This window comes from Heterodontus francisci, chromosome 25 (genome assembly GCF_036365525.1).
Source record: "Heterodontus francisci isolate sHetFra1 chromosome 25, sHetFra1.hap1, whole genome shotgun sequence".
In the NCBI taxonomy this organism is placed as follows: domain Eukaryota; kingdom Metazoa; phylum Chordata; class Chondrichthyes; order Heterodontiformes; family Heterodontidae; genus Heterodontus; species Heterodontus francisci.
Window position 1 is genome coordinate 10,662,802 of NC_090395.1, and position 72,089 is coordinate 10,734,890.

Sequence of the window (72,089 nt, forward strand, 5' to 3'; positions counted from 1 at the left end):
TCTATCACTCTCTGACACTCTCTATCACTCTCAGACACTCTCTGTCACTCTCTACCACTCTCTACCACTCTCTGACACTCTCGATCACTCTCTGACACTCTCTGACACTCTCTATCACTCTCTGACACTCACTGACACTCTCAGACACTCTCAGACACTCACTTTCACTCTCTGTCACTCTCAGACACTCTCAGACACTCTCTATCACTCTCTGACACTGTCTATCACTCTCTGACGCTCTCTATCGCTCTCTGACCCTCTCTGACACACTCAATCACTCTCTATCACTCTCTGACACAGTCTGACACTCTCTATCACTCTATGACACTCTCTGACACTCTCTATCACTCTCTATCACTCTCTATCACTCTCTGACACACTCAGACACTCTCTGACACTCTCAGACACTCTCTATCACTCTCTATAACTCTCTGACACTCTCTATCACTCAGTGACACTCTCTGAAAATCTCTATCACTCTCTATCATTCTCTGACACTCTCTGACACTCTCTGACACACTCTGACACTCTCAGACACTCTCTGACAATCTCAGACACTCTCTATCACTCTTTATCACTCCCTGACACTCTCTGACAATCTCTGACGCTCTCTGACACTCTCTGACACTCTCTGACGCTCTCTGACACTCACAGACGCTCTCTCACACTCTCTGACACTCTCAGACTTTCTGTGACACTCTCTATTATTCTCTGACACTCTCTTTCACTCTCTGAAAGTCTCTGACACTCTCTGACACTCAATGACACTCTCTGACACTCCCTAGCGCTCTCTATCGCTCTCTGACACTCTCTGACACTCTCAGACTCTCTCTATCACTCTGTATCACTCTCTAACACTCTCTGACACTCTTAATCACTCTGTGACACTCTCTATCACTCTCTGACACTCTCTATCACTCTCTGACACACTCTATCACTCTCTGACACTCTCGATCACTCTCTCACACTCTCTGACACTCTCAGACTTTCTGTGACACACTCTGAAACTCTCTATCACTCTATGACACTCACTGACACACTCTGACACTCTCTGTCACTCACTATCACTCTCTGACACTCTCTATCACTCTCTGAATCTCTCGGACACTCTCAGAGGCTCTCTAACACTCTCTGACACTCACTGACACTCTCAGACACTCTCTTTCACTCTCTGACACTCACTGACACTCTCAGACACTCTCTTTCACTCTCTGTCACTCTCAGACAATCTCAGACACTCTCTATCACTCTCTGAAACATTCTATCGCTCTCTGACACTCTCTGATACACTCAATCACACTCAATCACTCTCTGACACACTCTGACTCTCTCTATCACTCTATGACACTCTCTGACACTCTCTATCACTCTCTGTCACTCTCTGACACACTCTGACACTCTCTGACACTCTCAGAACCTCTCTGTCACTCTCTATCACTCTCTGACATTCTCTATCACTCTCTGACACTCTCTATCACTCTCAGACACTCTCTGTCACTCTCTACCACTCTCTGACACTCTCTATCACTCTCTGACACTCTCTGACACTCTCAGAGGCTCTCTATCACTCTCTATCACTCACTGACACTCTCAGAGGCTCTCTATCACTCTCTAACACTCACTGACACTCTCAGACACTCTCTATCACTCTCTGACACTCACTGACACTCTCAGACACACTCTTTCACTCTCTGTCACTCTCAGACACTGTCTATCACTCTCTGACACTGTCTATCTCTCTCTGACACTCTATCACTCTATGACACTCTCTGACACTCTCTATCACTCTCTGACATTCTCTATCACTCTCTGACACTCTCTGAGGCTCTCTATCACTCAATATCACGCTCTGACACACTCTATCACTCTCTGACACTATCTATCACTCTCTATCACGCTCTGACACTCTCTGAAACTCTATATCACTCTCTATCACTTTCTGACACACTCTGACACTCTCTATCACTCAATGACACTCTGTGACACTCTCTATCACTCTCCATCACTCTCTGACACTCTCTGACACACTCAGATACTCTGTGACGCACTCTGACACTCTCTATCACTCTATGACACTCTCTGACGCTCTCTATCACTCTCTATCACTCTCTGACACTCTCTATCACTCTCATACACTCTCTATCACTCTCTATCACTCTCTGACACTCTCTGATACTCTCTATCACTCTCCATCACTCTCTGACACTTTCTGACACTCTCTATCACTCTCTGACACTCTCTGACACACTCAAATACTCTGTGACGCACTCTGACACTCTCTATCACTCTATGACACTCTCTGACGCTCTCTATCACTCTCTATCACTCTCTGACACTCTCTATCACTCTCATACACTCTCTATCACTCTCTATCACTCTCTGACACTCTCTGATACTCTCTATCACTCTCCATCACACTCTGACACTCTCTGACACACTCAGATACTCTGTGACGCACTCTGACACTCTCTATCACTCTATGACACTCTCTGACGCTCTCTATCACTCTCTATCACTCTCTGACACTCTCTATCACTCTCTATCACTCTCTATCACTCTCTGACACTCTCTGATACTCTCTATCACTCTCTATCACTCTCTGACACTTTCTGACACTCTCTATCACTCTCTGACACTTTCTGACACTCTCTTTCACTCTCTGAAAGTCTCTGACAATTTCTGACACTTAATGACACTCTCTGACACTCCCTATCGCTCTCTATCACTCTCTGACACTCTCTGATACTCTCAGACGCTCTCTATCTCTCTCTCTCACTCTCTGACACTCTCTATCACTCTCTATCACTGTCTGACACTCTCTGTCACTGTCTGACACTCTCTATCACTCTCAGACACTCTCTATCACTCTCTGACACTCTCTATCACTCTCTGACACTATCTGACACTCTCTGACACTGTCAGACACTCTCTATCACTCTTTGACACTCACTGACACTCTCAGACACTCTCTGTCACTCTCAGACACTCTCTGACGCTCTCTATCACTGTCTATCACTCTCTACCACTCTCTGACACTCTCGATCACTCTCTGACACTCTCGATCACTCTCTGACACTCTCTGACACTCTCTATCACTCTCTGACACTCACTGACACTCTCAGACACTCTCTTTCACTCTCTGTCACTGTCTATCACTCTCTGACACTCTCTATCGCTCTCTGACCCTCTCTGACACACTCAATCACTCTCTATCACTCTCTGACACAGTCTGACACTCTCTATCACTCTATGACACTCTCTGACACTCTCTATCACTCTCTATCACTCTCTATCACTCTCTGACACACTCAGACACTCTCTGACACTCTCAGACACTCTCTATCACTCTCTATAACTCTCTGACACTCTCTATTACTCAGTGACACTCTCTGAAAATCTCTATCACTCTCTATCATTCTCTGACACTCTCTGACACTCTCTGACACTCTCTGACACTCTCTGACACACTCTGACACTCTCAGACACTCTCTGACAATCTCAGACACTCTCTATCACTCTTTATCACTCCCTGACACTCTGACAATCTCTGACGCTCTCTGTCACTCACAGACACTCTCTGACGCTCTCTGACACTCACAGACACTCTCTCACACTCTCTGACACTCTCAGACTTTCTGTGACACTCTCTATTACTCTCTGACACTCTCTTTCACTCTCTGAAAGTCTCTGACACTCTCTGACACTCAATGACACTCTCTGACACTCCCTATCGCTCTCTATCGCTCTCTGACACTCTCTGACACTCTCAGACTCTCTCTGCCACTCACTATCACTCTCTATCATTCTCTGACACTCTCTATCACTCTCTGACACACTCTATCACTCTCTGACACTCTCGATCACTCTCTCACACTCTCTAACACTCTCAGACTTTCTGTGACACACTCTGACACTCTCTATCACTCTATGACACTCACTGACACACTCTGACACTCTCTGTCACTCTCTATCACTCTCTGACACTCTCTGACACTCTCTGAATATCTATATCACTCTGTGACACTCTCTGACACGCTCTATCACTCTCTATCACTCTCTGACACTCACTGACACTCTCAGACACTCTCTGCCACTCACTATCACTCTCTGACACTCTCTATCACTCTCTGAATCTCTCGGACACTCTCAGAGGCTCTCTAACACTCTCTGACACTCACTGACACTCTCAGACACTCTCTTTCACTCTCTGTCACTCTCAGACAATCTCAGACACTCTCTATCACTCTCTGAAACTGTCTATCGCTCTCTGACACTCTCTGACACTCTCTGACACACTCAATCACACTCTATCACTCTCTGACACACTCTGACTCTCTCTATCACTCTATGACACTCTCTGACACTCTCTATCACTCTCTGTCACTCTCTGTCACTCTCTGACACACTCTGACACTCTCTGACACTCTCAGAACCTCTCTGTCACTCTCTATCACTCTCTGACATTCTCTATCACTCTCTGACACTCTCTATCACTCTCAGACACTCTCTGTCAATCTCTACCACTCTCTGACACTCTCTATCACTCTCTGACACTCTCTGACACTCTCAGAGGCTCTCTATCACTCTCTATCACTCACTGACACTCTCAGACACTCTCTATCACTCTCTGACACTCACTGACACTCTCAGACACTCTCTTTCACTCTCTGTACTCTCAGACACTCTCTATCACTCTCTGAAACATTCTATCGCTCTCTGACACTCTCTGACACACTCAATCACACTCAATCACTCTCTGACACACTCTGACTCTCTCTTTCACTCTATGACACTCTCTGACACTCTCTATCACTCTCTGTCACTCTCTGACACAATCTGACACTCTCTGACACTCTCAGAACCTCTCTGACACTCTCTATCACTCTCAGACACTCTCTGTCACTCTCTATCACTCTCAGACACTCTCTGTCACTCTCTGACACTCCCAGAGGCTCTCTATCACTCTCTATCACTCACTGACACTCTCAGACACTCTCTATCACTCTCTGACAATCTCTGACACTCTCAGAGGCTCTCTATCACTCTCTAACACTCTCTAACACTCACTGACACTCTCAGACACTCTCTATCACTCTCTGACACTCACTGACACTCTCAGACACACTCTTTCACTCTCTGTCACTCTCAGACACTGTCTATCACTCTCTGACACTGTCTATCTCTCTCTGACACTCTATCGCTCTCTGATACTCTCTGACACACCAATCACACTGTTTCACTCTCTGACACACTCTGACACTCTCTATCACTCTATGACACTCTCTGACACTCTCTATCACTCTCTATCACTCTCTATCACTCTCTGACACACTCTGACACTCTCAGACACTCTCTATCACTCTCTATAACTCTCTATAACTCTCTGACACTCTCTATCACTCAGTGACACTCTCTGAAAATCTCTATCACTCTCTGACACTCTCTGACACTCTCTGACACTCTCTGACACACTCTGACACTCTCAGACACTCTCTGACAATCTCAGACACTCTCTGTCACTCTTTATCACTCCCTGACACTCTCTGACACTCTCTATCACTTTCTGACTTTCTCTATCACTTTCTATCACTCTCTGACACTCTCTATCACACTCTATCACTCTCTGACACTCTCTGAGGCTCTCTATCACTCAATATCACGCTCTGACACTCTCTATCAATCTCTGACACTATCTATCACTCTCTATCACGCTCTGACACTCTCTGAAACTCTATATCACTCTCTATCACTTTCTGACACACTCTGACACTCTCTATCACTCTATGACACTCTATGACACTCTCTGCCGCTCTCTATCACTCTCTATCACTCTCTGACACTCTCTATCACTCTCATACACTCTCTATCACTCTCTATCACTCTCTGACACTCTCTGATACTCTCTATCACTCTCTATCACTCTCTGACACTTTCTGACACTCTCTATCACTCTCTGACACTCTCTGACACACTCAGATACTCTGTGACGCACTCTGACACTCTCTATCACTCTATGACACTCTCTGACGCTCTCTATCACTCTCTATCACTCTCTGACACTCTCTATCACTCTCATACACTCTCTATCACTCTCTATCACTCTCTGACACTCTCTGATACTCTCTATCACTCTCCATCACACTCTGACACTCTCTGACACACTCAGATACTCTGTGACGCACTCTGAAACTCTCTATCACTCTATGACACTCTCTGACGCTATCTATCACTCTCTATCACTCTCTGACCCTCTCTGACACTCTCTGACACTCTCTATCACTCTCTATCACTCTCTATCACTCTCTATCACTCTCTGACACTCTCTGATACTCTCTATCACTCTCTATCACTCTCTGACACTTTCTGACACTCTCTATCACTCTCTGACACTTTCTGACACTCTCTTTCACTCTCTGAAAGTCTCTGACACTTTCTGACACTCAATGACAATCTCTGACACTCCCTATCGCTCTCTATCACTCTCTGACACTCTCTGATACTCTCAGACGCTCTCTATCTCTCTCTCTCACTCTCTGACACTCTCTATCACTCTCTATCACTGTCTGACATTCTCTGTCACTCTCAGACACTCTCTATCACTCTCTGACACTATCTGACACTCTCTGACACTCTCAGACACTCTCTATCACTCTTTGACACTCACTGACACTCACTGACACTCTCAGACACTCTCTGTCACTCTCAGACACTCTCTGACGCTCTCTATCACTGTCTATCACTCTCTGACACTCTCTGACACTCTCTATCACTCTCTGTCACTCTCTGACACAATCTGACACTCTCTGACACTCTCAGAACCTCTCTGACACTCTCTATCACTCTCAGACACTCTCTGTCACTCTCTATCACTCTCAGACACTCTCTGTCACTCTCTGACACTCCCAGAGGCTCTCTATCACTCTCTATCACTCACTGACACTCTCAGACACTCTCTATCACTCTCTGACAATCTCTGACACTCTCAGAGGCTCTCTATCACTCTCTAACACTCTCTAACACTCACTGACACTCTCAGACACTCTCTATCACTCTCTGACACTCACTGACACTCTCAGACACACTCTTTCACTCTCTGTCACTCTCAGACACTGTCTATCACTCTCTGACACTGTCTATCTCTCTCTGACACTCTATCGCTCTCTGATACTCTCTGACACACCAATCACGCTCTTTCACTCTCTGACACACTCTGACACTCTCTATCACTCTATGACACTCTCTGACACTCTCTATCACTCTCTATCACTCTCTATCACTCTCTGACACACTCTGACACTCTCAGACACTCTCTATCACTCTCTATAACTCTCTGACACTCTCTATCACTCAGTGACACTCTCTGAAAATCTCTATCACTCTCTGACACTCTCTGACACTCTCTGACACTCTCTGACACACTCTGACACTCTCAGACACTCTCTGACAATCTCAGACACTCTCTGTCACTCTTTATCACTCCCTGACACTCTCTGACACTCTCTATCACTCTCTGACATTCTCTATCACTTTCTATCACTCTCTGACACTCTCTATCACACTCTATCACTCTCTGACACTCTCTGAGGCTCTCTATCACTCAATATCACGCTCTGACACTCTCTATCAATCTCTGACACTATCTATCACTCTCTATCACGCTCTGACACTCTCTGAAACTCTATATCACTCTCTATCACTTTCTGACACACTCTGACACTCTCTATCACTCTATGACACTCTATGACACTCTCTGCCGCTCTCTATCACTCTCTATCACTCTCTGACACTCTCTATCACTCTCATACACTCTCTATCACTCTCTATCACTCTCTGACACTCTCTGACACTCTCTGATACTCTCTATCACTCTCTATCACTCTCTGACACTTTCTGACACTCTCTATCACTCTCTGACACTCTCTGACACACTCAGATACTCTGTGACGCACTCTGAAACTCTCTATCACTCTATGACACTCTCTGACGCTATCTATCACTCTCTATCACTCTCTGACCCTCTCTGACACTCTCTGACACTCTCTATCACTCTCTATCACTCTCTATCACTCTCTATCACTCTCTGACACTCTCTGATACTCTCTATCACTCTCTATCACTCTCTGACACTTTCTGACACTCTCTATCACTCTCTGACACTTTCTGACACTCTCTTTCACTCTCTGAAAGTCTCTGACACTTTCTGACACTCAATGACAATCTCTGACACTCCCTATCGCTCTCTATCACTCTCTGACACTCTCTGATACTCTCAGACGCTCTCTATCTCTCTCTCTCACTCTCTGACACTCTCTATCACTCTCTATCACTGTCTGACATTCTCTGTCACTCTCAGACACTCTCTATCACTCTCTGACACTATCTGACACTCTCTGACACTCTCAGACACTCTCTATCACTCTTTGACACTCACTGACACTCACTGACACTCTCAGACACTCTCTGTCACTCTCAGACACTCTCTGACGCTCTCTATCACTGTCTATCACTCTCTGACACTCTCTGACACTCTCTATCACTCTCAGACACTCTCTGTCACTCTCTACCACTCTCTGACACTCTCGATCACTCTCTGACACTCTCTGACACTCTCAGACTCTCTCTATCTCTCTCTATCACTCTCTGACAATCTCTATCACTCTCTATCACTGTCTGACACTCTCTATCACTCTCTGACACTCTCTATCACTCTCTATCACTCTCTATCACTCTCTGACACACTCTGACACACTCTGACACTCTCTGACACTCTCTATCACACTCTATCACTCTCTGACACTCTCTGAGGCTCTCTATCACTCAATATCACGCTCTGACACTCTCTATCACTCTCTGACACTATCTATCACTCTCTATCACGCTCTGACACTCTCTGAAACTCTATATCACTCTCTATCACTTTCTGACACACTCTGACAGTCTCTATCACTCTATGACACTCTATGACACTCTCTGACGCTCTCTATCACTCTCTATCACTCTCTATCACTCTCTGACACTCTCTATCACTCTCATACACTCTCTATCACTCTCTATCACTCTCTGACACTCTCTGATACTCTCTATCACTCTCTATCACTCTCTGACACTTTCTGACACTCTCTATCACTCTCTGACACTCTCTGACACACTCAGATACTCTGTGACGCACTCTGACACTCTCTATCACTCTATGACACTCTCTGACGCTCTCTATCACTCTCTATCACTCTCTGACACTCTCTATCACTCTCATACACTCTCTATCACTCTCTATCACTCTCTGACACTCTCTGATACTCTCTATCACTCTCCATCACACTCTGACACTCTCTGACACACTCAGATACTCTGTGACGCACTCTGACACTCTCTATCACTCTATGACACTCTCTTACGCTCTCTATCACTCTCTATCACTCTCTGACCCTCTCTGACACTCTCTGACACTCTCTATCACTCTCTATCACTCTCTGACACTCTCTATCACTCTCTATCACTCTCTATCACTCTCTATCACTCTCTGACACTCTCTGATACTCTCTATCACTCTCTATCACTCTCTGACACTTTCTGACACTCTCTATCACTCTCTGACACTTTCTGACACTCTCTTTCACTCTCTGAAACTCTCTGACAATTTCTGACACTCAATGACACTCTCTGACACTCCCTATCGCTCTCTATCACTCTCTGACACTCTCTGATACTCTCAGACGCTCTCTATCTCTCTCTCTCACTCTCTGACACTCTCTATCACTCTCTATCACTGTCTGACACTCTCTATCACTGTCTGACACTCTCTATCACTCTCAGACACTCTCTATCACTCTCTGACACTCTCTATCACTCTCTGACACTATCTGACACTCTCTGACACTGTCAGACACTCTCTATCACTCTTTGACACTCACTGACACTCTCAGACACTCTCTGTCACTCTCAGACACTCTCTGACGCTCTCTATCACTGTCTATCACTCTCTACCACTCTCTGACACTCTCGATCACTCTCTGACACTCTCTGACACTCTCTATCACTCTCTGACACTCACTGACACTCACTGACACTCTCAGACACTCTCTTTCACTCTCTGTCACTGTCTATCACTCTCTGACACTCTCTATCGCTCTCTGACCATCTCTGACACACTCAATCACTCTCTATCACTCTCTGACACATTCTGACACTCTCTATCACTCTATGACACTCTCTGACACTCTCTATCACTCTCTATCACTCTCTATCACTCTCTGACACACTCAGACACTCTCTGACACTCTCAGACACTCTCTATCACTCTCTATAACTCTCTGACACTCTCTATCACTCAGTGACACTCTCTGAAAATCTCTATCACTCTCTGACACTCTCTGACACTCTCTGACACTCTCTGACACACTCTGACACTCTCAGACACTCTCTGACAATCTCAGACACTCTCTGTCACTCTTTATCACTCCCTGACACTCTCTGACACTCTCTATCACTCTCTGACATTCTCTATCACTTTCTATCACTCTCTGACACTCTCTATCACACTCTATCACTCTCTGACACTCTCTGAGGCTCTCTATCACTCAATATCACGCTCTGACACTCTCTATCAATCTCTGACACTATCTATCACTCTCTATCACGCTCTGACACTCTCTGATACTCTCTATCACTCTCCATCACACTCTGACACTCTCTGACACACTCAGATACTCTGTGACGCACTCTGAAACTCTCTATCACTCTATGACACTCTCTGACGCTATCTATCACTCTCTATCACTCTCTGACCCTCTCTGACACTCTCTGACACTCTCTATCACTCTCTATCACTCTCTATCACTCTCTATCACTCTCTGACACTCTCTGATACTCTCTATCACTCTCTATCACTCTCTGACACTTTCTGACACTCTCTATCACTCTCTGACACTTTCTGACACTCTCTTTCACTCTCTGAAAGTCTCTGACACTTTCTGACACTCAATGACAATCTCTGACACTCCCTATCGCTCTCTATCACTCTCTGACACTCTCTGATACTCTCAGACGCTCTCTATCTCTCTCTCTCACTCTCTGACACTCTCTATCACTCTCTATCACTGTCTGACATTCTCTGTCACTCTCAGACACTCTCTATCACTCTCTGACACTATCTGACACTCTCTGACACTCTCAGACACTCTCTATCACTCTTTGACACTCACTGACACTCACTGACACTCTCAGACACTCTCTGTCACTCTCAGACACTCTCTGACGCTCTCTATCACTGTCTATCACTCTCTGACACTCTCTGACACTCTCTATCACTCTCAGACACTCTCTGTCACTCTCTACCACTCTCTGACACTCTCGATCACTCTCTGACACTCTCTGACACTCTCAGACTCTCTCTATCTCTCTCTATCACTCTCTGACAATCTCTATCACTCTCTATCACTGTCTGACACTCTCTATCACTCTCTGACACTCTCTATCACTCTCTATCACTCTCTATCACTCTCTGACACACTCTGACACTCTCTGACACTCTCTATCACACTCTATCACTCTCTGACACTCTCTGAGGCTCTCTATCACTCAATATCACGCTCTGACACTCTCTATCACTCTCTGACACTATCTATCACTCTCTATCACGCTCTGACACTCTCTGAAACTCTATATCACTCTCTATCACTTTCTGACACACTCTGACAGTCTCTATCACTCTATGACACTCTATGACACTCTCTGACGCTCTCTATCACTCTCTATCACTCTCTATCACTCTCTGACACTCTCTATCACTCTCATACACTCTATATCACTCTCTATCACTCTCTGACACTCTCTGATACTCTCTATCACTCTCTATCACTCTCTGACACTTTCTGACACTCAGTGACACTCTCTGAAAATCTCTATCACTCTCTGACACTCTCTGACACTCTCTGACACTCTCTGACACTCTCTGACACACTCTGACACTCTCAGACACTCTCTGACAATCTCAGACACTCTCTGTCACTCTTTATCACTCCCTGACACTCTCTGACACTCTCTATCACTCTCTGACATTCTCTATCACTTTCTATCACTCTCTGACACTCTCTATCACACTCTATCACTCTCTGACACTCTCTGAGGCTCTCTATCACTCAATATCACGCTCTGACACTCTCTATCAATCTCTGACACTATCTATCACTCTCTATCACGCTCTGACACTCTCTGATACTCTCTATCACTCTCCATCACACTCTGACACTCTCTGACACACTCAGATACTCTGTGACGCACTCTGAAACTCTCTATCACTCTATGACACTCTCTGACGCTATCTATCACTCTCTATCACTCTCTGACCCTCTCTGACACTCTCTGACACTCTCTATCACTCTCTATCACTCTCTATCACTCTCTATCACTCTCTGACACTCTCTGATACTCTCTATCACTCTCTATCACTCTCTGACACTTTCTGACACTCTCTATCACTCTCTGACACTTTCTGACACTCTCTTTCACTCTCTGAAAGTCTCTGACACTTTCTGACACTCAATGACAATCTCTGACACTCCCTATCGCTCTCTATCACTCTCTGACACTCTCTGATACTCTCAGACGCTCTCTATCTCTCTCTCTCACTCTCTGACACTCTCTATCACTCTCTATCACTGTCTGACATTCTCTGTCACTCTCAGACACTCTCTATCACTCTCTGACACTATCTGACACTCTCTGACACTCTCAGACACTCTCTATCACTCTTTGACACTCACTGACACTCACTGACACTCTCAGACACTCTCTGTCACTCTCAGACACTCTCTGACGCTCTCTATCACTGTCTATCACTCTCTGACACTCTCTGACACTCTCTATCACTCTCAGACACTCTCTGTCACTCTCTACCACTCTCTGACACTCTCGATCACTCTCTGACACTCTCTGACACTCTCAGACTCTCTCTATCTCTCTCTATCACTCTCTGACAATCTCTATCACTCTCTATCACTGTCTGACACTCTCTATCACTCTCTGACACTCTCTATCACTCTCTATCACTCTCTATCACTCTCTGACACACTCTGACACTCTCTGACACTCTCTATCACACTCTATCACTCTCTGACACTCTCTGAGGCTCTCTATCACTCAATATCACGCTCTGACACTCTCTATCACTCTCTGACACTATCTATCACTCTCTATCACGCTCTGACACTCTCTGAAACTCTATATCACTCTCTATCACTTTCTGACACACTCTGACAGTCTCTATCACTCTATGACACTCTATGACACTCTCTGACGCTCTCTATCACTCTCTATCACTCTCTATCACTCTCTGACACTCTCTATCACTCTCATACACTCTCTATCACTCTCTATCACTCTCTGACACTCTCTGATACTCTCTATCACTCTCTATCACTCTCTGACACTTTCTGACACTCTCTATCACTCTCTGACACTCTCTGACACACTCAGATACTCTGTGACGCACTCTGACACTCTCTATCACTCTATGACACTCTCTGACGCTCTCTATCACTCTCTATCACTCTCTGACACTCTCTATCACTCTCATACACTCTCTATCACTCTCTATCACTCTCTGACACTCTCTGATACTCTCTATCACTCTCCATCACACTCTGACACTCTCTGACACACTCAGATACTCTGTGACGCACTCTGACACTCTCTATCACTCTATGACACTCTCTTACGCTCTCTATCACTCTCTATCACTCTCTGACCCTCTCTGACACTCTCTGACACTCTCTATCACTCTCTATCACTCTCTGACACTCTCTATCACTCTCTATCAATCTCTATCACTCTCTGACACTCTCTGATACTCTCTATCACTCTCTATCACTCTCTGACACTTTCTGACACTCTCTATCACTCTCTGACACTTTCTGACACTCTCTTTCTCTCTCTGAAAGTCTCTGACAATTTCTGACACTCAATGACACTCTCTGACACTCCCTATCGCTCTCTATCACTCTCTGACACTCTCTGATACTCTCAGACGCTCTCTATCTCTCTCTCTCACTCTCTGACACTCTCTATCACTCTCTATCACTGTCTGACACTCTCAATCACTGTCTGACACTCTCTATCACTCTCAGACACTCTCTATCACTCTCTGACACTCTCTATCACTCTCTGACACTATCTGACACTCTCTGACACTGTCAGACACTCTCTATCACTCTTTGACACTCACTGACACTCTCAGACACTCTCTGTCACTCTCAGACACTCTCTGACGCTCTCTATCACTGTCTATCACTCTCTACCACTCTCTGACACTCTCGATCACTCTCTGACACTCTCTGACACTCTCTATCACTCTCTGACACTCACTGACACTCACTGACACTCTCAGACACTCTCTTTCACTCTCTGTCACTGTCTATCACTCTCTGACACTCTCTATCGCTCTCTGACCCTCTCTGACACACTCAATCACTCTCTATCACTCTCTGACACATTCTGACACTCTCTATCACTCTATGACACTCTCTGACACTCTCTATCACTCTCTATCACTCTCTATCACTCTCTGACACACTCAGACACTCTCTGACACTCTCAGACACTCTCTATCACTCTCTATAACTCTCTGACACTCTCTATCACTCAGTGACACTCTCTGAAAATCTCTATCACTCTCTATCATTCTCTGACACTCTCTGACACTCTCTGACACTCTCTGACACACTCTGACACTCTCAGACACTCTCTGACAATCTCAGACACTCTCTATCACTCTTTATCACTCCCTGACACTCTCTGACAATCTCTGACGCTCTCTGACACTCTCTGACACTCTCTGACGCTCTCTGACACTCACAGACACTCTCTCACACTCTCTGACACTCTCAGACTTTCTGTGACACTCTCTATTACTCTCTGACACTCTCTTTCACTCTCTGAAAGTCTCTGACACTCTCTGACACTCAATGACACTCTCTGACACTCCCTATCGCTCTCTATCGCTCTCTGACACTCTCTGACACTCTCAGACTCTCTCTGCCACTCACTATCACTCTCTATCACTCTCTGACACTCTCTATCACTCTCTGACACACTCTATCACTCTCTGACACTCTCGATCACTCTCTCACACTCTCTGACACTCTCAGACTTTCTGTGACACACTCTGACACTCTCTATCACTCTATGACACTCACTGACACACTCTGCCACTCTCTGTCACTCTCTATCACTCTCTGACACTCTCTGACACTCTCTGAATATCTATATCACTTTGTGACACTCTCTGACACGCTCTATCACTCTCTATCACTCTCTATCACTCTCTGACACTCACTGACACTCTCAGACACTCTCTGCCACTCACTATCACTCTCTGACACTCTCTATCACTCTCTGAATCTCTCGGACACTCTCAGAGGCTCTCTAACACTCTCTGACACTCACTGACACTCTCAGACACTCTCTTTCACTCTCTGTCACTCTCAGACAATCTCAGACACTCTCTATCACTCTCTGAAACTGTCTATCGCTCTCTGACACTCTCTGACACACTCAATCACACTCTATCACTCTCTGACACACTCTGACTCTCTCTATCACTCTATGACACTCTCTGACACTCTCTATCACTCTCTGTCACTCTCTGTCCCTCTCTGACACACTCTGACACTCTCTGACACTCTCTGACACTCTCAGAACCTCTCTGTCACTCTCTATCACTCTCTGACATTCTCTATCACTCTCTGACACTCTCTATCACTCTCAGACACTCTCTGTCACTCTCTACCACTCTCTGACACTCTCTATCACTCTCTGACACTCTCTGACACTCTCAGAGGCTCTCTATCACTCTCTATCACTGTCTGACACTCTCTATCACTCTCTGACACTCTCTATCACTCTCTATCACTCTCTATCACTCTCTGACACACTCTGACACTCTCTGACACTCTCTATCACACTCTATCACTCTCTGACACTCTCTGAGGCTCTCTATCACTCAATATCACGCTCTGACACTCTCTATCACTCTCTGACACTATCTATCACTCTCTATCACGCTCTGACACTCTCTGAAACTCTATATCACTCTCTATCACTTTCTGACACACTCTGACAGTCTCTATCACTCTATGACACTCTATGACACTCTCTGACGCTCTCTATCACTCTCTATCACTCTCTATCACTCTCTGACACTCTCTATCACTCTCATACACTCTCATACACTCTCTATCACTCTCTATCACTCTCTGACACTCTCTGACACTCTCAGACACTCTCTGACAATCTCAGACACTCTCTATCACTCTTTATCACTCCCTGACACTCTCTGACAATCTCTGACGCTCTCTGACACTCTCTGACACTCTCTAACGCTCTCTGACACTCACAGACACTCTCTCACACTCTCTGACACTCTCAGACTTTCTGTGACACTCTCTATTACTCTCTGACACTCTCTTTCACTCTCTGAAAGTCTCTGACACTCTCTGACACTCAATGACACTCTCTGACACTCCCTATCGCTCTCTATCGCTCTCTGACACTCTCTGACACTCTCAGACTCTCTCTGCCACTCACTATCACTCTCCATCACTCTCTGACACTCTCTATCACTCTCTGACACACTCTATCACTCTCTGACACTCTCGATCACTCTCTCACACTCTCTCACACTCTCAGACTTTCTGTGACACACTCTGACACTCTCTATCACTCTATGACACTCACTGACACACTCTGACACTCTCTGTCACTCTCTATCACTCTCTGACACTCTCTGACACTCTCTGAATATCTATATCACTCTGTGACACTCTCTGACACGCTCTATCACTCTCTATCACTCTCTATCACTCTCTGACACTCACTGACACTCTCAGACACTCTCTGCCACTCACTATCACTCTCTGACACTCTCTATCACTCTCTGAATCTCTCGGACACTCTCAGAGGCTCTCTAACACTCTCTGACACTCACTGACACTCTCAGACACTCTCTTTCACTCTCTGTCACTCTCAGACAATCTCAGACACTCTCTATCACTCTCTGAAACTGTCTATCGCTCTCTGACACTCTCTGACACACTCAATCACACTCTATCACTCTCTGACACACTCTGACTCTCTCTATCACTCTATGACACTCTCTGACACTCTCTATCACTCTCTGTCACTCTCTGTCACTCTCTGACACACTCTGACACTCTCTGACACTCTCAGAACCTCTCTGTCACTCTCTATCACTCTCTGACATTCTCTATCACTCTCTGACACTCTCTATCACTCTCAGACACTCTCTGTCACTCTCTACCACTCTCTGACACTCTCTATCACTCTCTGACACTCTCAGAGGCTCTCTATCACTCTCTATCACTCACTGACACTCTCAGACACTCTCTATCACTCTCTGACACTCACTGACACTCTCAGACACTCTCTTTCACTCTCTGTCACTCTCAGACACTCTCTATCACTCTCTGAAACATTCTATCGCTCTCTGACACTCTCTGACACACTCAATCACACTCAATCACTCTCTGACACACTCTGACACTCTCTATCACTCTATGACACTCTCTGACACTCTCTGACACTCTCTATCACTCTCTGTCACTCTCTGACACACTCTGACACTCTCTGACACTCTCAGAACCTCTCTGTCACTCTCTATCACTCTCTGACATTCTCTATCACTCTCTGACACTCTCTATCACTCTCAGACACTCTCTGTCACTCTCTATCACTCTCAGACACTCTCTGACACTCTCAGAGGCTCTCTATCACTCTCTATCACTCACTGACACTCTCAGACACTCTCAGACACTCTCTATCACTCTCTGACACTCTCTGACACTCTCAGAGGCTCTCTATCACTCTCTAACACTCTCTAACACTCACTGACACTCTCAGACACTCTCTATCACTCTCTGACACTCACTGACACTCTCAGACACACTCTTTCACTCTCTGTCACTCTCAGACACTGTCTATCACTCTCTGACACTGTCTATCTCTCTCTGACACTCTATCGCTCTCTGATACTCTCTGACACACCAATCACGCTCTTTCACTCTCTGACACACTCTGACACTCTCTATCACTCTATGACACACTCTGACACTCTCTATCACTCTCTATCACTCTCTATCACTCTCTATCACTCTCTGACACACTCTGACACTCTCAGACACTCTCTATCACTCTCTATAACTCTCTGACACTCTCTATCACTCAGTGACACTCTCTGAAAATCTCTATCACTCTCTATCATTCTCTGACACTCTCTGACACTCTCTGACACACTCTGACACTCTCAGACACTCTCTGACAATCTCAGACACTCTCTGTCACTCTTTATCACTCCCTGACACTCTCTGACACTCTCTATCACTCTCTGACATTCTCTATCACTCTCTATCACTCTCTGACACTCTCTGACACTCTCTATCACACTCTATCACTCTTGACACTCTCTGAGGCTCTCTATCACTCAATATCACGCTCTGACACTCTCTATCAATCTCTGACACTATCTATCACTCTCTATCACGCTCTGACACTCTCTGAAACTCTATATCACTCTCTATCACTTTCTGACACACTCTGACACTCTCTATCACTCTATGACACTCTATGACACTCTCTGCCGCTCTCTATCACTCTCTATCACTCTCTGACACTCTCGATCACTCTCATACACTCTCTATCACTCTCTATCACTCTCTGACACTCTCTGATACTCTCTATCACTCTCTATCACTCTCTGACACTTTCTGACACTCTCTATCACTCTCTGACACTCTCTGACACACTCAGATACTCTGTGACGCACTCTGACACTCCCTATCACTCTATGACACTCTCTGACGCTCTCTATCACTCTCTATCACTCTCTGACACTCTCGATCACTCTCATACACTCTCTATCACTCTCTATCACTCTCTGACACTCTCTGATACTCTCTATCACTCTCCATCACACTCTGACACTCTCTGACACACTCAGATACTCTGTGACGCACTCTGAAACTCTCTATCACTCTATGACACTCTCTGACGCTATCTATCACTCTCTATCACTCTCTGACCCTCTCTGACACTCTCTGACACTCTCTATCACTCTCTATCACTCTCTATCACTCTCTATCACTCTCTGACACTCTCTGACACTCTCTGACACTCTCTATCACTCTCTATAACTCTCTGACACTCTCTATCACTCAGTGACACTCTCTGAAAATCTCTATCACTCTCTATCATTCTCTGACACTCTCTGACACTCTCTGACACTCTCTGACACACTCTGACACTCTCAGACACTCTCTGACAATCTCAGACACTCTCTGTCACTCTTTATCACTCCCTGACACTCTCTGACACTCTCTATCACTCTCTGACACTCTCTATCACTCTCTATCACTCTCTGACACTCTCTGACACTCTCTATCACACTCTATCACTCTTGACACTCTCTGAGGCTCTCTATCACTCAATATCACGCTCTGACACTCTCTATCAATCTCTGACACTATCTATCACTCTCTATCACGCTCTGACACTCTCTGAAACTCTATATCACTCTCTATCACTTTCTGACACACTCTGACACTCTCTATCACTCTATGACACTCTATGACACTCTCTGCCGCTCTCTATCACTCTCTATCACTCTCTGACACTCTCGATCACTCTCATACACTCTCTATCACTCTCTATCACTCTCTGACACTCTCTGATACTCTCTATCACTCTCTATCACTCTCTGACACTTTCTGACACTCTCTATCACTCTCTGACACTCTCTGACACACTCAGATACTCTGTGACGCACTCTGACACTCCCTATCACTCTATGACACTCTCTGACGCTCTCTATCACTCTCTATCACTCTCTATCACTCTCTGACACTCTCGATCACTCTCATACACTCTCTATCACTCTCTATCACTCTCTGACACTCTCTGATACTCTCTATCACTCTCCATCACACTCTGACACTCTCTGACACACTCAGATACTCTGTGACGCACTCTGAAACTCTCTATCACTCTATGACACTCTCTGACGCTATCTATCACTCTCTATCACTCTCTGACCCTCTCTGACACTCTCTGACACTCTCTATCACTCTCTATCATTCTCTATCACTCTCTGACACTCTCTGATACTCTCTATCACTCTCTATCACTCTCTGACACTTTCTGACACTCTCTATCACTCTCTGACACTTTCTGACACTCTCTTTCACTCTCTGAAAGTCTCTGACACTTTCTGACACTCAATGACAATCTCTGACACTCCCTATCGCTCTCTATTACTCTCTGACACTCTCTGATACTCTCAGACGCTCTCTATCTCTCTCTCTCACTCTCTGACACTCTCTATCACTCTCTATCACTGTCTGACACTCTCTGTCAATCTCAGACACTCTCTATCACTCTCTGACACTCTCTATCACTCTCTGACACTATCTGACACTCTCTGACACTCTCAGACACTCTCTATCACTCTTTGACACTCACTGACACTCACTGACACTCTCAGACACTCTCTGTCACTCTCAGACACTCTCTGACGCTCTCTATCACTGTCTATCACTCTCTGACACTCTCTGACACTCTCTATCACTCTCGGACACTCTCTGTCACTCTCTACAACTCTCTGACACTCTCGATCACTCTCTGACACTCTCTGACACTCTCAGACTCTCTCTATCTCTCTCTATCACTCTCTGACAATCTCTATCACTCTCTATCACTGTCTGACACTCTCTATCACTCTCTGACACTCTCTATCACTCTCTATCACTCTCTATCACTCTCTGACACACTCTGACACTCTCTGACACTCTCTATCACACTCTATCACTCTCTGACACTCTCTGAGGCTCTCTATCACTCAATATCACGCTCTGACACTCTCTATCACTCTCTGACACTATCTATCACACTCTATCACGCTCTGACACTCTCTGAAACTCTATATCACTCTCTATCACTTTCTGACACAGTCTGACAAGCTCTATCACTCTATGACACTCTATGACACTCTCTGACGCTCTCTATCACTCTCTATCACTCTCTATCACTCTCTGACACTCTCTATCACTCTCATACACTCTCTATCACTCTCTATCACTCTCTGACACTCTCTGATACTCTCTATCACTCTCTATCACTCTCTGACACTTTCTGACACTCTCTATCACTCTCTGACACTCTCTGACACACTCAGATACTCTGTGACGCACTCTGACACTCTCTATCACTCTATGACACTCTCTGACGCTCTCTATCACTCTCTATCACTCTCTGACACTCTCTATCACTCTCATACACTCTCTATCACTCTCATACACTCTCTGACACTCTCTGATACTCTCTATCACTCTCCATCACACTCTGACACTCTCTGACACACTCAGATACTCTGTGACGCACTCTGACACTCTCTATCACTCTATGACACTCTCTGACACTCTCTATCACTCTCTATCACTCTCTGACACTCTCTATCACTCTCTATCACTCTCTATCACTCTCTGACACTCTCTGATACTCTCTATCACTCTCTATCACTCTCTGACACTTTCTGACACTCTCTATCACTCTCTGACACTTTCTGACACTCTCTTTCACTCTCTGAAAGTCTCTGACAATTTCTGACACTCAATGACACTCTCTGACACTCCCTATCGCTCTCTATCACTCTCTGACACTCTCTGATACTCTCTATCACTCTCCATCACACTCTGACACTCTCTGACACACTCAGATACTCTGTGACGCACTCTGACACTCTCTATCACTCTATGACACTCTCTGACGCTCTCTATCACTCTCTATCACTCTCTGACCCTCTCTGACACTCTCTGACACTCTCTATCACTCTCTATCACTCTCTATCACTCTCTATCACTCTCTATCACTCTCTGACACTCTCTGATACTCTCTATCACTCTCTATCACTCTCTGACACTTTCTGACACTCTCTATCACTCTCTGACACTTTCTGACACTCTCTTTCACTCTCTGAAAGTCTCTGACACTTTCTGACACTCAATGACACTCTCTGACACTCCCTATCGCTCTCTATCACTCTCTGACACTCTCTGATACTCTCAGACGCTCTCTATCTCTCTCTCTCACTCTCTGACACTCTCTATCACTCTCTATCACTGTCTGACACTCTCTGTCACTCTCAGACACTCTCTATCACTCTCTGACACTCTCTATCACTCTCTGACACTATCTGACACTCTCTGACACTCTCAGACACTCTCTATCACTCTTTGACACTCACTGACACTCTCTATCACTCTCAGACACTCTCTGTCACTCTCTACCACTCTCGATCACTCTCTGACACTCTCTGACACTCTCAGACTCTCTCTATCTCTCTCTATCACTCTCTGACAATCTCTATCACTCTCTATCACTGTCTGACACTCTCTATCACTCTCTGACACTCTCTATCACTCTCTGAAACTCTCTGACACACTCCATCACTCAATGACACTCTCTGACATCTCTATCACTCTCTATCACTCTCTGACACACTCTGACACTCTCTGACACTCTCTGACGCTCCCTGACACTCACAGACTCTCTCTCACACTCTCTGACACTCTCAGACTTTCTGTGACACTCTCTATCACTCTCTGACACTCTCTTTCACTCTCTGAAAGTCTCTGACACTCTCTGACACTCAATGACACTCTCTGACACTCCCTATCGCTCTCTATCGCTCTCTGACACTCTCTGACACTCTCAGACTCTCTCTCTATCACTCTGTATCACTCTCTAACACTCTCTGACACTCTTAATCACTCTGTGACACTCTCTATCACTCCCTATCACTCTCTGACACTCTCTATCACTCTCTGACACTATCTATCACTCTATGACACTCTCGATCACTGTCTCACACTCTCTGACACTCTCAGACTTTCTGTGACACACTCTGACACTCTCTATCAGTCTGTGACACTTTATGACACTCTCTGACACTCTCTGTCACTCTCTATCACTCTCTGACACTCTCTGACACTCTCTGACTATCTCTATCACTCTATGACACTCTCTGACACTCTCAGACACTCTCTGCCACTCACTATCACTCTCTGACACTCTCTATCACTCTCTGACACTCTCAGAGGCTCTCTATCACTCTCTATCACTCACTGACACACTCAGACACTCTCTATCACTCTCTGACACTCACTGACACTCTCAGAAACTCTCTTTCACTCTCTGTCACTCTCAGACAATCTCAGACACTCTCTGAAACTGTCTATCGCTCTCTGACACTCTCTGACACACTCAATCACACTCTATCACTCTCTGACACACTCTGACTCTCTCTATCACTCTATGACACTCTCTGACACTCTCTATCACTCTCTGTCACTCTCTGACACTCTCAGAGTCTCTCTATCACTCTCTATCACTCACTGACACTCTCAGACACTCTCTATCACTCTCTGACACTCACTGACACTCTCAGACACTCTCTTTGACTCTCTGTCACTCTCAGACACTCTCAGACACTCTCTATCACTCTCTGACACTGTCTATCACGCTCTGACACTCTCTATCGCTCTCTGACACTCTCTGACACACTCAATCACTCTCTATCACTCTCTGACACAGTCTGACACTCTCTATCACTCTATGACACTCTCTGACACTCTCTATCACTCTCTATCGCTCTATCACTCTCTGACACACTCAGACACTCTCTGACACTCTCAGACACTCTCTATCACTCTCTATAACTCTCTGACACTCTCTATCACTCAGTGACACTTTCTGAAAATCTCTATCACTCTCTATCATTCTCTGACACTCTCTGACACTCTCTGACACACTCTGACACTCTCAGACACTCTCTATCACTCTTTATCACTCCCTGACACTCTCTGACAATCTCTGACGCTCTCTGACACTCTCTGACACTCTCTGACGCTCTCTGACGCTCTCAGACTTTCTGTGACACTCTCTATTACTCTCTGAAAGTCTCTGACACTCTCTGACACTCAATGACACTCTCTGACACTCCCTATCGCTCTCTATCGCTCTCTGACACTCTCTGACACTCTCAGACTCTCTCTATCACTCTGTATCACTCTCTAACACTCTCTGACACTCTTAATCACTCTGTGACACTCTCTATCACTCTCTATCACTCTCTGACACTCTCTATCACTCTCTGACACACTTTATCACTCTCTGACACTCTCGATCACTCTCTCACACTCCCTGACACTCTCAGACTTTCTGTGACACACTCTGACACTCTCTATCACTCTATGACACTCACTGACACACTCTGACACTCTCTGTCACTCTCTATCACTCTCTGACACTCTCTGACACTCTCTGAATATCTATATCACTCTGTGACACACTCTGACACTCTCTATCACTCTATGACACTCACTGACACACTCTGCCACTCTCTGTCACTCTCTATCACTCTCTATCACTCTCTGACACTCACTGACACTCTCAGACACTCTCTTTCACTCTCTGTCACTCTCAGACAATCTCAGACACTCTCTATCACTCTCTGAAACTGTCTATCGCTCTCTGACACTCTCTGACACACTCAATCACACTCAATCACTCTCTGACACACTCTGACTCTCTCTATCACTCTATGACACTCTCTGACACTCTCTATCACTCTCTATCACTCTCTGACACACTCAGACACTCTCTGACACTCTCAGACACTCTCTGACACTCTCAGACACTCTCTATCACTCTCTATAACTCTCTGACACTCTCTATCACTCAGTGACACTCTCTGAAAATCTCTATCACTCTCTATCATTCTCTGACACTCTCTGACACTCTCTGACACTCTCTGACACTCTCTGACACTCTCTGACACTCTCTGACACACTCTGACACTCTCAGACACTCTCTGACAATCTCAGACACTCTCTATCACTCTTTATCACTCCCTGACACTCTCTGACAATCTCTGACGCTCTCTGACACTCTCTGACACTCTCTGACGCTCTCTGACACTCACAGACACTCACAGACACTCTCTCACACTCTCTGACACTCTCAGACTTTCTGTGACACTCTCTATTACTCTCTGACACTCTCTTTCACTCTCTGAAAGTCTCTGACACTCTCTGACACTCAATGACACTCTCTGACGCTCTCTATCGCTCTCTGACACTCTCTGACACTCTCTGACACTCTCAGACTCTCTCTATCACTCTGTATCACTCTCTAACACTCTCTGACACTCTTAATCACTCTGTGACACACTCTATCACTCTCTATCGCTCTCTGACACTCTCTATCACTCTCTGACACACTCTATCACTCTCTGACACTCTCGATCACTCTCTCACACTCTCTGACACTCTCAGACTTTCTGTGACACACTCTGACACTCTCTATCACTCTATGACACTCTCTATCACTCTCTGACACACTCTATCAATCTCTGACACTCTCGATCACTCTCTCACACTCTCTGACACTCTCAGACTTTCTGTGACACACTCTGACACTCTCTATCACTCTATGACACTCACTGACACACTCTGACACTCTCTGTCACTCTCTATCACTCTCTGACACTCACTGACACTCTCAGACACTCTCTGCCACTCACTATCACTCTCTGACACTCTCTATCACTCTCTGAATCTCTCGGACACTCTCAGAGGCTCTCTAACACTCTCTGACACTCACTGACACTCTCAGACACTCTCTTTCACTCTCTGTCACTCTCAGACAATCTCAGACACTCTCTATCACTCTCTGAAACTGTCTATCGCTCTCTGACACTCTCTGACACACTCAATCACACTCAATCACTCTCTGACACACTCTGACTCTCTCTATCACTCTATGACACTCTCTGACACTCTCTATCACTCTCTATCACTCTCTGTCACTCTCTGACACACTCTGACACTCTCTGACACTCTCAGAACCTCTCTGTCACTCTCTATCACTCTCTGACATTCTCTATCACTCTCTGACACTCTCTATCACTCTCAGACACTCTCTGTCACTCTCTATCACTCTCTGACACTCTCTATCACTCTCTGACACTCTCAGAGGCTCTCTATCACTCTCTATCACTCACTGACACTCTCAGACACTCTCTATCACTCTCTGACACTCACTGACACTCTCAGACACTCTCGTTCACTCTCTGTCACTCTCAGACAATCTCAGACACTCTCTATCACTCTCTGAAACATTCTATCGCTCTCTGATACTCTCTGACACACTCAATCACACTCAATAACTCTCTGACACACTCTGACAATTTCTATCACACTCTGACACTCTCTGACACTCTCAGATAATCTCAGACAGTCTCAGACACTTCCTATCACTCTCTGCCACTGTCTGACAATCTCTGACGCTGTCAGACACTCTCTTTCACTCTCTATCTCTCTATGACACTCCCTATCACTCCCTAACACTCTCAGATTCTCTATAACACTCTCTTTCACTCTCCATCACTCCCTGACACTGTCAGACACTTTCCGGCACTCTCAGACACTCTCTGACTCTCTCAGACACTCTCATACACTCTCTATCACTCTCTGACACTTTCTATCACTCTATGAAACTCTCTGACACTTTCCATCACTCTCTATCACTCTCTGGCACACTCTGACTCACTCAGACCCTCTCTGACACTATCTGACACTCTCTGACACACTCTGACAGACTCAGACACTCTCAGACACTCTCTATCACTCTCTATCACTCTCTGACGCACTCTGACTGTCTCTGACACTCTCTGACACTCTATATCACTCTCTGAAACTCTCTATCACTTTCTGACACTCTCAGACACTCTCTACCACTCTCTGACACTCTCTATCACCCACTGACACTCTCTGACACACTCTGACACGCTCAGACACTCTCAGACACTCTCAGACACTCTCTATCACTCTCTATCACTCTCTGACACACTCTGACAATCTCTGACACTCTCAGACACTCTCAGACACTCTCTATCGCTCTCTATCACTCTCTGACACTCTCTAACATTCTCAGAAACTATCCATCACTCTCTATCACTCGCTGACACTCCCAGACACTCTCAGACACTCTCTATCACTCTCTATCACTCGCTGACACTCTCAGACACTCTCTAACACTCTCCGACACTCACTGAAACTCTCAGACACTCTCTGTATCTCTCAGACACTCTCAGACACTCTCAGACACTCTCAGACACTCTCAGACACTCTCTCTCACTCTCTGATACTCTCTGAAACTCTCTGACACACTCGCACTCTCTCTGACACTCTCTATCACTCTCTGACACTCTCTGACACTCTCTGAAACTCTCTGACACACTCACACTCTCTCTGACAATCTCTATCACTCTCTGACCCTCTCTGTCACTTTGTGACACACTCTGACACACTCTATCGCTCTCTGACATTCTCTGACACACTCTGACACTCTCTGACAGTATCAGAAACTCTCTATCACTCTCTGACACTGACTGACAATCTCTGACGCTGTCAGACACTCTCTTTCACTCTCTATCCCTCTGTGACACTCCCTATCACTCCCGAACACTCTCAGATTCTCTATGACACTCTCTTTCACTCTCCATCACTCTCTGACACTGTCAGACACTTTCCGGCACTCTCAGACACTCTCTGACCCTCTCAGACACTCTCAGACACTCTCTATCACTCCATATCACTCTCTGACACTTTCTATCACTCTATGAAACTCTCTGACACTCGCCATCACTCTCTATCACTCTCTGGCACACTCTGACTCACTCTGACCCTCTCTGACACTATCTGACACTCTCTGACACACTCTGACAGACTCAGACACTCTCTATCAATCTCTATCACTCTCTGACACTATCTGACACTCTCTGACACTCTCTATCACTCTCAGACACTCTCTGTCACTCTCTACCACTCTCTGACACTCTCTATCACTCTCTGACACTCTCTGACACTCTCAGAGGCTCTCTATCACTCTCTATCACTCACTGACACTCTCAGACACTCTCTATCACTCTCTGACACTCACTGACACTCTCAGACACTCTCTTTCACTCTCTGTCACTCTCAGACAATCTCAGACACTCTCTATCACTCTCTGAAACATTCTATCGCTCTCTGACACTCTCTGACACACTCAATCACACTCAATCACTCTCTGACACACTCTGACACTTTCTATCACACTCTGACACTCTCTGACACTCTCAGATAATCTCAGACAGTCTCAGACACTTCCTATCACTCTCTGCCACTGTCTGACAATCTCTGACGCTGTCAGACACTCTCTTTCACTCTCTATCCCTCTATGACACTCCCTATCACTCCCTAACACTCTCAGATTCTCTATAACACTCTCTTTCACTCTCCATCACTCCCTGACACTGTCAGACACTTTCCGGCACTCTCAGACACTCTCTGACTCTCTCAGACACTCTCAGACACTCTCTATCACTCTCTATCAAACTCTGACACTCTCCAGACACTCTCTATCACTCACTGACACTCGATATCACACTCTGACAGTCTCTGACACTCTCTGACACTCTGTTTCACTCTCTGATACTCTCTGACACACTCTGACATTCTCTGACACTCTCTGACACACTCTGACACTCTCTATCAATTTCTGACACTCTCAGACACTCTCTATCGCTCTCTATCACTCTCTGACCCACTCTGACATTTTCTGACACTCTCAGAGACTCTCTATCACTCTCTATCCCTCTCTGTTACTCTCTGACACACTCTGACACACTCTGACACTCTCTGACACTCTCTGACACACTCTGACAATCTCTGACACTCTCTATCACTCTCTGACATTCACTGACACTCTCAGACACGCGCTGTCACTCCCAGACTATCTCAGACTCTCTCGATCAGTCTCTGACATTCTCTCTCACTCTCTGACACTCTCTGACTCTCTCTGACTCTCTCAGACACTCTCTGACACTTTATATCACTCTCTGAACATCTCAGACAGTCTCAGACACTTTCTATCACTCTCTGACACTGTCTGACAATCTCTGACACTCTCAGACACTCTCTCTCACTCTCCATCATTCTCTGACACTGTCAGACACTCTCTGACACTCTCAGACACTCTCTGACTCTCTCAGACACTCTCAGACACTCTCTATCACTCTCTATCACTCTCTGACACTATCAATCACTCCATGAATCTCTCTGACACTCACCATCACTCTCTATCACTCTGTGGCACACTCTGACTCACTCTGACGCTCTCTGACGCTCTCTGACACTATCTGACACTCTCTGACACTCTCTGACACACTCTGAAAGACTCAGAAACTCTCTATCACTCTCTATCACTCTCTGACACTATCTGACACACTCTGACACACTCTGACACTCTCAGACACTCTCTATCACTTTCTGACACTCTCTATCACTTTCTGACACTCTCAGACACTCTCTACCACTCTCTGACACTCTCTATCACCCACTGACACTCTCTGACACGCTCAGACACTCTCAGACACTCTCCATCACTCTCTATCACTCTCTATCACTCTCTATCACTCTCTGACACACTCTGACAATCTCTGACACACTCAGAGACTCTCAGACACTCTCTAAGCACTCTCTGACACTCACTGACACTCTCAGACACGCGCTGTCACTCTCTGACACTCTCGGACTCTCTCTATCACTCTCTATCACTCTCTGACACTCTCTGACATTCTCAGAAACTATCCATCACTCTCTATCACTCGCTGACACTCCGAGACACTCTCAGACACTCTCTATCACTCTCTATCACTCGCTGACACTCTCAGACACTCTCTATCACTCTCCGACACTCACTGAAACTCTCAGACTCTCTCTGTATCTCTCAGACACTCTCAGACACTCTCTCACTCACTCTCTGACACTCTCTGAAACTCTCTGACACACTCACACTCTCTCTGACACTCTCTATCACTCTCTGACACTCTCTGACAATCTCTGACACTTTCTATCACTCTCTGACACTCTCTGACAATCTCTGACACTTTCTTACACTCTCTGACACTCTCGGACACTCTCTGGCACACTCTATCACTCTCTGACATACTGTGTCACGAACAGACAATCTCAGACTCTCTCGATCACTCTCTGACATTCTCTATCACTCTCTGACAATCTCTGACACTCAAAGACACTCTCTATCACACTCTATCACTCTATATCACTCTCTGACACTCTCGGACACTCTCTCCCACTCTCTGACACTCTCTGACTCTCTCTGACTCTGTCAGACACTCTCTGACACTTTATATCACTCTCTGAACCTCTCAGTCACTCTCTGACACTTTCTATCACACTCTGACACTCTCCGACACTCTCAGATAATCTCAGACAGTCTCAGACACTTCCTATCACTCTCTGACACTGTCTGACAATCTCTGACACTCTCTATCACTCTCTGACACTCTCTGACACTCTCTGACACACTCTGACACTGTCAGATACTCTCGATCACTCTCCATCACTCTCTGACACACTCTGACACAATCTGATAATCTCTGACACTCTCAGACACTCTCTGTCATTCTCTGACACTGACTGACACCCTCAGACACTCTCAGACTCTCTCTATCACTCTCAGACACTCTCGATCACTCTCTGACATTCTCTGAAGCTCTCAGACACTCTCTTTCACTCTCTGACACTCTCAGACACTCTCTATCACTCTCTATCACTCTCTATCAAACTCTGACACGCTCAGACACTCTCCATCACTCACAGACACTCTCCATCACTCACTGACACTCTCTATCACACTCTGACAGTCTCTGACACTCTCTAACACTCTCTATCACTCTCTGATACTCTCTGACACACTCTGACATTCTCTGACACTGTCTGACACACTTTGACACTCTCTATCAATCTCTGACTCTCTCAGACACACTCTATCACTCACTGACACTCTCTGTCACTCTCTGACACTCTCTGACACACTCTGACACTCTCAGACACTCTCTATCACTCTCTGACACACTCTGACATTTTCTGACACTCTCAAAAACTCTCTATCACTCTCTATCCCTCTCTGTTACTCTCTGACTCACTCTGACAATCTCTGACACTCTCTATCACTCTCTGACATACTCTGTCACTGACAGACACTCTAAGACACTCTCGATCACTCTCTGGCATTCTCTATCACTCTCTGACACTCTCTGACACTCAAAGACACTCTCTATCACACTCTATCACTCTCTATCACTCTCTGACACTCTCGGACACTCTCTCTCACTCTCTGACACTCTCTGACTCTCTCTGACTCTCTCAGACACTCTCTGACACTTTATATCACTCTCTGAACATCTCAGACACTCTCTGACACTTTATATCACACTCTGACACTCTCTGACACTCTCAGATAATCTCAGACAGTCTCAGACACTTTCTATCACTCTCTGACACTGTCTGACAATCTCTGACACTCTCAGACACTCTCTCTCACTCTCCATCATTCTCTGACACTGTCAGACACTCTCTGACACTCTCAGACACTCACTGACTCTCTCAGACACTCTCAGACACTCTCTATCACTCTATATCACTCTCTGACACTATCAATCACTCCATGAAACTCTCTGACACTCACCATCACTCTCTATCACTCTCTGGCACACTCTGACTCACTCTGACGCTCTCTGACACTATCTGACACTCTCTGACACACTCTGACAGACTCAGACACTCTCTATCACTCTCTATCACTCTCTGACACACTCTGCCAATCTCTGACACTCTCAGACACTCTCGATCACCCTCTATCACTCGCTGACACTCTCAGACACTCTCAGACACTCTCTGTCACTCTCTGACACTCACTGACACTCTCAGACACTCTCTATCACTCTCTGACACTCTCAGACACTCTCTATCACTCTCTATCAGTCTCTGACACTCTCTGACATTCTCAGAAACTCTCTATCACTCGCTGACACTCACTGAAACTCTCAGAAACTCTCTGTCTCTCTCAGACACTCTCAGACACTCTCTCTCACTCTCTGACACTCTCTGAAACTCTCTGACACACTCACATACTCTCTGACACTCTCTATCACTCTCTGACACTCTCTGACACTCTCTATCACACTCTGACACTCTCTGACACTCTCAGATAATCTCAGACAGTCTCAGACACTTTCTATCACTCTCTGACACTGTCTGACAATCTCTGACACTCTCAGACACTCTCTCTCACTCTCCATCATTCTCTGACACTGTCAGACACTCTCTGACACTCTCAGACACTCTCTGACTCTCTCAGACACTCTCAGACACTCTCTATCACTCTATATCACTCTCTGACACTATCAATCACTCCATGAAACTCTCTGACACTCACCATCACTCTCTATCACTCTCTGGCACACTCTGACTCACTCTGACGCTCTCTGACACTATCTGACACTCTCTGACACACTCTGACAGACTCAGACACTCTCTATCACTCTCTATCACTCTCTGACACACTCTGCCAATCTCTGACACTCTCAGACACTCTCGATCACCCTCTATCACTCGCTGACACTCTCAGACACTCTCAGACACTCTCTGTCACTCTCTGACACTCACTGACACTCTCAGACACTCTCTATCACTCTCTGACACTCTCAGACACTCTCTATCACTCTCTATCACTCTCTGACACTCTCTGACATTCTCAGAAACTCTCTATCACTCGCTGACACTCACTGAAACTCTCAGAAACTCTCTGTCTCTCTCAGACACTCTCAGACACTCTCTCTCACTCTCTGACACTCTCTGAAACTCTCTGACACACTCACATACTCTCTGACACTCTCTATCACTCTCTGACACTCTCTGACACTCTCTGACACTCTCTATCACTCTCTGACACTCTCTGACACTCTCTGACAATCTCTGACACTCTCTGACACACTCTATCGCTCTCTGACATTCTCTGACACACTCTGACAATCTCTGACACTGTCAGACACTCTCCATCACTCTCCATCACTCTCCATCACTCTCTGACACACTCTGACACAATCTGACATTCTCTGACACTCTCAGACACTCTCTATCACTCTCTGACACTGACTGACACCCTCAGACACTCTCTGTCATTCGCAGACACTCTCAGACACTCTCTATCACTCTCTGACACTTTCTATCACTCTCTGGCACTCTCTGACACACTCTGAAACTCTCTGACACTCTCCATCACTCTCTATCACACTTTGACAAAAGTTGACACTCTCTATCACTCTCAGACACTCTCAGACACTCGCTATCACTCTCTGACACTCTCTGACACACTCTGACACTCTCGATCACTCTCTATCACTCTCTGACAGTCTCTGACACTCTCAGACACTCTCTATCACTCTCAGACACTCTCTATCACTCTCCATCACTCTCTGACACACTCTGACACAATCTGACAATCTCTGACACTCTCAGACACTCTCTGTCATTCTCTGACACTGACTGACACCCTCAGACACTCTCAGACACTCTCAGACAATCTCTATCACTCTCAGACACTCTCTATCACTCTCTGACATTCTCTGAAACTCTCAGACACTCTCTAGCACTCTCTGACACTCTCAGACACTCTCTATCACTCTCTATCAAACTCTGACACTCTCCAGACACTCTCTATCACTCACTGACACTCGATATCACACTCTGACAGTCTCTGACACTCTCTGACACTCTCTTTCACTCTCTGATACTCTCTGACACACTCTGACATTCTCTGACACTCTCTGACACACTCTGACACTCTCTATCAATTTCTGACACTCTCAGACACTCTCTATCGCTCTCTATCACTCTCTGAACCACTCTGACATTTTCTGACACTCTCAGAGACTCTCTATCACTCTCTATCCCTCTCTGTTACTCTCTGACACATTCTGACACACTCTGACACACTCTGACACTCTCTGACACTCTCTGACACACTCTGACAATCTCTGACACTCTCTATCACTCTCTGACATTCACTGACACTCTCAGACACGCGCTGTCACTCACAGACAATCTCAGACTCTCTCGATCAGTCTCTGACATTCTCTCTCACTCTCTGACACTCTCTGACACTCTCGGACACTCTCTCCCACTCTCTGACTCTCTCTGACTCTGTCAGACACTCTCTGACACTTTATATCACTCTCTGAACCTCTCAGACACTCTCTGACACTTTCTATCACACTCTGACACTCTCCGACACTCTCAGATAATCTCAGACAGTCTCAGACACTTCCTATCACTCTCTGACACTTTATATCACTCTCTGAACATCTCAGAGACTCTCTGACACTTTCTATCACACTCTGACACTCTCTGACACTCTCAGATAATCTCAGACAGTCTCAGACACTTCCTATCACTCTCTGACACTGTCTGACAATCTCTGACACTCTCAGACACTCTCTCTCACTCTCCATCATTCTCTGACACTGTCAGACACTCTCTGACACTCTCAGACACTCTCTGACTCTCTCAGACACTCTCAGACACTCTCGATCACTCTATATCACTCTCTGACACTATCAATCACTCCATGAAACTCTCTGACACTCACCATCACTCTATATCACTCTCTGGCACACTCTGACTCACTCTGACGCTCTCTGACACTATCTGACACTCTCTGACACACTCTGACAGACTCAGACACTCTCTATCACTCTCTATCACTCTCTGACACTATCTGACACACTCTCTATCACTTTCTGACACTCTCTATCACCCACTGACACTCTCTGACACGCTCAGACACTCTCAGACACTCTCTATCACTCTCTATCACTCTCTGACACACTCTGACAATCTCTGACACACTCAGAGACTCTCAGACACTCTCTAAACACTCTCTGACACTCTCAGACACGCGCTGTCACTCTCTGACACTCTCAGACTCTCTCTATCACTCTCTATCACTCTCTGACACTCTCTGACATTCTCAGAAACTATCCATCACTCTCTATCACTCGCTGACACTCCGAGACACTCTCAGACACTCTCTATCACTCTCTATCACTCGCTGACACTCTCAGACACTCTCAGACACTCTCTATCACTCTCCGACACTCACTGAAACTCTCAGACACTCTCTGTATCTCTCAGACACTCTCAGACACTCTCTCTCTCTCACTCTCTGACACTCTCTGAAACTCTCTGACACACTCACACTCTCTCTGACACTCTCTCTGACACTCTCTATCACTCTCTGACACTCTCTGACAATCTCTGACACTTTCTATCACTCTCTGACACTCTCTGACAATCTCTGACACTTTCTTACACTCTCTGACACTCTCGGACACTCTCTCCCACTCTCTGACTCTCTCTGACTCTGTCAGACACTCTCTGACACTTTATATCACTCTCTGAACCTCTCAGTCACTCTCTGACACTTTCTATCACACTCTGACACTCTCTGACACTCTCAGATAATCTCAGACAGTCTCAGACACTTCCTATCACTCTCTATCACTCTCTGACACTCTCTGACACTCTCTGACTCACTCTGACACACTCTATCGCTCTCTGAAATTCTCTGACATTCTCTGACACACTCTGACACTCTCTGACACTGTCAGATACTCTCGATCACTCTCCATCACTCTCTGACACACTCTGACACAATCTGATAATCTCTGACACTCTCAGACACTCTCTGTCATTCTCTGACACTGACTGACACCCTCAGACACTCTCAGACTCTCTCTATCACTCTCAGACACTCTCGATCACACTCTGACATTCTCTGAAGCTCTCAGACACTCTCTTTCACTCTCTGACACTCTCAGACACTCTCTATCACTCTCTATCAAACTCTGACACGCTCAGACACTCTCCATCACTCACTGACACTCTCTATCACACTCTGACAGTCTCTGACACTCTCTGACACTCTCTAACACTCTCTATCACTCTCTGATACTCTCTGACACACTCTGACATTCTCTGACACTGTCTGACACACTTTGACACTCTCTATCAATCTCTGACTCTCTCAGACACACTCTATCACTCACTGACACTCTCTGTCACTCTCTGACACTCTCTGACACTTTATATCACACTCTGACACTCTCTGACACTCTCAGATAATCTCAGACAGTCTCAGACACTTTCTATCACTCTCTGACACTTTCTGACAATCTCTGACACTCTCAGACACTCTCTCTCACTCTCCATCATTCTCTGACACTCTCTGACACTCTCTGACACTCTCAGACACTCTCTGACTCTCTCAGACACTCTCAGACACTCTCTATCACTCTATATCACTCTCTGACACTATCAATCACTCCATGAAACTCTCTGACACTCACCATCACTCTCTATCACTCTCTGGCACACTCTGACTCACTCTGACGCTCTCTGACACTCTCAGACACTCTCTGACACACTCTGACAGACTCAGACACTCTCTATCACTCTCTATCACTCTCTGACACTATCTGACACACTCTGACACACTCTGACACTCTCAGACACTCTCTATCACTTTCTGACACTCTCTATCACTTTCTGACTCTCTCAGACACTCTCTACCACTCTCTGACACTCTCTATCACCCACTGACACTCTCTGACACGCTCAGACACACTCAGAGACACTCAGACACTCTCTAAACACTCTCTGACACTCACTGACACTCTCAGACACGCGCTGTCACTCTCTGACACACTCAGACTCTCTCTATCACTCTCTATCACTCTCTGACACTCTCTGACATTCTCAGAAACTATCCATCACTCTCTATCACTCGCTGACACTCCGAGACACTCTCAGACACTCTCTATCACTCTCTATCACTCGCTGACACTCTCAGACACTCTCAGACACTCTCTATCACTCTCCGACACTCACTGAAACTCTCAGACACTCTCTGTATCTCTCAGACACTCTCAGACACTCTCTCTCTCACTCTCTGACACTCTCTGAAACTCTCTGACACACTCACACTCTCTCTGACACTCTCTATCACTCTCTGACACTCTCTGACAATCTCTGACACTTTCTATCACTCTCTGACACTCTCTGACAATCTCTGACACTTTCTATCACTCTCTGACACTCTCTATCACTCTCTGACACTCTCAGACACTCTCAGACACTCTCTATCACTCTCCGACACTCACTGAAACTCTCAGACACTCTCTGTATCTCTCAGACACTCTCAGACACTCTCTCTCTCACTCTCTGACACTCTCTGAAACTCTCTGATACACTCACACTCTCTCTGACACTCTCTATCACTCTCTGACACTCTCTGACAATCTCTGACACTTTCTATCACTCTCTGACACTCTCTGACAATCTCTGACACTTTCTATCACTCTCTGACACTCTCTATCACTCTCTGACACTCTCAGACACTCTCTATCAATCTCTGACACTCTCTGACACTCTCTGACACACTCTGACACTCTCGATCACTCTCTGACAAACTCTGACACACTCTGACACTTTCTGACACTCTCAGACACTCTCTATCACTCTCTATACCTCTCTGTTACTCTCTGACACACTCCATCACTCTCTGACGCTCTCTGACACTCTCTGACAAACTCTGACAATCTCTGACACTTTCTATCACTCTCTGACACTCTCTGACAATCTCTGACACTTTCTATCACTCTCTGACACTCTCTATCACTCTCTGACACTCTCAGACACTCTCTATCAATCTCTGACACTCTCTGACACTCTCTGACACACTCTGACACTCTCGATCACTCTCTGACAAACTCTGACACACTCTGACACTTTCTGACACTCTCAGACACTCTCTATCACTCTCTATACCTCTCTGTTACTCTCTGACACACTCCATCACTCTCTGACACTCTCTGACACTCTCTGACAAACTCTGACACTCTCTATCACTCTCTGACATACTCCGTCACTCACAGACACTCACAGACACTCTCGATCACTCTCTGACTTTCTCTATCACTCTCTGACACTTTATATCACTCTCTGAACCTCTCAGACACTCTCTGACACTTTCTATCACACTCTGACACTCTCTGACACTCTCAGATTATCTCAGACAGTCTCAGACACTTTCTATCTCTCTCTGACACTGTCTGACAATCTCTGACACTCTCATAAACTCTCTCTCACTCTCCAACATTCTCTGACACTCTCAGACACTCTCAGACACTCTCAGACACTCTCTGACTCTCTCAGACACTCTCAGACACTCTCAGACACTCTCTATCACTCTATATCACTCTCTGACACTATCAATCACTCTATGAAACTCTCTGACGCTCTCCATCACTCTCTTACACTCTCTTACACTCTCTGGCACACTCTGACTCACTCTGACCATCTCTGACACTATCTGACACTCTCTGACACACTCTGACACACTCAGACACTCTCTATCACTCTCTATCACTGTCTATCACTCTCAATAACACTCTATCACTCTCTGACACACTCTGACACTCTCTGACACTCTCAGACACTCTCAGGCACTCTCTATCACTCTCTAACACTCTCTGACACACTCTGCCAATCTCTGACACTCTCAGACACTCTCTTTCACTCTCAGACACTCTCAGACACTCTCTATCACTCTCTATCAAACTCTGACACGCTCAGACACTCTCCATCACTCACTGACACTCTCTATCACACTATGACAGTCTCTGACACTCTCTGACACTCTCTAACACTCTCTATCACTCTCTGATACTCTCTGACACACTCTGACATTCTCTGACACTGTCTGACACACTTTGACACTCTCTATCAATCTCTGACTCTCTCAGACACACTCTATCACTCACTGACACTCTCTGTCACTCTCTGTCACTCTCTGACACTCTCTGACACACTCTGACACTCTCAGACACTCTCAGACACTCTCTATCACTCTCTATCACTCTCTGACACACTCTGACATTTTCTGACACTCTCAAAAACTCTCTATCACTCTCTATCCCTCTCTGTTACTCTCTGACTCACTCTGACACTCTCTGACACACTCTGACAATCTCTGACACTCTCTATCACTCTCTGACATACTCTGTCACTCACAGACACACTAAGACACTCTCGATCACTCTCTGACATTCTCTATCACTCTCTGACACTCTCTGACACTCAAAGACACTCTCTATCACACTCTATCACTCTCTATCACTCTCTATCACTCTCTGACACTCTCGGACACTCTCTCTCACTCTCTGACACTCTCTGACTCTCTCTGACCCTCTCAGACACTCTCTGACACTTTATATCACTCTCTGAACCTCTCAGACACTCTCTGACACTTTCTATCACACTCTGACACTCTCTGACACTCTCAGATAATCTCAGACAGTCTCAGATACTCTCTCTCACTCTCCATCATTCTCTGACACTGTCAGACACTCTCTGACACTCTCAGACACTCTCTGACTCTCTCAGACACTCTCAGACACTCTCTATCACTCTATATCACTCTCTGACACTATCAATCACTCCATGAAACTCTCTGACACTCTCCATCACTCTCTATCACTCTCTATCACTCTCTGGCACACTCTGACTCACTCTGACGCTCTCTGACACTATCTGACACTCTGACACACTCTGACAGACTCAGACACTCTCTATCACTCTCTGACACTCTCTATCACTTTCTGACACTCTCAGACACTCTCTACCACTCTCTGACACTCTCTGACACTCTCTGACACACTCTGACACGCTCAGACACTCTCAGACACTCTCTATCACTCTCTATCACTCTCTGACACACTCTGACAATCTCTGACACACTCAGAGACTCTCAGACACTCTCTAAACACTCTCTGACACTCACTGACACTCTCAGACACGCGCTGTCACTCTCTGACACTCTCAGACTCTCTCTATCACTCTCTATCACTCTCTGACACTCTCTGACATTCTCAGAAACTATCCATCACTCTCTATCACTCGCTGACACTCCGAGACACTCTCAGACACTCTCAGACACTCTCAGACACTCTCAGACACTCTCAGACACTCTCTATCACTCTCTATCACTCTCTATCACTCGCTGACACTCTCAGACACTCTCAGACACTCTCTATCACTCTCCGACACTCACTGAAACTCTCAGACACTCTCTGTATCTCTCAGACACTCTCAGACACTCTCTCTCACTCTCTGACACTCTCTGAAACTCTCTGACACACTCACACTCTCTCTGACACTCTCTATCACTCTCTGACACTCTCAGACACTCTCTAACACTCTCTGACACTGACTGACACCCTCAGACACTCTCTGTCATTCTCAGAGACTCTCAGACACTCTCAGACACTCGCTATCACTCTCTGACACTCTCTGACACTCTCTATCACTCTCTATCACTCTCTGACAGTCTCTGACACTCTCAGACACTCTCTATTACTCTCTGACACTCTCTATCACTTTCTGACACTCTCAGACACTCTCTACCACTCTCTGACACTCTCTATCACCCACTGACACTCTCTGACACACTCTGACACACTCTGACACACTCTGACACGCTCAGACACTCTCAGACACTCTCTAAACACTCTCTGACACTCACTGACACTCTCAGACACGCGCTGTCACTCTCTGACACTCTCAGACTCTCGCTATCACTCTCTATCACTCTCTGACACTCTCTGACATTCTCAGAAACTATCCATCACTCTCTATCACTCGCTGACACTCCGAGACACTCTCAGACACTCTCTATCACTCTCTATCACTCGCTGACACTCTCAGACACTCTCAGACACTCTCTATCACTCTCCGACACTCACTGAAACTCTCAGACACTATCTGTATCTCTCAGACACTCTCAGACACTCTCTCTCACTCTCTGACACTCTCTGAAACTCTCTGACACACTCACACACTCTCTGACACTCTCTATCACTCTCTGACAATATCTGACACTTTCTATCACTCTCTGACACTCTCTATCACTCTCTGACACTCTCAGACACTCTCTAACACTCTCTGACACTCTCAGACACTCTCAGACACTCGCTATCACTCTCTATCACTCTCTGACAGTCTCTGACACTCTCAGACACTCTCTATCACTCTCAGACACTTTCTATCACTCTCTGACACTCTCTATCACTCTCTGACACTCTCAGACACTCTCTAACACTCTCTGACACTGACTGACACCCTCAGACACTCTCTGTCATTCTCAGACACTCTCAGACACTCTCAGACACTCTCAGACACTCGCTATCACTCTCTGACACTCTCTGACACTCTCTGACACTCTCTATCACTCTCTATCACTCTCTGACAGTCTCTGACACTCTCAGACACTCTCTATCACTCTCAGACACTCTCTATCACTCTCAGACACTCTCTGACACACTCTGACACAATCTGACAATCTCTGACACTCTCAGACACTCTGTCATTCTCTGACACTGACTGACACCCTCAGACACTCTCAGACAATCTCTATCACTCTCAGACACTCTCTCTCACTCTCTGACATTCTCTGAAACTCTCAGACACTCTCTATCACTCTCTGACACTCTCAGACACTCTCTATCACTCTCTATCAAACTCTGACACTCTCAGACACTCTCTATCACTCACTGACACTCTATATCACACTCTGAAGTCTCTGACACTCTCTGACACTCTCTGACACTCTCTATCACTCTCTGATACTCTCTGACACACTCTGACATTCTCTGACACTCTCTGACACACTCTGACACTCTCTATCAATCTCTGACACTCTCAGCCACTCACTATCACTCTCTATCACTCTCTGACACACTCTGACATTTTCTGACACTCTCAGACACTCTCTATCACTCTCTATCCCTCTCTGTTACTCTCTGACACACTCTGACACACTCTGACACACTCTGTCACACTCTGTCACACTCTGACACTCTCTGACACTCTCTGACACACTCTGACAATCTCTGACACACTCTATCACTCTCTGACATACTGTGTCACGAACAGACAATCTCAGACTCTCTCGATCACTCTCTGACATTCTCTATCACTCTCTGACAATCTCTGACACTCAAAGACACTCTCTATCACACTCTATCACACTCTATCACTCTATATCACTCTCTGACACTCTCGGACACTCTCTCCCACTCTCTGACTCTATCTGACTCTGTCAGACACTCTCTGACACATTATATCACTCTCTGAACCTCTCAGACACTCTCAGACACTTTCTATCACACTCTGACACTCTCCGACACTCTCAGATAATCTCAGACAGTCTCAGACACTTCCTATCACTCTCTGACACTGTCTGACAATCTCTGACACTCTCTATCACTCTCTGACTCGCTCTGACACACTCTACCGCTCTCTGACATTCTCTGACACACTCTGACACAATCTGATAATCTCTGACACTCTCAGACACTCTCTGTCATTCTCTGACACTGACTGACACCCTCAGACACTCTCTGACAGTCTCTGACACTCTCAGACACTCTCTATCACTCTCTGACACTATCTGACACACTCTGACACTCTCTGACACTCTCAGACACTCTCTATTACTCTCTGACACTCTCTATCACTTTCTGACACTCTCAGACACTCTCTACCACTCTCTGACACTCTCTATCACCCACTGACACTCTCTGACACACTCTGACACGCTCAGACACTCTCAGACACTCTCTATCACTCTCTATCACTCTCTGACACACTCTGACAATCTCTGACACACTCAGAGACTCTCAGACACTCTCTAAACACTCTCTGACACTCACTGACACGCTCAGACACGCGCTGTCACTCTCTGACACTCTCAGACTCTCTCTATCACTCTCTATCACTCTCTGACACTCTCTGACATTCTCAGAAACTATCCATCACTCTCTATCACTCGCTGACACTCCGAGACACTCTCAGACACTCTCTATCACTCTCTATCACTCGCTGACACTCTCAGACACTCTCAGACACTCTCAGACACTCTCTATCACTCTCCGACACTCACTGAAACTCTCAGACACTCTCTGTATCTCTCAGACACTCTCAGACACTCTCTCTCACTCTCTGACACTCTCTGAAACTCTCTGACACACTCACACTCTCTCTGACACTCTCTATCACTCTCTGACACTCTCTGACAATCTCTGACACTTTCTATCACTCTCTGACACTCTCTATCACTCTCTGACACTCTCAGACACTCTCTAACACTCTCTGACACTGACTGAAACCCTCAGACACTCTCTGTCATTCTCAGACACTCTCAGACACTCGCTATCACTCTCTGACACTCTCTGACACTCTCTGACACTCTCTGACACTCTCTATCACTCTCTGACACTCTCAGACACTCTCTCTCACTCTCAGACACTCTCTATCACTCTCAGACACTCTCTGACACACTCTGACACAATCTGACAATCTCTGACACTCTCAGACACTCTGTCATTCTCTGACACTGACTGACACCCTCAGACACTCTCAGACAATCTCTATCACTCTCAGACACTCTCTCTCACTCTCTGACATTCTCTGAAACTCTCAGACACTCTCTATCACTCACTGACACTCTATATCACACTCTGAAGTCTCTGACACTCTCTGACACTCTCTGACACTCTCTATCACTCTCTGATTCTCTCTGACACACTCTGACATTCTCTGACACTCTCTGACACACTCTGACACTCTCTATCAATCTCTGACACTCTCAGACACTCTCTATCACTCTCTATCCCTCTCAGACACACTCTGACACACTCTGACACACTCTGACACACTCTGACACACTCTGACACTCTCTGACACACTCTGACAATCTCTGACACACTCTATCACTCTCTGACATACTGTGTCACTCACAGACAATCTCAGACTCTCTCGATCACTCTCTGACATTCTCTATCACTCTCTGACAATCTCTGACACTCAAAGACACTCTCTATCACACTCTATCACTCTATATCACTCTATGACACTCTCGGACACTCTCTCCCACTCTCTGACACTCTCTGACTCTATCTGACACTGTCAGACACTCTCTGACACATTATATCACTCTCTGAACCTCTCAGACACTCTCAGACACTTTCTATCACACTCTGACACTCTCCGACACTCTCAGATAATCTCAGACAGTCTCAGACACTTCCTATCACTCTCTGACACTGTCTGACAATCTCTGACACTCTCTATCACTCTCTGACTCGCTCTGACACACTCTACCGCTCTCTGACATTCTCTGACACACTCTGACACTCTCTGACACTGTCAGACACTCTCTATCACTCTCCATCACTCTCTGACACACTCTGACACAATCTAATAATCTCTGACACTCTCAGACACTCTCTGTCATTCTCTGACACTGACTGACACCCTCAGACACTCTCAGACACTCTCAATCACTCTCAGACACTCTCTATCACTCTCTGACATTCTCTGAAGCTCTCAGACACTCTCTATCACTCTGTGACACTCTCAGACGCTCTCTATCACTCTCTATCAAACTCTGACACTCTCAGACACTCTCTATCACTCACTGACACTCTCTATCACACTCTGACATTCTCTGACACTCTCTATCACTCACTGACACTCTCTATCGCTCTCTGATACTCTCTGACACACTCTGACATTCTCTGACACTCTCTGACACACTTTGACACTCTCTATCAATCTCTGACTCTCTCAGACACTCTCTATCACTCTCTATCCCTCTCTGGTACTCTCTGACTCACTCTGACACTCTCTGACACACTCTGACAATCTCTGACACTCTCTATCACTCTCTGACATACTCTGTCACTCACAGACACTCTCAGACACTCTCGATCACTCTCTGACACTCTCTGACACTCAAAGACACTCTCTATCACACTCTATCACACTCTATCACTCTCTGACACTCTCGGACACTCTCTCTCACTCTCTGACACTCTCTGACTCTCTCTGACTCTCTCAGACACTCTCTGACACTTTATATCACTCTCTGAACCTCTCAGACACTCTCTGACACTTTCTATCACACTCTGACACTCTCTGACACTCTCAGATAATCTCAGACAGTCTCAGACACTTCCTATCACTCTCTGACACTGTCTGACAATCTCTGACGCTGTCAGACACTCTCTTTCACTCTCTATCCCTCTATGACACTCCCTATCACTCCCGAACACTCTCAGATTTTCTCTGACACTCTCTTTCACTCTCCATCACTCTCTGACATTGTCAGACACTTTCCGGCACTCTCAGACACTCTCTGACTCTCTCAGACACTCTCAGACAATCTATATCACTCTCTATCACTCTCTGACACTTTCTATCTCTCTATGAAACTCTCTGACACTCTCCATCACTCTCTATCACTCTCTGGCACACTCTGACTCACTCTGACAGACTCAGACACTCTCTATCACTCTCTATCACTCTCTGACACTATCTGACACACTCTGACACACTCTGACACTCTCTGAAACTCTCAGACACTCTCTATCACTCTCTGACGCACTCTGACGCACTCTGACTGTCTCTGACACTCTCTGACACTCTCTATCACTCTCTGACACTCTCTATCACTTTCTGACACTCTCAGACACTCTCTACCACTCTCTGACACACTCTATCACCCACTGACACTCTCTGACACACTCTGACACGCTCAGACACTCTCAGACACTCTCTATCACTATCTATCACTCTCTGACACTCTCTGACAATCTCTGACACTCTCAGACACTCTCAGACACTCTCAGACACTCTCTAAACACTCTCTGACACTCACTGACACTCTCAGACACGCGCTGTCACTCTCTATCACTCTCTGACACTCTCTGACATTCTCAGAAACTATCCATCACTCTCTATCACTCGCTGACACTCCCAGAAACTCTCAGACACTCTCTATCACCCTCTATCATTCGCTGACACTCTCAGACACTCTCTATCACTCTCCGACACTCACTGAAACTCTCAGACACTCTCTGTATCTCTCAGACACTCTCTCTCACTCTCTGACACTCTCTGAAACTCTCTGACACACTCACACTCTCTCTGACACTCTCTATCACTCTCTGACACTCTCTGACAATCTCTGACACTTTCTTTCACTCTCTGACAGTCAATATCACTCTCGGACACTCTCAGACACTCTCTATCAATCTCTGACACTCTCAGACACTCTCTATCACTCACTGGCACTCTCTATCACTCTCTGACACACTCTGACACACTCTGACACTCTCTATCACTCTCTGACAAACTCTGACACACTCTGACACTTTCTGACACTCTCAGACACCTTCTATCACTCTCTATACCTCTATGTTACTCTCTGACACACTCTGACACTCTCTGACACTCTCTGACACACTCTGACACTCTCTATGACTCTCTGACATACTCTGTCACTCACAGACACTCTCAGACACTCTCGATCACTCTCTGACTTTCTCTATCACTCTCTGACACTTTATATCACTCTCTGAACCTCTCAGACACTCTCTGACACTTTCTATCACACTCTGACACTCTCTGACACTCTCAGATAATCTCAGATAATCTCAGACAGTCTCAGACACTTTCTATCACTCTCTGACACTGTCTGACAATCTCTGACACTCTCAGACACTCTCTCTCACTCTCCATCATTCCCTGACACTGTCAGACACTCTCTGACACTCTCTGACACTCTCAGACACTCTCTGACACTCTCAGACACTCTCTGACTCTCTCAGACACTCTCAGACACTCTCTATCACTCTATATCACTCTCTGACACTATAAATCACTCTATGAAACTCTGTGACACTCTCCATCACTCTCTATCACGCTCTGGCACACTCTGACTCACTCTGACCATCTCTGACACTATCTGACACTCTCTGACACACTCTGACACACTCAGACACTCTCTCTCACTCTCTATCACTGTCTATCACTCTCTATAACAGTCTATCACTCTCGGACACACTCTGACACTCTCTATCACTCTCTGACACTCTCTGACACTCTCTGACACACTCTGACACTCTCAGACACTCTCAGACACTCTCTATCACTCTCTATCACTCGCTGACACTCTCAGACACTCTCTATCACTCTCTGACACTCACTGACACTCTCAGACACGCTCTATCACTCTCACACTCTCAGACACTCTCTATCACTCTCTATCACTCTCTATCACTCTCTGACACTCTCTGACATTCTCAGAAACTCCCTATCACTCTCTATCACTCGCTGACACTCTCAGACACTCTCAGACACTCTCTATCACTCACTATCACTCGCTGACACTCTCAGACTCTCTCAGACACTCTCTATCACTCTCTGACAGTCACTGAAACTCTCAGAAACTCTCTGTCTCTCTCAGACACGCTCAGACACTCTCTCTCACTCTCTGACACTCTCTGAAAATCTCTGACACACTCACACTCTCTCTGACACTCTCTATCACTCTCTGACACTCTCTGACACACTCTATCGCTCTCTGACATTCTCTGACATACTCTGACACTCTCTGACACTGTCAGACACTCTCCATCACTCTCCATCACTCTCCATCACTCTCTGACACACTCTGACACAATCTGACATTCTCTGACACTCTCAGACACTCTCTAACACTCTCTGACACTGACTGACACCCTCAGAAACTCTCTGTCATTCTCAGACACTCTCAGACACTCTCAGACACTCGCTATCACTCTCTGACACACTCTGACACTCTCTATCACTCTCTATCACTCTCTGACAGTCTCTGACACTCTCAGACACTCTCTATCACTCTCAGACACTCTCTATCACTCTCAGACACTCTCTGACACACTCTGACACACTCTGACAAAATCTGACAATCTCTGACACTCTCAGACACTCTGTCATTCTCTGACACTGACTGACACCCTCAGCCACTCTCAGACAATCTCTATCACTCTCAGACACTCTCTATCACTCTCTGACATTCTCTGAAACTCTCAGACACTCTATATCACTCTCTGACACTCTCAGACACTCTCTATCACTTTCTATCAAACTCTGACACTCTCAGACACTCTCTATCACTCACTGACACTCTATATCACACTCTGAAGTCTCTGACACTCTCCGACACTCTCAGATAATCTCAGACAGTCTCAGACACTTCCTATCACTCTCTGACACTGTCTGACAATCTCTGACACTCTCTATCACTCTCTGACACTCTCTGACTCACTCTGACACACTCTACCGCTCTCTGACATTCTCTGACACACTCTGACACTCTCTGACACTGTCAGACACTCTCTATCACTCTCCATCACTCTCTGACACACTCTGACACAATCTGATAATCTCTGACACTCTCAGACACTCTCTGTCATTCTCTGACACTGACTGACACCCTCAGACACTCTCAGACACTCTCTATCACTCTCAGACACTCTCTATCACTCTCTGACATTCTCTGAAGCTCTCAGACACTCTCTATCACTCTGTGACACTCTCAGACACTCTCTATCACACTCTATCAAACTCTGACACTCTCAGACACTCTCCATCACTCACTGAAACTCTCTATCAAACACTGACACTCTCTGACACACTCTGACACTCTCTAACACTCTCTATCGCTCTCTGATACTCTCTGACACACTCTGACATTCTCTGACACTCTCTGACACACTTTGACACTCTCTATCAATCTCTGACTCTCTCAGACACTCTCCATCACTCACTGACACTCTCTGTCACACACTGACACTCTCTGACACACTCTGACATTTTCTGACACTCTCAGACACTCTCTATCACTCTCTATCCCTCTCTGGTACTCTCTGACTCACTCTGACACTCTCTGACACTCTCTGACACACTCTGACAATCTCTGACACTCTCTATCACTCTCTGACATACTCTGTCACTCACAGACACTCTCAGACACTCTCGCTCACTCTCTGACATTCTCTATCACTCTCTGACACTCTCTGACACTCAAAGACACTCTCTATCACACTCTATCACTCTCTATCACTCTCTGACATTCTCGGACACTCTCTCTCACTCTCTGACACTCTCTGACTCTCTCAGACACTCTCTGACACTTTATATCACTCTCTGAATCTCTCAGACACTCTCTGACACTTTCTATCACACTCTGACACTCTCTGACACTCTCAGATAATCTCAGACAGTCTCAGACACTTCCTATCACTCTCTGACACTGTCTGACAATCTCTGACGCTGTCAGACACTCTCTTTCACTCTCTATCCCTCTATGACACTCCCTATCACTCCCGAACACTCTCAGATTCTCTATGACACTCTCTTTCACTCTCCATCACTCTCTGACACTGTCAGACACTTTCCGGCACTCTCAGACACTCTCTGACTCTCTCAGACACTCTCAGACACTCTCTGTCACTCTCTATCACTCTCTAACACTTTCTATCTCTCTATGAAAATCTCTGACACTCTCCATCACTCTCTATCACTCTCTGGCACACTCTGACTCCCTCTGACCCTCTCTGACACTATCTGACACTCTCTGAAACACTCTGACAGACTCAGACACTCTCTATCACTCTCTATCACTCTCTGACACTATCTGACACACTCTGACACTCTCTGAAACTCTCAGACACTCTCTATCACTCTCTGACGCACTCTGACGCACTCTGACTGTCTCTGACACTCTTTGACCCTCTCTGACACTCTCTATCACTCTCTGACACTCTCTATCACTTTCTGACACTCTCAGACACTCTCTATCACTCTCTATCACTCTCTATCACTCTCTGACACACTCTGACAATCTCTGACACTCTCAGACACTCTCAGACACTCTCAGACACTCTCTAAACACTCTCTGACACTCACTGACACTCTCAGACACGCGCTGTCACTCTCTGACACTCTCTGACACTCTCAGACACTCTCTGACATTCTCAGAAACTATCCATCACTCTCTATAACTCGCTGACACTCCCAGACACTCCCAGACACTCTCAGACACTCTCCATCACTCTCTATCACTCGCTGACACTCTCAGACACTCTCAGACACTGTCTATCACTCTCCAACACTCACTGAAACTCTCAGACACTCTCTGTATCTCTCAGACACTCTCAGACACTCTCTCTCACTCTCTGAAACTCTCTGACACACTCACACTCTCTCTGACACTCTCTATCACTCTCTGACACTCTCTGACAATCTCTGACACTTTCTATCACTCTCTGACAGTCTCTATCACTCTCTGACACTCTCTGACAATCTCTGACACTTTCTATCACTCTCTGACAGTCTCTATCACTCTCTGACACTCTCAGACACTCTCTATCAATCTCTGACACTCTCAGACACTCTCTATCACTCACTGACAATCTCTATCACTCTCTGACACTCTCTGACACACTCTGACACTCTCTATCACTCTCTGACAAACTCTGACACACTCTAACACTTTCTGACACTCTCAGACACTCTCTATCACTCTCTATACCTCTCTGTTACTCTCTGACACACTCTGACACTCTCTGACTCTCTCTGACACACTCTGACACTCTCTATCACTCTCTGACATACTCTGTCACTCACAGACACTCTCAGACACTCTCGATCACTCTCTGACTTTCTCTATCACTCTCTGACACTTTATATCACTCTCTGAACCTCTCAGACACTCTCTGACACTTTCTATCACACTCTGACACTCTCTGACACTCTCAGATAATCTCAGACAGTCTCAGACACTTTCTATCACTCTCTGACACTGTCTGACAATCTCTGACACTCTCAGACACTCTCTCTCACTCTCCATCATTCTCTGACACTGTCAGACACTCTCTGACACTCTCAGACACTCTCTGACTCTCTCAGACACTCTCTATCACTCTATATCACTCTCTGGCACACTCTGACTCACTCTGACCAACTCTGACACTCTCTGACACACACTGACACACTCAGACACTCTCTCTCACTCTCTATCACTGTCTATCACTCTCTAAAACAGTCTATCACTCTCTGACACACTCTGACACTCTCTGACACTCTCAGACACTCTCTATCACTCTCTATCAATCTCTGACACACTCTGACTCTCTCTGACACTCTCTATCACTCTCTGACACTCTCTGACACTCTCTGACACACTCTGACACTCTCTGACACTCTCTGACACACTCTGACACTCTCAGACACTCTCTATCACTCTCTATCACTCGGTGACACTCTCAGACAATCTCAGACACTCTCTATCACTCTCTGACACTCACTGACACTCTCAGACACGCTCTATCACTCTCTGACACTCTCAGACACTCTCAGACACTCTCTATCACTCTCTATCACTCTCTGACACTCTCTGACATTCTCAGAAACTCCCTATCACTCTCTATCACTCGCTGACACTCTCAGACACTCTCAGACACTCTCTATCACTCTCTATCACTCGCTGAAACTCTCAGACTCTCTCAGACACTCTCTATCACTCTCTGACAGTCACTGAAACTCTCAGAAACTCTCTGTCTCTCTCAGACACTCTCAGACACTCTCTCTCACTCTCTGACACTCTCTGAAAATCTCTGACACACTCACACTCTCTCTGACACTCTCTATCACCCTCTGACACCCTCTGACACCCTCTGACACACTCTGACACTCTCTGACACTCTCTATCACTCTCTGACACTCTCTGACACTCTCTGACACACTCTATCGCTCTTTGACACACTCTGACACTCCCTGACACTGTCAGACACTCTCCATCACTCTCCATCACTCTCCATCACTCTCCATCACTCTCTGACACACTCTGACACAATCTGACATTCTCTGACACTCTCAGACACTCTCTATCACTCTCTGACACTTTCTATCACTCTCTGACACTCTCTGACACACTCTGAAACTCTCTGACACTCTCCATCACTCTCTATCACACTCTGACACAATTTGACACTCTCTATCACTCTCTGACACTCTCAGACACTCTCTATCACTCTAAGACACACTCAGACACTCTCTATCATTCTCTGACACTCTCTGACACACTCTGACACTCTCTGACACTCTCAGACACTCTCAGACACTCGCTATCACTCTCTGACACTCTCTGACACTCTCTATTACTCTCTGACACTCTCTGACACACTCTGACCCTCTCAGACACTCTCAGGCACTCTCTATCACTCTCTATCACTCTAAGACACACTCAGACACTCTCTATCATTCTCTGACACTCTCTGACACACTCTGACACTCTCTGACACTCTCAGACACTCTCAGACACTCGCTATCACTCTCTGACACTCTCTGACACTCTCTATTACTCTCTGACACTCTCTGACACACTCTGACCCTCTCAGACACTCTCAGGCACTCTCTATCACTCTCTATCACTCTAAGACACACTCAGACACTCTCTATCATTCTCTGACACTCTCTGACACACTCTGACACTCTCAGACACTCGCTATCACTCTCTGACACTCTCTGACACTCTCTGATAATCTCAGACAGTCTCAGACACTTGCTATCACTCTCTGACACTCTCTGACTCTCTCAGATAATCTCAGACAGTCTCAGACACTTTCTATCACTCTCTGACACTGTCTGACAATCTCTGACTCTCTCAGACACTCTCTCTCACTCTCCATCATTCTCTGACACTGTCAGACACTCTCTGACACTCTCAGACACTCTCTGACTCTCTCAGACACTCTCAGACACTCTCTATCACTCTCTATCAAACTCTGACACGCTCAGACACTCTCCATCACTCACTGAAACTCTCCATCACTCACTGACACTCTCCATCACTCACTGACACTCTCTATCACACTCTGACAGTCTCTGACACTCTCTGACACTCTCTAACACGCTCTATCACTCTCTGATACTCTCTGACACACTCTGACATTCTCTGACACTGTCTGACACACTTTGACACTCTCTATCAATCTCTGACTCTCTCAGACACACTCTATCACTCACTGACACTCTCTGTCAGTCTCTGACACTCTCTGACACACTCTGACACTCTCAGACACTCTCAGACACTCTCTATCACTCTCTGACACACTCTGACATTTTCTGACACTCTCAAAAACTCTCTATCACTCTCTATCCCTCTCTGTTACTCTCTGACTCACTCTGACAATCTCTGACACTCTCTATCACTCTCTGACATAGTCTGTCACTGACAGACACTCTAAGACACTCTCGATCACTCTCTGACATTCTCTATCACTCTCTGACACTCTCTGACACTCAAAGACACTCTCTATCACTCTCTATCACTCTCTATCACTCTCTATCACTCTCTGACACTCTCGGACACTCTCTCTCACTCTCTGACACTCTCTGACTCTCTCTGACTCTCTCAGACACTCTCTGACACTTTATATCACTCTCTGAACATCTCAGACACTCTCTGACACTTTCTATCACACTCTGACACTCTCTGACACTCTCAGATAATCTCAGACAGTCTCAGACACTTTCTATCACTCTCTGACACTGTCTGACAATCTCTGACACTCTCAGACACTCTCTCTCACTCTCCATCATTCTCTGACACTGTCAGACACTCTCTGACACTCTCAGACACTCTCTGACTCTCTCAGACACTCTCAGACACTCTCTATCACTCTATATCACTCTCTGACACTATCAATCACTCCATGAAACTCTCTGACACTCACCATCACTCTCTATCACTCTCTGGCACACTCTGACTCACTCTGACGCTCTCTGACACTATCTGACACTCTCTGACACACTCTGACAGACTCAGACACTCTCTATCACTCTCTATCACTTTCTGACACTCTCAGACACTCTCTACCACTCTCTGACACTCTCTATCACCCACTGACACTCTCTGACACGCTCAGACACTCTCAGACACTCTCTATCACTCTCTATCACTCTCTATCACTCTCTATCACTCTCTGACACACTCTGACAATCTCTGACACACTCAGAGACTCTCAGACACTCTCTAAACACTCTCTGAAACTCACTGACACTCTCAGACACGCGCTGTCACTCTCTGACACTCTCAGACTCTCTCTATCACTCTCTATCACTCTCTGACATTCTCAGAAACTATCCATCACTCTCTATCACTCGCTGACACTCCGAGACACTCTCAGACACTCTCTATCACTCTCTATCACTCGCTGACACTCTCAGACACTCTCAGACAATCTCTTTCACTCTCCGACACTCACTGAAACTCTGAAACACTCTCTGTATCTCTCAGACACTCTCAGACACTCTCTCTCTCACTCTCTGACACTCTCTGAAACTCTCTGACACACTCACACTCTCTCTGACACTCTCTATCACTCTCTGACACTCTCTGACAATCTCTGACACTTTCTATCACTCTCTGACACTCTCTGACAATCTCTGACACTTTCTATCACTCTCTGACACTCTCAGACACTCTCTATCAATCTCTGACACTCTCTGACACTCTCTGACACACTCTGACACTCTCGATCACTCTCTGACAAACTCTGACACACTCTGACACTTTCTGACACTCTCAGACACTCTCAGACACTCTCTATCACTCTCTATACCTCTCTGTTACTCTCTGACACACTCCATCACTCTCTGACACTCTCTGACACTCTCTGACAAACTCTGACACTCTCTATCACTCTCTGACATACTCTGTCACTCACAGACACTCACAGACACTCTCGATCACTCTCTGACTTTCTCTATCACTCTCTCACACTTTATATCACTCTCTGAACCTCTCAGACACTCTCTGACACTTTCTATCACACTCTGACACTCTCTGACACTCTCAGATAATCTCAGACAGTCTCAGACACTTTCTATCTCTCTCTGACACTGTCTGACAATCTCTGACACTCTCATAAACTCTCTCTCACTCTCCATCATTCTCTGACACTGTCAGACACTCTCTGACACTCTCAGACACTCTCTGACTCTCTCAGACACTCTCAGACACTCTCTATCACTCTATATCACTCTCTGACACTATCAATCACTCTATGAAACTCTCTGACACTCTCCATCACTCTCTTACACTCTCTGGCACACTCTGACTCACTCTGACCATCTCTGACACTATCTGACACTCTCTGACACACTCTGACACACTCAGACACTCTCTATCACTCTCTATCACTGTCTATCACTCTCAATAACACTCTATCACTCTCTGACACACTCTGACACTCTCTGACACTCTCAGACACTCTCAGGCACTCTCTATCACTCTCTATCACTCTCTGATACACTCTGCCAATCTCTGACACTCTCAGACACTCTCTTTCACTCTCAGACACTCTCAGACACTCGCTATCACTCTCTGACACTCTCTGACTCGCTCAGACACTCTCCATCACTCACTGACACTCTCTATCACACTATGACATTCTCTGACACTCTCTGACACTCTCTAACACTCTCTATCACTCTCTGATACTCTCTGACACACTCTATCACTCACTGGCACTCTCTGTCACTCTCTGACACTCTCTGACACACTCTGACACTCTCAGACACTCTCTATCACTCTCTATCCCTCTCTGTTACTCTCTGACTCACTCTGACACTCTCTGACACACTCTGACAATCTCTGACACTCTCTATCACTCTCTGACATACTCTGTCACTCACAGACACTCTAAGACACTCTCGATCACTCTCTGACATTCTCTATCACTCTCTGACAATCTCTGACACTCTCAGACACTCTCTCTCACTCTCCATCATTCTCTGACACTCTCTGACACTCTCTGACTCTCTCTGACACTCTCTATCACTCAATATCACTCTCTGACACTATCAATCACTCCATGAAACTCTCTGACACTCTCCATCACTCTCTATCACTCTCTATCACTCTCTGGCACACTCTGACTCACTCTGACGCTCTCTGACACTATCTGACACTCTGACACACTCTGACAGACTCAGACACTCTCTATCACTCTCTGACACTCTCTATCACCCACTGACACTCTCTGACACACTCTGACACGCTCAGACACTCTCAGACACTCTCTATCACTCTCTATCACTCTCTGACACACTCTGACAATCTCTGACACACTCAGAGACTCTCAGACACTCTCTAAACACTCTCTGACACTCACTGACACTCTCAGACACGCGCTGTCACTCTCTGACACCCTCAGACTCTCTCTATCACACTCTATCACTCTCTGACACTCTCTGACATTCTCAGAAACTATCCATCACTCTCTATCACTCGCTGACACTCCGAGACACTCTCAGACACTCTCAGACACTCTCAGACACTCTCTATCACGCTCCGACACTCACTGAAACTCTCAGACACTCTCTGTATCTCTCAGACACTCTCAGACACTCTCTCTCACTCTCTGACACTCTCTGAAACTCTCTGACACACTCACACTCTCTCTGACACTCTCTATCACTCTCTGACACTCTCTGACAATCTCTGACACTTTCTATCACTCTCTGACACTCTCTATCACTCTCTGACACTCTCAGACACTCTCTAACACTCTCTGACACTGACTGACACCCTCAGACACTCTCTGTCATTCTCAGACACTCTCAGACACTCTCAGACACTCGCTATCGCTCTCTGACACTCTCTGACACTCTCTATCACTCTCTATCACTCTCTGACAGTCTCTGACACTCTCAGACACTCTCTATCACTCTCTATCTCTCTCTATCACTCTCTGACACTATCTGACACACTCTGACACTCTCTGACACTCTCAGACACTCTCTATTACTCTCTGACAATCTCTATCACTTTCTGACACTCTCAGACACTCTCTACCACTCTCTGACACTCTCTATCACCCATTGACACTCTCTGACACACTCTGACACACTCTGACACACTCTGACACACTCTGACACGCTCAGACACTCTCAGACACTCTCTATCACTCTCTATCACTCTCTGACACACTCTGACAATCTCTGACACACTCAGAAACTCTCAGATACTCTCTAACCACTCTCTGACACTCACTGACACTCTCAGACACGCGCTGTCACTCTCTGACACTCTCAGACTCTCTCTATCACTCTCTATCACTCTCTGACACTCTCTGACATTCTCAGAAACTATCCATCACTCTCTATCACTCGCTGACACTCTCAGACACTCTCAGACACTCTCTATCACTCTCCGACACTCACTGAAACTCTCAGACACTATCTGTATCTCTCAGACACTCTCAGACACTCTCTCTCACTCTCTGACACTCTCTGAAACTCTCTGACACACTCACACTCTCTCTGACACTCTCTATCACTCTCTGACACTCTCTGACAATATCTGACACTTTCTATAACTCTCTGACACTCTCTATCACTCTCTGACACTCTCAGACACTCTCTAACACTCTCTGACACTCTCAGACACTCTCTAACACTCTCTGACACTCTCAGACACTCTCAGACACTCGCTATCACTCTTTATCACTCTCTGACAGTCTCTGACACTCTCAGACACTCTCTATCACTCTCAGACACTTTCTATCACTCTCTGACACTCTCTATCACTCTCTGACACTCTCAGACACTCTCTAACACTCTCTGACACTGACTGACACCCTCAGACACTCTCTGTCATTCTCAGACACTCTCAGACACTCTCAGACACTCGCTATCACTCTCTGACACTCTCTGACACTCTCTATCACTCTCTATCACTCTCTGACAGTCTCTGACACTCTCAGACACTCTCTATCACTCTCAGACACTCTCTATCACTCTCAGACACTCTCTGACACACTCTGACACAATCTGACAATCTCTGACACTCTCAGACACTCTGTCATTCTCTGACACTGACTGACACCCTCAGACACTCTCAGACAATCTCTATCACTCTCAGACACTCTCTCTCACTCTCTGACATTCTCTGAAACTCTCAGACACTCTCTATCACTCTCTGACACTCTCAGACACTCTCTATCACTCTATATCAAACTCTGACACTCTCAGACACTCTCTATCACTCACTGACACTCTATATCACACTCTGAAGTCTCTGACACTCTCTGATACTCTCTGACACTCTCTATCACTCTCTGATACTCTCTGACACACTCTGACATTCTCTGACACACTCTGACACTGTCAGACACTCTCTATCACTCTCCATCACTCTCTGACACACTCTGACACAATCTGATAATCTCTGACACTCTCAGACACTCTCTATCACTCTCTGACACTATCTGACACACTCTGACACTCTCTGACACTCTCAAACACTCTCAAACACTCTCTATTACTCTCTGACACTCTCTATCACTTTCTGACACTCTCAGACACTTTCTATCACTCTCTGACACTCTCTATCACCCACTGATACTCTCTGACACACTCTGACACGCTCAGACACGCTCAGACACGCTCAGACACTCTCAGACACTCTCTATCACTCTCTATCACTCTCTATCACTCTCTATCACTCTCTGACACACTCTGACAATCTCTGACACACTCAGAGACTCTCAGACACTCTCTAAACACTCTCTGACACTCACTGACACTCTCAGACACGCGCTGTCACTCTCTGACACTCTCAGACTCTCTCTATCACTCTCTGACACTCTCTGACATTCTCAGAAACTTTCCATCACTCTCTATCACTCGCTGACACTCCGAGACACTCTCAGACACTCTCTATCACTCTCTATCACTCGCTGACACTCTCAGACACTCTCAGACACTCTCTATCACTCTCCGACACTCACTGAAACTCTCAGACACTCTCTGTATCTCTCAGACACTCTCAGACACTCTCTCTCACTCTCTGACACTCTCTGAAACTCTCTGACACACTCACACTCTCTCTGACACTCTCTATCACTCTCTGACACTCTCTGACACTCTCTGACAATCTCTGACACTTTCTATCACTCTCTGACACTCTCTATCACTCTCTGACACTCTCAGACACTCTCTAACACTCTCTGACACTGACTGACACCCTCAGACACTCTCTGTCATTCTCAGACACTCTCAGACACTCGCTGTCACTCTCTGACACTCTCTGACACTCTCTATCACTCTCTATCACTCTCTGACAGTCTCTGACACTCTCAGACACTCTCTATCATTCTCAGACACTCTCTATCACTCTCAGACACTCTCTGACACACTCTGACACAATCTGACAATCTCTGACACTCTCAGACACTCTGTCATTCTCTGACACTGACTGACACCCTCAGACACTCTCAGACAATCTCTATCACTCTCAGACAATCTCTATCACTCTCAGACACTCTCTCTCACTCTCTGACACTCTCAGACACTCTCTATCACTCTCTATCACTCACTGACACTCTATATCACACTCTGAAGTCTCTGACACTCTCTGACACTCTCTGACACTCTCTATCACTCTCTGATACTCTCTGACACACTCTGACATTCTCTGACACTCTCTGACACAGTCTGACACTCTCTATCAATCTCTGACACTCTCAGCCACTCTCTATCACTCTCTATCACTCTCTGACACACTGTAACATTTTCTGACACTCTCAGACACTCTCTATCACTCTCTATCCCTCTCTGACACACTCTGACACACTCTGACACACTCTGACACACTCTGACACACTCTGACACTCTCTGACACACTCTATCACTCTCTGACATACTGTGTCACTCACAGACAATCTCAGACTCTCTCGATCACTCTCTGACATCATCTATCACTCTCTGACAATCTCTGACACTCAAAGACATTCTCTATCACACTCTATCACTCTATATCACTCTATGACACTCTCGGACACTCTCTCCCACTCTCTGACACTCTCTGACTCTGTCTGACTCTGTCAGACACTCTCTGACACATTATATCACTCTCTGAACCTCTCAGACACTCTCAGACACTTTCTATCACACTCTGACACTCTCCGACACTCTCAGACACTTCCTATCACTCTCTGACACTGTCTGACAATCTCTGACACTCTCTATCACTCTCTGACTCGCTCTGACACACTCTACCGCTCTCTGACATTCTCTGACACACTCTGACACTGTCAGACACTCTCTATCACTCTCCATCACTCTCTGACACACTCTGACACAATCTAATAATCTCTGACACTCTCAGACACTCTCTGTCATTCTCTGACACTGACTGACACCCTCAGACACTCTCAGACACTCTCTATCACTCTCAGACACTCTCTATCACTCTCTGACATTCTCTGAAGCTCTCAGACACTCTCTATCACTCTGTGACACTCTCAGACGCTCTCTATCACTCTCTATCAAACTCTGACACTCTCAGACACTCTCTATCACTCACTGACACTCTCTATCACACTCTGACATTCTCTGACACTCTCTATCACTCACTGACACTCTCTATCGCTCTCTGATACTCTCTGACACACTCTGACATTCTCTGACACTCTCTGACACACTTTGACACTCTCTATCAATCTCTGACTCTCTCAGACACTCTCTATCACTCTCTATCCCTCTCTGGTACTCTCTGACTCACTCTGACACACTCTGACACTCTCTGACACACTCTGACAATCTCTGACACTCTCTATCACTCTCTGACATACTCTGTCACTCACAGACACTCTCAGACACTCTCGATCACTCTCTGACATTCTCTATCACTCTCTGACACTCTCTGACACTCAAAGACACTCTCTATCACACTCTATCACACTCTATCACTCTCTGACACTCTCGGACACTCTCTCTCACTCTCTGACACTCTCTGACTCTCTCTGACTCTCTCAGACACTCTCTGACACTTTATATCACTCTCTGAACCTCTCAGACACTCTCTGACACTTTCTATCACACTCTGACACTCTCTGACACTCTCAGATAATCTCAGACAGTCTCAGACACTTCCTATCACTCTCTGACACTGTCTGACAATCTCTGACGCTGTCAGACACTCTCTTTCACTCTCTATCCCTCTATGACACTCCCTATCACTCCCGAACACTCTCAGATTTTCTCTGACACTCTCTTTCACTCTCCATCACTCTCTGACACTGTCAGACACTTTCCGGCACTCTCAGACACTCTCTGACTCTCTCAGACACTCTCAGACACTCTATATCACTCTCTATCACTCTCTGACACTTTCTATCTCTCTATGAAACTCTCTGACACTCTTCATCACTCTCTATCACTCTCTGGCACACTCTGACTCACTCTGACAGACTCAGACACTCTCTATCACTCTCTATCACTCCCTGACACTATCTGACACACTCTGACACTCTCTGAAACTCTCAGACACTCTCTATCACTCTCTGACGCACTCTGACGCACTCTGACTGTCTCTGACACTCTCTGACACTCTCTATCACTCTCTGACGCTCTCTATCACTTTCTGACACTCTCAGACACTCTCTACCACTCTCTGACACTCTCTATCACCCACTGACACTCTCTGACACACTCTGACACGCTCAGACACTCTCAGACACTCTCTATCACTATCTATCACTCTCTGACACACTCTGACAATCTCTGACACTCTCAGACACTCTCAGACACTCTCTAAACACTCTCTGACACTCTCTGACACTCACTGACACTCTCAGACACGCGCTGTCACTCTCTATCACTCTCTGACACTCTCTGACATTCTCAGAAACTATCCATCACTCTCTATCACTCGCTGACACTCCCAGACACTCTCAGACACTCTCTATCACTCTCTATCACTCGCTGACACTCTCAGACACTCTCAGACACTCTCTATCACTCTCCGACACTCACTGAAACTCTCAGACACTTTCTATCACTCTCTGACAGTCAATATCACTCTCGGACACTCTCAGACACTCTCTATCAATCTCTGACACTCTCAGACACTCTCTATCACTCACTGACACTCTCTATCACTCTCTGACAACCTCTGACACACTCTGACACTCTCTATCACTCTCTGACAAACTCTGACACACTCTGACACTTTCTGACACTCTCAGACACCTTCTATCACTCTCTATACCTCTATGTTACTCTCTGACACACTCTGACACACTCTGACACTCTCTGACACTCTCTGACACTCTCTGACACACTCTGACACACTCTGACACTCTCTATGACTCTCTGACATACTCTGTCACTCACAGACACTCTCAGACACTCTCGAATACTCTCTGACTTTCTCTATCACTCTCTGACACTTTATATCACTCTCTGAACCTCTCAGACACTCTCTGACACTTTCTTTCACACTCTGACACTCTCTGACACTCTCAGATAATCTCAGACAGTCTCAGACACTTTCTATCACTCTCTGACACAGTCTGACAATCTCTGACACTCTCAGACACTCTCTCTCACTCTCCTTCATTCCCTGACACTGTCAGACACTCTCTGACACTCTCAGACACTCTCTGACTCTCTCAGACACTCTCAGACACTCTCTATCACTCTATATCACTCTCTGACACTATAAATCACTCTATGAAACTCTCTGACACTCTCCATCACTCTCTATCACTCTCTGGCACACTCTGACTCACTCTGACCATCTCTGACACTATCTGACATTCTCTGACACACTCTGACACACTCAGACACTCTCTCTCACTCTCTATCACTGTCTATCACTCTCTATAACAGTCTATCACTCTCGGACACACTCTGACACTCTCTGACACTCTCAGACACTCTCAGACACTCTCTATCACTCTCTATCAATCTCTGACACTCTCTGACACACTCTGACACACTCTGACACTCTCAGACACTCTCAGGCACTCTCTATCACTCTATATCACTCTCTGACACACTCTGCCAATCTCTGACACTCTCAGACACTCTCTATCACTCTCTATCACTCGCTGACACTCTCAGACACGCTCTATCACTCTCTGACACTCTCAGACACTCCCTATCACTCTCTATCACTCTCTATCACTCTCTGACACTCTCTGACATTCTCAGAAACTCCCTATCACTCTCTATCACTCGCTGACACTCTCAGACACTCTCAGACACTCTCTATCACTCTCTATCACTCGCTGACACTCTCAGACTCTCTCAGACACTCTCTATCACTCTCTGACAGTCACTGAAACTCTCAGAAACTCTCTGTCTCTCTCAGACACGCTCAGACACTCTCTCTCACTCTCTGACACTCTCTGAAAATCTCTGACACACTCACAATCTCTCTGACACTCTCTATCACTCTCTGACACTCTCTGACACACTCTATCGCTCTCTGACATTCTCTGACACACTCTGACACTCTCTGACACTGTCAGACACTCTCCATCACTCTCCATCACTCTCTGACACACTCTGACACAATCTGTCATTCTCAGACACTCTCAGACACTCTCAGACACTCGCTATCACTCTCTGACACACTCTGACACTCTCTATCACTCTCTATCACTCTCTGACAGTCGCTGACACTCTCAGACACTCTCTATCACTCTCAGACACTCTCTATCACTCTCAGACACTCTCTGACACACTCTGACACACTCTGACACAATCTGACAATCTCTGACACTCTCAGACACTCTGTCATTCTCTGACACTGACTGACACCCTCAGCCACTCTCAGACAATCTCTATCACTCTCAGACACTCTCTATCACTCTCTGACATTCTCTGAAACTCTCAGACACTCTCCATCACTCTCTGACACTCTCAGACACTCTCTATCACTTTCTATCAAACTCTGACACTCTCAGACACTCTCTATCCCTCACTGACACTCTATATCACACTCTGAAGTCTCTGACACTCTCTGACACTCTCTATCACTCTCTAATACTCTCTGACACAGTCTGACATTCTCTGACACTCTCTGACACACTCTGACTCTCTCTGTCAATCTCTGACACTCTCAGACACTCTCTATCACTCTCTATCACTCTCTGACACACTCTGACATTTTCTGACACTCTCAGACACACTCTATCACTCTCTATCCCTCTCTGTTACTCTCTGACACACTCTGACACTCTCTGACACTCTCTGACACACTCTGACAATCTCTGACACGCTCTATCACTCTCTGACATTCTCTATCACTCTCTGACAATCTCTGACACTCAAAGACACTCTCTATCACACTCTATCACTCTCTATCACTCTCTGACACTCTCGGACACTCTCTCCCACTCTCTGACACTCTCTGACTCTATCTGACTCTGTCAGACACTCTCTGACACATTATATCACTCTCTGAACCTCTCAGACACTCTCAGACTCTTTCTATCACACTCTGACACTCTCCGACACTCTCAGATAATCTCAGACAGTCTCAGACACTTCCTATCACTCTCAGACACTGTCTGACAATCTCTGACAATCTCTGACACACTCTATCACTCTCTGACACTCTCTGACTCACTCTGACACACTCTACCGCTCTCTGACATTCTCTGACACACTCTGACACTCTCTGACACTGTCAGACACTCTCTATCACTCTCCATCACTCTCTGACACACTCTGACACAATCTGATAATCTCTGACACTCTCAGACACTCTCTGTCATTCTCTGACACTGACTGACACCCTCAGACACTCTCAGACACTCTCTATCACTCTCAGACACTCTCTATCACTCTCTGACATTCTCTGAAGCTCTCAGACACTCTCTATCACTCTGTGACACTCTCAGACACTCTCTATCACACTCTATCAAACTCTGACACTCTCAGACACTCTCCATCACTCACTGAAACTCTCTATCACACTCTGACAGTCTCTGACACTCTCTGACACTCTCTAACACTCTCTATCGCTCTCTGATACTCTCTGACACACTCTGACATTCTCTGACACTCTCTGACACACTTTGACACTCTCTATCAATCTCTGACTCTCTCAGACACTCTCCATCACTCACTGACACTCTCTGTCACACACTGACTCTCTCTGACACTCTCAGACACTCTCTATCACTCTCTATCCCTCTCTGGTACTCTCTGATTCACTCTGACACTCTCTGACACTCTATGACACACTCTGACAATCTCTGACACTCTCTATCACTCTCTGACATACTCTGTCACTCACAGACACTCTCAGACACTCTCGCTCACTCTCTGACATTCTCTATCACTCTCTGACACTCTCTGACACTCAAAGACACTATCTATCACACTCTATCACTCTCTATCACTCTCTGACATTCTCGGACACTCTCTCTCACTCTCTGACACTCTCTGACTCTCTCTGACTCTCTCAGACACTCTCTGACACTTTATATCACTCTCTGAATCTCTCAGACACTCTCTGACACTTTCTATCACTCTCTGACACTGTCTGACAATCTCTGACGCTGTCAGACACTCTCTTTCACTCTCTATCCCTCTATGACACTCCCTATCACTCCCGAACACTCTCAGATTCTCGATGACACTCTCTTTCACTCTCCATCACTCTCTGACACTGTCAGACACTTTCCGGCACTCTCAGACACTCTCTGACTCTCTCAGACACTCTCTGACACTCTCCATCACTCTCTATCACTCTCTGGCACACTCTGACTCACTCTGACTCACTCTGACTCACTCTGACCCTCTCTGACACTATCTGACACTCTCTGAAACACTCTGACAGACTCAGACACTCTCTATCACTCTCTATCACTCTCTGACACTATCTGACACACTCTGACACTCTCTGAAACTCTCAGACACTCTCTATCACTCTCTGACGCACTCTGACGCACTCTGACTGTCTCTGACACTCTCTGACACTCTCTGACACTCTCTATCACTCTCTGACACTCTCTATCACTTTCTGACACTCTCAGACACTCTCTACCACTCTCTGACACTCTCTATCACCCACTGACACTCTCTGACACACTCTGACACGCTCAGACACTCTCAGACACTCTCTATCACTCTCTGACACACTCTGACAATCTCTGACACTCTCAGACACTCTCTGACACTCTCTGACATTCTCAGAAACTATCCATCACTCTCTATAACTCGCTGACACTCCCAGACACTCTCAGACACTCTCTATCACTCTCTATCACTCGCTGACACTCTCAGACACTCTCAGACACTCTCTATCACTCTCCAACACTCACTGAAACTCTCAGACACTCTCTGTATCTCTCAGACACTCTCAGACACTCTCTCTCACTCTCTGAAACTCTCTGAAACTCTCTGACACACTCACACTCTCTCTGACACTCTCTATCACTCTCTGACACTCTCTGACAATCTCTGACACTTTCTATCACTCTCTGACAGTCTCTATCACTCTCTGACACTCTCTGACAATCTCTGACACTTTCTATCACTCTCTGACAGTCTCTATCACTCTCTGACACTCTCAGACACTCTCTATCAATCTCTGACACTCTCAGACACTCTCTATCACTCACTGACACTCTCTATCACTCTCTGACACTCTCTGACACACTCTGACACTCTCTATCACTCTCTGACAAACTCTGACACACTCTAACACTTTCTGACACTCTCAGACACTCTCTATCACTCTCTATACCTCTCTGTTACTCTCTGACACTCTCTGACACTCTCTGACTCTCTCTGACACACTCTGACACTCTCTATCACTCTCTGACATACTCTGTCACTCACAGACACTCTCAGACACTCTCGATCACTCTCTGACTTTCTCTATCACTCTCTGACACTTTATATCACTCTCTGAACCTCTCAGACACTCTCTGACACTTTCTATCACACTCTGACACTCTCTGATAATCTCAGACAGTCTCAGACACTTTCTATCACTCTCTGACACTGTCTGACAATCTCTGACACTCTCAGACACTCTCTCTCACTCTCCATCATTCTCTGACACTGTCAGACACTCTCTGACACTCTCAGACACTCTCTGACTCTCTCAAACAATCTCTATCACTCTATATCACTCTCTGGCACACTCTGACTCACTCTGACCATCTCTGACACTCTCTGACACACACTGACACACTCAGACACTCTCTCTCACTCTCTATCACTGTCTATCACTCTCTGTAACAGTCTATCACTCTCTGACACACTCTGACACTCTCTGACACTCTCAGACACTCTCAGACACTCTCTATCACTCTCTATCAATCTCTGACACACTCTGACTCTCTCTGACACTCTCTATCACTCTCTGACACTCTCTGACACTCTCTGACACTCTCTGACACACTCTGACACTCTCAGACACTCTCTATCACTCTCTATCACTCGCTGACACTCTCAGACACTCTCAGACACTCTCTGTCACTCTCTGACACTCTCTGACACTCACTGACACTCTCAGACACGCTCTATCACTCTCTGACACTCTCAGACACTCTCAGACACTCTCTATCACTCTCTATCACTCTCTGACACTCTCTGACATTCTCAGAAACTCCCTATCACTCTCTATCACTCGCTGACACTCTCAGACACTCTCAGACACTCTTTACCACTCTCTATCACTCGCTGAAACTCTCAGACTCTCTCAGACACTCTCTATCACTCTCTGACAGTCACTGAAACTCTCAGAAAATCTCTGTCTCTCTCAGACACTCTCAGACACTCTCTCTCACTCTCTGACACTCTCTGAAAATCTCTGACACACTCACACTCTCTCTGACACTCTCTATCACTCTCTGACACCCTCTGACACACTCTGACACTCTCTATCACTCTCTGACACTCTCTGACACTCTCTGACACACTCTATCGCTCTCTGACACACTCTGACACTCCCTGACACTGTCAGACACCCTCCATCACTCTCCATCACTCTCCATCACTCTCCATCACTCTCTGACACACTCTGACACAATCTGACATTCTCTGACACTCTCAGACACTCTCTATCACTCTCTGACACTGACTGACACCCTCAGATACTCTCTGTCATTCTCAGACACTCTCAGACACTCTCTATCACTCTCTGACACTTTCTATCACTCTCTGACACTCTCTGACACACTCTGAAACTCTCTGACACTCTCCATCACTCTCTATCACACTCTGACACAATTTGACACTCTCTATCACTCTCTGACACTCTCAGACACTCTCTATGACTCTAAGACACACTCAGACACTCTCTATCATTCTCTGACACTCTATGACACACTCTGACACTCTCTGACACTCTCAGACACTCTCAGACACTCGCTATCACTCTCTGACACTCTCTGACACTCTCTATCACACTCTGACACTCTCTGACACACTCTGACCCTCTCAGACACTCTCAGGCACTCTCTATCACTCTCTATCACTCTAAGACACACTCAGACACTCTCTATCATTCTCTGACACTCTCTGACACACTCTGACACACTCAGACACTCTCAGCCACTCGCTATCACTCTCTGACACTCTCTGACACTCTCTATCACTCTCTGACACTCTCTGACACACTCTGACCCTCTCAGACACTCTCAGGCACTCTCTATCACTCTCTATCACTCTCTGACACACTCTGCCAATCTCTGAAACTCTCAGACTCTCTCAGACAATCTCTATCACTCTCTGACAGTCACTGAAAATCTCAGAAACTCTCTGTCTCTCTCAGACACTCTCAGACACTCTCTCTCACTCTCTGACAATCTCTGAAAATCTCTGACACACTCTATCACTCTCTGACACTCTCTGACACACTCTGACACACTATATCGCTCTCTGACACACTCTGACACTCTCTGACACTGTCAAACACTCTCCATCACTCTCCATCACTCTCCATCACTCTCTGACACACTCTGACACAATCTGACATGCTCTGACACTCTCCATCACTCTCTATCACACTCTGACACAATTTGACACTATCTGACATTCTCTGACACTCTCAGACACTCTCTATCGCTCTCTGACACTGACTGACACCCTCAGACACTCTCTATCACTCTAAGACACTCTCAGACACTCTCTATCATTCTCTGACACTCTCTGACACACTCTGACACTCTCTGACACTCTCAGACACTCTCAGACACTCGCTATCACTCTCTGACACTCTCTATCACTCTCTGACACTCTCAGACACTCTCTCTCACTCTATGACACTTTCTATCACTCTCTATCACTCTCTGTTGCTCTCTGACACACTCAGACATTCTCTGACACTCTCTGACACACTCTGACAATCTCAGACACTGTATATCACTCTCTGACACTCTCTATCACTCTCTGACACTCTCAGACACTCTCTATCAATCTCTGACACTCTCAGACAGTCTCTATCACTCACTGACACTCTCTATCACTCTCTGACACTCTCTGACACACTCTGACACTCTCAGACACTCTCTATCACTCTCTGACACACTCTGACACTTTCTGACACTCTCAGACAATCTCTATCACTCTCTATCCCTCTCTGTTACTCTCTGACACACTCTGACAATCTCTGACACTCTCTATCACTCTCTGACATACTCTGTCACTCACAGACACTCTCAGACACTCTCTATCACTCTCTGACATTCTCTATCACTCTCTGACACTCTCTGACACTCAAAGACACTCTCTATCACACTCTATCACTCTCTATCACACTCTGACATTCTCGGACACTCTCTCTCACTCTCTGACACTCTCTATCACTTTCTGACACTCTCAGACACTCTCTGACATTCTCTGTCACTCACAGACACTTTATATCACTCTCTGAACCTCTCAGACACTCTCTGACACTTTCTATCACACTCTGACACTCTCTGACACTCTCAGATAATCTCAGACAGTCTCAGACACTTTCTATCACTCTCTGACACTGTCTGACAATCTCTGACACTCTCAGACACTCTCTCTCACTCTCCATCATTCTCTGACACTGTCAGACACTCTCTGACACTCTCAGACACTCTCTGACTCTCTCAGACACTCTCAGACACTCTCTATCACTCTATATCACTCTCTGACACTATCAATCACTCTATGAAACTCTCTGACACTCTCCTTCACTCTCCATCACTCTCTGACTCACTCTGACCATCTCTGACAGTATCTGACACTCTCTGACACTCTCTGACACACTCTGACACACTCAGACACTCTCTATCATTCTCCATCACTGTCTATCTCTCTCTATAACACTATATCACTCTCTGACACACTCTGACACTCTCTGACACTCTCAGACACTCTCAGACACTATCACTCTCTATCAATCTCTGACTCACTCTGACTCTCTCTGACACTCTCTATCACTCTCTGACACTCTCTGACACACTCTGACACTCTCAGACACTCTCAGGCACTCTCTATCACTCTCTATCACTTCTGACACACTCTGCCAATCTCTGACACTCTCAGAGACTCTCTATCACTCTCTATCACTCGCTGACACTCTCAGACACTCTCAGACACTCCCTATCACTCTCTGACACTCACTGACACTCTCAGAAACGCTCTATCACTCTCTGACACTCTCTATCACTTTCTGACACTCTCAGACACTCTCAGACACTCTCAGACACTCTCTGACACTCTCTGACACACTCTGACACTCTCTATCACTCTCTGACATACTCTGTCACTCACAGACACTCTCAGACACTCTCGATCACTCTCTGACTTTCTCTATCACTCTCTGACACTTTATATCACTCTCTGAACCTCTCAGACACTCTCTGACACTCTCAGATAATCTCAGACAGTCTCAGACACTTTCTATCACTCTCTGACACTGTCTGACACTCTCTGACTCTCTCAGACACTCTCTATCACTCTATATCACTCTCTGACACTATCAATCGTTCTATGAAACTCACTGACACTCTCCATCACTCTCCATCACTCTCTGGCACACTCTGACTCACTCTGACCATCTCTGACACTATCTGACACTCTCTGACACACTCTGACACACTCAGACACTCTCTATCACTCTCTATCAATCTCTATAACACTCTATCACTCTCTGACACACTCTGACACTCTCTGACACTCTCTGACACTCTCAGACACTCTCTATCACTCTCTATCAATCTCTGACACACTCTGACTCTCTCTGACACTCTCTATCACTCTCTGACACTCTCTGACACACTCTGACTCTCTCTGACACTCTCTATCACTCTCTGACACTCTCTGACACACTCTGACACACTCAGACACTCTCAGGCACTCTCTATCACTCTCTATCACTCTCTATCACTCTCTGACACACTCTGCCAATCTCTGACACTCTCAGACACTCTCTATCACTCGCTGACACTCTCAGACACTCTCAGACACTCCCTATCACTCTCTGACACTCACTGACACTCTCTATCACTCTCTATCACTCGCTGACACTCTCAGACACTCTCAGACACTCCCTATCACTCTCTGACACTCACTGACACTCTCAGAAACGCTCTATCACTCTCTGACACTCTCTATCACTTTCTGACACTCTCAGACACTCTCAGACACTCTCAGACACTCTCTGACACTCTCTGACACACTCTGACACTCTCTATCACTCTCTGACATACTCTGTCACTCACAGACACTCTCAGACACTCTCGATCACTCTCTGACTTTCTCTATCACTCTCTGACACTTTATATCACTCTCTGAACCTCTCAGACACTCTCTGACACTCTCAGATAATCTCAGACAGTCTCAGACACTTTCTATCACTCTCTGACACTGTCTGACACTCTCTGACTCTCTCAGACACTCTCTATCACTCTATATCACTCTCTGACACTATCAATCGTTCTATGAAACTCACTGACACTCTCCATCACTCTCCATCACTCTCTGGCACACTCTGACTCACTCTGACCATCTCTGACACTATCTGACACTCTCTGACACACTCTGACACACTCAGACACTCTATATCACTCTCTATCAATCTCTATAACACTCTATCACTCTCTGACACACTCTGACACTCTCTGACACTCTCTGACACTCTCAGACACTCTCTATCACTCTCTATCAATCTCTGACACACTCTGACTCTCTCTGACACTCTCTATCACTCTCTGACACTCTCTGACACACTCTGACTCTCTCTGACACTCTCTATCACTCTCTGACACTCTCTGACACACTCTGACACACTCAGACACTCTCAGGCACTCTCTA